The sequence below is a fragment of the Lycium barbarum genome, chromosome 8 (genome assembly GCF_019175385.1).
Source record: "Lycium barbarum isolate Lr01 chromosome 8, ASM1917538v2, whole genome shotgun sequence".
NCBI classification, from domain to species: domain Eukaryota; kingdom Viridiplantae; phylum Streptophyta; class Magnoliopsida; order Solanales; family Solanaceae; genus Lycium; species Lycium barbarum.
Window position 1 is genome coordinate 121967447 of NC_083344.1, and position 67681 is coordinate 122035127.

Consider the following 67681-nt stretch of genomic DNA (forward strand, 5'->3'; position numbering starts at 1 on the left):
GACATATTATACGGTCTATATAAAGTTATACGGTCCGTATAATATGACCATATTTTATCATGACACAAAATAGAACGTCGGGTTGAGGTTTCGTGAAGTACGGACGACTTATACGGTCCGTATAAAATTATATGGGCCATATAAGTAGTTCGTATAACATGACCAGTGAACGGACTGCTCTGTACTCCTTCAGTAAAATGGCCATAACTTTTGTACAGATGTCCCTTTGACCCCCATAATATACAGTTGGAAAGGTATTTCAAAGGGTTACAACTTTCATTCAAGAAGTTTTCCCAAATTCCTAATTAATAAAGGGTTATGGTCGTTCGAAATAAGACCTTCTACAAACTCACTTGCAAACATGCCCCGTAGAGTGACTTCCAACTTTGCTTTGCCCAAAGACATTTCTTATAACTTGATTAGTTTTCAAAACACTTCCTATAACCCTCATATTAGTTCCATTATATTATCATCTTATGTCAAATCTTCGCCCGAAGCTACGAGGTGTTACACCACCCACCCCTGCCCCACCCCCAACCCCCTCCCAAAAAAAAATTTTGTTTTGACAAAAAGGTTTTGAATTTTTTTTTTGTTTTTGTTTTTTGCACCACCCCACCCCACTCCTGCCCACCCCCACTCCACCCACCCCTACCCCCACCCCACCCCACCCAACCTGCCCCTACCCCACCCTCCTCCTAAAAAAAATTAATTTTGTTTTGAAAAAAAAGTTTTGAATTTTTATTTTTTTTATTTTTTGCACCACCCCACCCCACCCCCACACCCCCTCACCCCAAATTTTGTTTTGAGAAAAAAGTTTTGAATTTTTTTTTTTTTTGTTTTTTGCACCACCCAACCCCCACCCCACGCACCCTACTCCATCCCCCTCCCAAAAAAAATTAATTTTGTTTGGAAAAAGAAGTTTTGAATTTATTTATTTTTTTGTTTTTAGCCCCACCCTACCCCACCCACCCCTGCCTCACCCCCACCCCCACCCCACCTTTCCCGACACCCCACCACCCCCTCCAAAAAACTTCATGAAGCTGAAGTTGAAGTTGAAGTGGAGAAAGAACAACAGCTCCTTCTAAACAGTGTCATGTGGAATGAAGGTCTGCTTTTCTCTAAATAAGTATATCATAATTGACTCGGTCCAACTGATTTGTCGGTGACAGAGGTTTGATGCAAATGTATGCTCATCATATTGGTATCATTTTTCATGTAATAATTTTTTGAACTTTATTTTAGTTGGCGCTACTCTTCACATTGGTAGTTATAGATATGTATCAGGTCTTCTCGATTTTAACATGATATGCCTATGTTGTTTTTGATACTCTGCCTCAGTACACATACACATATGTGCGGGGTTATTGGTGAACTATTACGTTTAATGTGCGGTTAGCTGTCATTATAACTCTTATGTTTCCGTTACTCTTTCGTTTAAGGTTGCACCATCAATTTTTTGCAAATAGAAGTCTGAATGGGACAATTTTTCTCCTCTTTTTTTTTTTTATGGATTGCCATAGAAGAGTGGTCTACGGTCGAATCCTATAGAGAATTAGGACTAAATAAAGAACTGTGGCCGCGTACTTCTGATAAATTACTCTCTTCAATATATGGTGTTACTCTCTATTGTGTGTTCATGTTCCTTATTGATTTTTTGAGGAAATAATCTTAAATCCCAACTTTATAACACGTAAACAGAGAAAGGGAGTCTTTGATTTAATAGACCAAATTAAAGTTTACCTATATCTTATGTGATATGGATGGTAAGAACAAAGGTATGATGTTATATCTTTTGGTGTCGCTGCTTTGTTAGTGTTAGTATATGTGTCATGTGTGTATGCACGTTCGAATGTTCTGAGTATAAAGTGCAGCATGATGATTCGCTCGAGAAGTTGCAAGTTTTCTTTTTCTTCTTTTCACATCAGCATTCTAACAGGCTATTTACTCTTTTACCCATAAATCGGATATCCAAACTTTACTATCATTCTATTATAACTGAAAATCATACGGCAATAATTATGTGTGTTTTGTGTGTGCGTCTAATCAAGTTTATCACACCGTTTCTATCTTTATCGAGATGTGCAAAGAATGCGCTAAAGATATATGAGCAAAACTAGCGCAAGTTTGCCATGGCATATGTGGCTTGAAGTTGATGGGAACACATAGAAATATCAAACATATAAACATTGTGAAAAAAAAAAAAAAAAAAAGGGGGGGGGGGGGGGGGGGGGGCGCTGTTTATTGCATTTTTTTTTAAATTTCCTAAGCAATTTTAATTTATTTATAATTGATTAGGATACCAAGGGCTTGATGTGCTAAATATTGGATCCTAAAATTAGAAAGCCAGCTATTATCAAACATTGCTGCTATACATAAACTAATGCATCCATGTGAGAACTATTATGCTTTAAATAAAGTTCTTCGATCACAATTATGTTAAGCTAATTATGTTGTACCTAACTATTATTTAAGAATAGTGCATTAGGTTCTTTACCGTGATGAACGCATAAATTATATTGTGAAATAGCTTCAACTTTCAATATTTGTTTTCTTTAGTTCAACATCTGCACACGGGGTGCCTCAAAGATATTGAGATGCAAAGTTATTTAATTTTCTTATAATCCATTTTATGCCAATAAACTTGAATTTTTTTTCTTCAAAATTTCTAATAGAAATGAAAAACTAACAAAAATATACTAATAGTAAAAATGGGGCTCTATAAGTCAATAGCAATCAACTTACGGTAAAAAAGAAAAGTTGCCATTCCCTTTTTTTTTTAGCAACAATTTGAATCTTTTCAAGCTAACACATAATATATTACTGTAAGTAAAAGTGGGACTCTCATAATTATGAGTCCTAAGGTATATGCCTTAGTGGCCTTAGGGTAGAGGCGTCCTGTCCGCGCAGTATGAGGATGCTTATAGTATATATAAAAGCATGAACTTTAGCTTCATTCTTGCGCCAAATATCTCTATAAAAATATGTCATTTGTCAATTTATGAAAATTTCTAGACAACTCTGTTAATGAAAGACTCCTATTTTTTCTTAATATAAATTAGATTTGCAAAAACTCCTGCAGAGAATGTGAAAGAACATAATTTTCACATTTAGCTTAAAATAAGATAATAATTTTTTTTTGTAACACCTTCCGCGCATCGCGCGGATACTATACTAATATAAATAAAAGAGAGACATTGGCCCCGTGATGTGGCGCTCTTCCAAGGCAGAATACTTATTTATCTTTATTCTCCTGTTTTTGGCTTTTTTCCTCCTTTTGTACAAATTTATGCTACATTATATGTTAAAAAATCCAAAAAGTCACCTCATTTAAGAAAGGGTGTAACTTTCCGTTTTTATCATGTCAAGGTTACCTACCCAACAATTGTAACGTTTGTAACTACGGGTCTCTTCTAGCAGGCCCTTTTAATGTTCTTGTGTCCTGTCTCTGCTTTTTCCCGTGTTTTGCTCCAAGCATGTCTTTTCCATGGAAGAGTGAAGAAGACAATTGTATCTCAATTCGTGAAAGGATATCATATTCGTTCTCAAAGCAGTGGTGGATTTCCTCTTATGGTGAAGACTGGTTCCCCAGTTCCCTTGTGGGGTCTCCTCTTTGCAGCAAAATTGACAAAGATTTTTTCCTTCTAAAATTGACAAAGATCATTTTCAAAGGACACAGGCTTTGCAGCATCTCTTCATCCTTGGAATGCTTAGCGACTTGCAAATTAAAGCCCTCATGATTCAGGCAGTCAGGCTTCAATGAGAATCTCCGTGGCGCCGAAAATTAATAGGTACCATGAAACCCAACAGACTTTTGGAGGTGTTCGAGATGCGATGAAGTTAAAAAGAAAATAGATCTTTTACATTATCAGTACTATAATTATATCTTATGTTATTTGTTACAATAATTTCTTAAGTTTCAATAAAATGCGATAACTGGATACTCGATATCTATAAATTGTGCTAACGTTATGCTCAATAAAGAACAACCGATTCTTTTGGATCATCTACATAAAAGTCATATTCTAATCATCCTTCCAAAATTATCATTCTTTCGGAAAAGTCGAGTCTATGTTTCACGTTGAATGTTAAATTAGCAAGTTGTTTTCTCTATTGTGTTTTGATTCATAGTTGTTTCTTAATTTATAGGCTTTTGAACGGTCTCCTACATGTTACAGGTCTGGTATACGTTAGTGCTGAGACAATATTTAATTTGAAGGCTCCATTTAGAAATAAAGAGAAAGAAACAGCATGCACATGGCTTCATCTCCCCGAAGCATTTCGTCGATAACTACAAGTTCAAGTCATCACATAACAATCCTTTTATGTTTCCAGTTTTCACTTGCCACAGTTAAAGAAGAGCTTTAACATATGTTTGAAATATATGTATTCTGTTGGGAATGGACAATGGTTCTCGAAAATTTCATATTTCTATCAGAAGATAGAGTAGAATTCTAATGTCGTCCAGTGCTTGACACAATGTTTGCAGTACAATCTCTGCCTAACCGCCCACCAGCGAAGGTAGCTTAAACGAAAAAAAAATGCTTGCAATAGGAATCTCAATTTTGTGGCCATAGAGGAGTTGATCGCGTTTTTCCAGCACTTACTTTCAACAAGTGCAGACATGATAAATAATTATTGCATATCATGTCATTTGTGAATTTTTGTTATGTTTATTTAGTGTTGTATTTACATTAATAGCTTTTTATAGAACTGCTTATTCTAATTTAATACATGTAAGGTGTGGTGAATCCTTTTTTAAATAAAAAAGACAGAAGGATACGAGAAAAAATATGAAACACAAAATGTTCTACTTGTCATAACAAAGATTAAAAAAAGGAACACCTGCAAAGTAACAATTCGTGATTTCAGCCATACCTAATATCGAGATCGAGAGAGAGAGAGAATTCAATGAGACCAAGGGTGTGTTCGGTATGGAGGAAAACGTTTTTCGAAAAATGTTTTTCAATTTTTTCATGTTCGTTTGGTCAAAAATTTTGAAAAACATTTTCTTTAAGAAAACAAGTTCCTCAAAAATGGGGAAAATGACTTCCCTAATAAAAGTAGGGAAAACAAATCTATAAGTACATTCCACCAACCACCCAGCCCACCCCCAACTACCCCCACCCCCACCCCCACCCCATCCTTACGCCACCCATCCCTGCCCCACCCCCAACCCCCTCCCAAAAAAAAAAATTGTTTTGACAAAAAGGTTTTGATTTTTTTTTTTGCACCACCCCACCCCACCCCCCTCCCAAAAAAAAATTTGTTTTGAAAAAAAAGTTTTAAATTTTTATTTTTTATTTTTTGCACTACCCCACCCCACCCCTGCCCCACCCCCACAACCCTCCCCCCAAATTTTGTTTTGAGAAAAAAGTTTTGATTTTTTTTTTGTTTTTTGCACCACCCCACCCCCTCCCAAAAAAAATAATTTTGTTTGGAAAAAAAAGTTTTGAATTTTTTTTTTTTGATTTTTTGCCCCACCCCCACCCCACCACTCCCTCCAAAAAAAATTAATGGTGGGGGGGTGGGTGGTTGTGGGGGTTGGTGTGGTATGGGTTCATACCGGAGGAGGGCGGGGAAGGGAATGTGGTGGTTTAGAAAATCCAGAAAAAAATTAAATACTTCGAAAAAAAATATAAGGGGTGGGGGGTGGGCGTGGGGATGGGGTTTGGGTGGAGTTATAACTCGTAAGGAGTCTCCTCTAACAAACTCGGCTAAACGTATGTATAGTACAATCCCCGTAGAAGATGAACTATTTTCTATCTTAATTAAATATTTTTTTGAAGAAAAAGAATCTATACGCCTAACTCTACTTTTAGTAGCTATTAAAAAATGGGCCTCCAAAATTTAGAGGCCTAAATTACTTGCCTTAGTGGGGCAATTCACGGGAATGCCCTTATTTTGGGTTGGTCTTTAATTTTTGTCCCTTAAATTGGTAGTCTTTAATATTTGCACTTAGCCTAATACCATGAGGTTTGGGGTTTGAACCCCAGGTCAGTCAAAAAAAAAATCGCAAGGCAGAGTTTATAGCAAGTTACGCCTATTCGGGTCAAAGTTAGATCTCATGCAAAGTTTCAAACTCTACCTGCAGGTAAAGTATGCATTCAAAATTTTGCCTGAGGCATGCAAAATTCTGCCTTGTGAATGTCAACTTGTGCCTTGCGAATTTTTATTTTTTTTAATTTTTGACTAAGCAAGGGTTCAAACCCGGAATCAAGAGGCTTCTAGCGAAGGGCAAAACTTAAAGACCACCGATTTAAGGGGCAAAACTTAAAGACTAGTGCTTTTGAAGGGCAATCCCCATAAAAAAAATGGCCTTAGTGTCCTGTGTACTGAGCCAGCCCGGGTTTGAACCCATTCACTCAAACTTTGGTGGGTAGAATAACATTTAACAACTTTACGTGAAGATTTACACATTCTTAAAATCCACAAGTTGTTACTCTTGTACCTCAATCTCGCATTGCAATAGTCTCATGTGCTGACTTCCTAATAGATGATTCATGAATTCAACAAGCTAAATATTCTTAAAATATGTTTACGGGAACGCTTCATGCCTTCAGGCTTCAAGCATGCTGATCGCTTTAAAAAAAGAAAGTTCTTGTCTCATCATTGGCTTAAAGAGGAATAGGATCAACAAAAATGAACTCAGCCTGCCAGGTGGCAGCACCTTATCTTAGCTTTATAATATAACTTGCACTAGGAATTTTGAATTTTGAAGCACTATATACATATCCCGCTTCACATGCATTTCTTCATCAATGCTTCTTGCAAGAAACTAGTCCTTTGCTCCTGGTTCCTCCTTTTTCATCTTAAATATAACTGATTGGAGGATATATAACTACTATTGGGTTAGGGTCAGGTAATCTGCATCCTGAGGTTTAGATCAGTTCAATTTTTAATTGCAATTCTAGTCCTTGGGATGTAGATTACCTATTCCTTACTGCCAATATATACAATACTTTTCCGCAAGAGTGGCTCAGTTGATTGAGCATGGGCTTTCATAATGGAGGTCTCAGGTTCGGAACCCCTTGCCTACATCAGCAGAGGATTTTGCCTTCTGGGTCGAACTCGTCGCACGGGGCTTGCCTAGTGCGGGTTATCTCCTATGTGATTTGCGAGCTATTGTACAGGAGTTGAGTTTACCTGTGCGCACCCGAAGGGTAGAAGGATAGCGGCTGCGAGTTCCCATGTCATCAAAACAGAAAAAGTTACGTAATGACTACAAGGTAAACACCGGCATTCATTGAAGCACTATTAGCGTTTTCCTTTTTCCAATAAAACCTATTGGTTTTGAGTTGTGTATAGAATAGGATGCCATATCACAGTTCCAAGAAATTCAAAATCTAGAATGAGATGGTCATAATCATCGAGCAAAGCAATATACTGTATTCTGTATATACTGGTCCAAGGAATTCAAATTCTTGAAAATTTTGAAGAAAAAGGAATTTTAATTACAGTAATATATAGCTTTCAAACCATATAAAAGAACTTTTCACTTTCTATAAATTAGTGAAAAGAATAACTGTACAGATAAAGAACTTTACAGAATAAGTTGTGATATGTAGTCAATCGTCATTATATATTAACAGCTTTCTCTCACTCGGTCTATCGCCTTCACGAGGAGCAGTGTTGATCGTCACACTTGAGCAGAGTCATGATCCTCAACCTTGAAACACTTCGCCTGTTATTGAGAACATCAATGTAACTTCCAAGCCGACAACGATCGGAGTTTGTCAGTGAGAATGGGGGGTTTAGAATGAGTGATGGTGCTTCCACTTGAAGGAACTTTAACAAGCACACTGCTTTTGAATAGAACACCACTGCATTTTCAGTCCGGCTCATGTACTCGTCAACCTACCACATAATTCAATATCTAATAAATCCTTTAGATTGAATCTTAAGAGTCTAAAGATTTTTTATTTTTTTTTAAATCTTAAGAGTCTAAAAGTTTTTTTTTTTCACCCTAATGTTACATGGCGACAATTGTATATTGTAGCTAGTGGAAATTAGTTCCACCAGCGACTAGCAAGAGTAATATAAATACTTACTGCCCCCTTTCTGCCGAGATCAAGAGCAGATTGAAATATTATCTCCATTGCATCTGGCACCTCTGTATTTCCTAGAAACAAGTAACAAACAGACCTAAACGTCTCATCTTATTTGCTACGACCATAAAAAGTAGGTCTATGAATCAATTTCAAGCAAAAAACTTAAAACATTACCAAAACGAGGAACGCCTGATGTAAAACATTTGATGCACGTACACATAATACAAGCAATAGCTACACAAGAGTTGGTAATTCTATATCTCCAGATCCTTCTCAGAAACCATCCAGATCGCTAGCATATTTTTTTAATTAACAATGGGATTAAAGCTAAGCTAGGCATATAAGAGAGAGGGAGGAAATAGAAACAAAGGACAAACCAAAAGCACACTAACCTGGAATAGTGTCACAAATAAAGCACAAAGAGGTCAAATAAAACAGGGTGGCAAGCAGCACAAGTTTCAATACTTTTGTTGACATGGACACAAGTTTCAGTACTTATTCATACCAGGCACCTTTTTCTTTCAATAAGTCCAAATACTTACCTGGCTCTATATGTTTGGCGAGTTCCTCTGCCTTCCCGACTTCATTCAGAAATGCTCTTTGAATATGAGTTAACACATTCTCTAGCCGCAAAATGCTACAAGTGTCCTCTTTAATGTTGAGACTTACTCGACTGTCCCTTAAAATCTCCCTCAATTTGGTAGTTTTTTGGTTTGGACTTCCTTGAATTGCGGATGCCGCTTGCGTATTACAAATATGCAAGGCTTGTTTCCATATTGCAAGCATGACAAGCTCAATTGAAAATGCTTCCAGATGCCTACCTGCGGCAATCTATAGACAGAGCAGAGAAGTATTAGTGAGCAAACATCAGTAATGATCCAATATTAGCTTAGAAGCAGAATTGTCTGCCAAGCCAAAAAGAATCATGCGGTGGCAGTACTTCCAGAACATAGTAGCTAGAGAACACTGAAAAGTTAAATGCGTCTATTAACGCAAAAATAATTTCTAAAGAGTAGGCAGATACAAATGCAAAGATATCACCAGCATTCAAACATTTAGCACCACCTGATATTAACAAAGTTTGCGCATATTCAAGAGAAATCAACCTGATTGCTATAGTTGTAAACAAACAAGGAGTTTCGACTCAGCTAAAGTTTTCACCAGAAGACTTGATTTATTGATTGAATCCAATCAGAAATCACAGCTCTTTATTTTTATTTTCTTCTTTTTTCTCTATAAGGCAAGTTTGTTAGAATTGGCTGGCTAATATGGAGCAGCCCTATGGGAGTGCTACACAATACGAAGATAACCTATAAAGTGAAAAACATGTTTCATAGAACATTTATGGACACAGTCATGTTATGTGCGGGTAAAGGCTGTGCCTTTAATGCCCTTCCAACAAGAAAAGGTATAAATATGGGAACTTCTCTGCCATTTGGAGAAGAAGGTCGTCTCAGAAAACCTATAATCTCTCGAATGATTTAAAGAACAAAACACAATTCCAGACACCAACTAGATGTGATTCGGCTTATATCTTATCATTACACTTACACCAAGTCCGGTGTCATCAAAACTTGTATATCTTGGGATAAGTGCAAGATATAGAGAACATCTAGTTTTGGACAAACCCTACTTTAAAAGATGAATTATATAGTGTTAGAATATAATAGGAAAGAATAGAGTAGAACGGATACTACAGATTCATTAGCCGACCCAATTAGTTTGGGATTGAGGGCAGTTGGTTGATGATCTCATGTATCATGTATGTGATGTTTGGTTTACTTTACCCAGAAAGATAAATAAATGAAGCTTAGATCATAAATTACAAATCACAATAGAACGTGATACCATGTGAATGACCAGGTCCACCAGGAAAAAAGCTTCGTTTTGCTTATCCAATTCTTTTAAAGGTTTTCAGGAATTAAAAAGTTGACTGTATGTAAAGATGCAACATAGTTCAGAAACAACTCAAGTTTGTACCTATGCACCTTCTACTCACATTTGTCACAACAGAGATTTTTTCAACTGACACACAAAAAATGATTTCAAACTTAAGATACTGAACACAATGCACAGCTACAAATATGTTTAGCCCAATTTCTCGGAATAAACAGCAAGAAAAGTGAAACGAAGGTCTGTCTTCACCTAGATGAAGATGTTCATACTTCTACCTTTATCATTGATAAACGACTAGGACAATTACATCTTCACCATGCCTAGGTAACTTCGAAATATACTTTTGAAGTACACAGATGAAAAAGTTGATAAACTTGGATGATTCCAGCTTGAGCAAAGATGTTAGACTCCAACCTTGGATGCACTAAATCAATGCTAAACAAGAGTGGCAAGGCTGCCAGAGAACTGTATTGTTCTCAAAGTGAAGCGTATGAGGAAAAAAAGATGACTAAACTGTTCTCCCTCCACCTCTGCATGCTAAGAACCACCTAACATATTCAGATATAGCACTTCCAATATTTTTATAGGGGAAATGTCTTCAATGTGAGTTACCTTCTCATTTACCAACTCTGTGATAGCAGAAGCAGAATGTTGCAGAGACTCAACTCTGGCTATGCCATCAGTTGGATGCTCCAGAGGGTCTACAATATCAGTGGATCCTTGTGAAGCTCCTGGAGCAGAAGAGGGACTTTCCAACCTTAGTAGAGGACCTATGCTATTAGTTACAGGACCAACAATAATTACCAGCTCACCTAATGTGGAGTCTATGTCCCGAGAGGCTTGCAGGGAACAACTTGATCTAAATGGTGCATTGCTAAGCCTAGAAGCACCTGCTGAAGAAGATGAGTCCATGAGAGACCAAGATACAAGGACGTATTCCTGCTCAATCAACTCGAATGAATCCGCCACTGTTGAATCAGTCAATCAGGTGAATACCACATCAGCATATTTGTATCTGACCAAACTAATTATAGGATAAGCAAAAGGAATTAAAAGAAAATTGGGAACATTATTGCAAAGAGCGCCTCCTGGACATAGTCTATGGTCCATCAAACTAGATTCCTTCAGCTTGCCTTCAGAATGTCGGGGCTGGCCAGGACTAGAACCAATAATACCTGATTTCTGTATGATGTTGCTGCAATTCAAAGGAGGACCGATTTTGTTTGGAGCACTGGAAACTTCTTTCCTGTCATCTTTTGCATCATGAGAAAATCCACTGGAAGATCTCTGTGATATCCCAGCAAAAGGAGGACCACCATCAGGACTGCTGGAATCATTATCTGGACTAAATGGTAAACCATCTTCCTGAAAAGTTTCCTCAGTGCTCCTTAGAGGATTGGGTTCTGTCAGAGAAAACCCATCTATTACCCTTTGCGGTCTCTGATTCCTGTGTACCATGTCCAACACGTAAAGACCGTGCCTTGAAATGCGTATGTCATACCAAGTATTTAATTCATCAACTAGCTTACCAAGACAACTCATCAGGCTGCTTCTGTGCAAGAAATGGGTGGTCAAAGAACTGTTCAAATGTCAACCGCTCCACTGTGTGTTCAGATACGCAGAAACAGAAAATTTCGAACTTTTCATTAGAAAATGCCATGTAATGTTTACTCTGACTTAAATCTTATGGCCTTCTCAACGGCCAAAGCATGTAGAAAACTATGACCTAAGTACAGAAGTCTAAGTGTATGATGGATTTTAAACTGCTGAAGTCCTGACAACACAAAAATGAAGTATTTAAACTGTTGAAACCCGGACAACATAACTGAAGTACCTGGATTATGGCGCAATAATTTCCGACACAGATCTATGCAATGAGAACTTAAATTCTTGGCATCCAGAGGAAACTGCAATTTAGTGGACTTCACTATGTTTTGTAGCAACTACAGGAAAAATGGAGGGAAATTTTAGAAAAGGGCTGCAAGGCAGTTGAATCTAACGGGTCAATCTGAAACTGAAAGAACCAATAAGGTAAGTTACTACGCATAGCTGAAAAAGGTATTACACCTGTATTTGATTGTTTCCAGTAAATGGGGTTTTGCCAGTAACAAGCTGAAAGAGAATGGCACCAACACTCCAGAGATCTGCCTGCATTTGGAGCCAAAAGTTAATCGGTTTCCAAAAGAGAATAGCCTATGGTTGGTGTTCGTTCAAAGAGAATACCACCTTCGCATCATACTTTTGAAGTAGCATTATTTCAGGAGCCATGTACAACGGCGACCCACATAGAGTTTCTGCAAGCAACCAAGGCTGCAAAGATCTGACGAGAGAGAATAGTACTTTGAGTCATTGACGAAATAATATCTAGTAAATACGTTTTCTGAAAAGAGGTGAAACGTTAAATGAAAGACCTCTAGGAAGGGGAGCTTTAGGAGAACAGACGTTTCCAACAATTACCACAGATTTACCTTGCAAACCCAAAATCAGCAATCTTCAAGGTGGAGTTGTCATCAGTTGCAGACAATAGAAGATTCTGTTGGATCAAGGCAAAGGACACAAGTCAATGAGTTGACAGTTCCAACAAAATACCACTCAAATTCTCAAAAAGTTTCCGGAATAGTTCTTATTTCCCAAAGAAAGAATTACTACCAACGACATTATTCACTCGTAGAAAAACACATATTCAGCTTCCTTCCCTCAACTAAGGTGTACCAAATAGAAGATAAAAATACTAACATATGCGTTTACAGACAGTTATCTCCTTGAATGCCTTCCTTGTCCTTTGTTATTTAGTTTGAGTAACGAGTTAATTATAAGAAACCTATATTAGAGAAATGTGATTTGCTATTCAGGAATAAAGCAACTGCATGCCTCGATCACCTTTATCTGTATGTCATGCCAAGTATTTCCTACAGTTCAGTCATTATATATTTTTTTTCAAATCCTTAGCTACTATGAGCTGGTTATGCATAGAGAAAAGCTCCAATGATAGATATATGCTCATGACTTCAAAAAGGAAACTTCTGGAAAAGAACATGGATCTCAGCACCTAAATGCTCCTGCTTAGGCAAAAAACAACTAAATTCATATGTTCAACTTTGTAAATTGGCTTAACTACTGAAGTAAATTAAATTTGGAGCGTAGCACTGGAAGGAAATCAAACCTGAGGTTTTAGGTCCCTATGGATTAGATTGTTTTCGCGAAGGATTTTTAGACCTGATGCTGTGGCACATATATGAATATGAATATTACCATGCGGAATTCATCTAGAAAAGAATATTCAGTCTAAAAGTGAAAAGAGGAAAATAGGAAAAAGAAAAATAGAAGCTTTAAACGAACCTAGCTGCTGCATGAAATGTTTTGCAGTTGCTTCTGGGATTCTCCATTGGCGTCGTTGTATGTACATTGAAAGATCACCTCCTTTGCAGTACTCCAAAACAATATATATCTTTCCCGGCTCCTACAACTCATGCACATGATGGTTCTTTTAGAGCAAAATCAAAAGAACAGATATGAAGGTCAAGGTCCAAATAAATATTCTGTTTCTCTTTTAAGCGATTATCAAATCAGTCAGACAATGCAACTCCAAATTGCAGATATACAGTGCCAAATTTACACTAAAATGTAGAAACACTGTACCATCCATACATAGCTAGGGATAACCGCTGAATTTTACCATTATCTAGAGTTTAAAAAGAAAAAGAGCACAGCAGTTCAAGTTTCCATTGAACTTCAAGAAGGCAAAGCTGCTCTTTACACTAGAGTTAAATCTCCCTATAATCAATCCTCATAATTACATATTACTAATAGCCTCTTTGGCCAAGCTTCTAGGACACCAAAAGTGCTTTTGAGTAGTAGCAGAAGAAACTGTTGCTACAAAAGTATTTTTTTTCCCCCAAAAGTACCTTTCTAACCTCGGCAAACACAAATTGTTGTTCTAATATTGGCAAACGTGATTTTTCAAATTAATTAGCCAAATACAAAAAAACACTTTTCAAAATAAATAGATTTTGAAGGTTTGACCAGATAGGCTATACATTAGTACTACTCCCTCCGCTTAAATTTGTTTGTCTTATTTTCCTTTTTCGTCCGTTCAAAAACAATAATACCTCTTTCCCTTTTTTACAACTCTTTAATTTCAACTTTTCACATAACATATTTAAGACCACAAAATTAAAGTGTATTTTGGTACATTCTGCATATCAAACAACAACAACATACCCAGTATATTCCCACATGGTGGAGTCCGGGGAGGGTAGAGTGTACGCTGACCTTACCCCTACCTACCTCAGGAGGTAGGAAGGCTGCCTCCGCTAGACCCTCGGCTCAAGAAAAGGTGACAAGACAATAATAATAATAGGCAGTAATAGCAACAAAGATAAATGACGTTAAAGAAAGAAAGAAACATACAGGCAACCTATATGAGAGATTTAAAAAAAAAAGGGGGGATGGGGGGGGGGGGGGGGGGGGAGTGAACAAAACATTCTGCATATCATTAATTTAAAAATGTTTTTTTTTTTACTTTCTTAAACTCCGTGTCAAATCAAAACAAAATAAGGAAGTATTTGTTTACAATTTCGGCAGCCACTATAGTTTGCAACAGCAAAATGCGAATTTGTACAAAAGTATGGAATATTAATTATTCTAAGATTTATTCAACCATACATATAGTTCACACATTGAAATTGAATTTAAGTTGAGTAGTGGAACCTCACCTCAATCATATCATGCAAGCGAATAATATTAGGATGACTAATCCTCTGTAAAATAACAATTTCAGATTTAAGACTCTCCTTAAGTTTACTATTAAGCCGATCAGTAACAATCTCCTTGATCGCCACTTGTGTACCATCGACCACGTGGCACGCTTTCCACACCGTTGAAAAAGAACCCGAGCCGATTTGCTTCTCAATCAAATAATTACCAACCACAAATTTAGCCATCCTAGCAAAAAATTCCAAACCTTAACAATTTTAAGTAGTCAAGATTGTGCTAATTGCAGAATTAAGGAAATTCAGGTTGTTTTTTTTTTTTTCTTTGTTGAATTTTGGTACGGTGGTGTACGGATATGGATTATGGAGATGATAATTTAGATTGTTAGTGAGGAAAGTATGGTGATGGGGACTGAATCTTAAAGATAATATAGAGATTGGAGAGAGATATCAAATGTACTTCATCTTATTTTATGATTCAGTTTCTGTGTTGGATTTTGGAAGTTTGATGTTCCACTTTTTTGGATGGTTGTTAGGCCCCGTTTGGACTTGGTTTCATATTTGAACATGTAATTTAAATATTTTAAGTTGTATTGTCTCTGATAGATATAAAAATCTCAAAAATTGTGAAAATTATTAAAACATTCTCAATTCTTATACAATCTTACCAAATGAGCAAGTCATAGTTCATAACAAAATTAATACGCTACTAGAAGATCTTTCTAAAAAATACAACATCAATTAATCAAACTTTAGTTCAATAAAAACGAAAATTTAACATGAATAATAATGTAACTGCTCTTTAATATAATTCTCCCACATAAATTAAAAGTTGGTAGACATAAATAAAGATTGGTGGAAGTTAATGAGATTGATAAATATTGATGGGGTAATCGTTAAAAATATCTACCAATTTATGGGTCTTTTTTACAAAATATAAACTTATGGGTTAAATTTTATATTTAAAAAAATTGAAACCATGAGTAAAAAAGCATGTCCAAACGCTGGTTTGGGGCCATGGTTAGAAAACGCATGACCAAACGCCTACTTAGTAGGCGTTTGGCCATCAATTTTCAAACCATGGCGTTTGGTCATCAATTTTCAGTCATGGTTTGAAACCATGGTTTGAACCCAAATCATCCAAAAAGCGTGGTTTGGGGTTTGAAACTATGTAAATACAAAATTTAACCCATAAGTTAATATTTTGTAAAAAAAAAAGACCCATAAGTTGGTAAATATTTTTAACAATTACCCCATCAATCATTTACCAATCTCATTAACTTCCACCAATCTTTATTTATGTTTACCAACCTTTAATTTATGTGGGAAGATTATATTAAATAGTAGTTACATTACTATTCATGTTAAATTTTCGATTTTATTGAAGTAAAGTTGGATTAATTGATGTTGTATTTTTTAGAAAAGTCTTCTAGTAGTGTACTAATTTTGTTATAAACTATGATTTGCTCATTTTGTAAGATTGTATAAGAATTGAGAATGTTTTGCTAGTTTTCACAATTTATGGGGTTTTTATATCTATAAAAGAAAATACAACTTAAAATATTCAAATTGTTTGTCCAAACATGATTTGAAATCATGGTTTGAAATCAGGTTTCAAACCATGATTTCAAACCATGTCCAAACGTGGCCTTAGTATTGTTTCATAATGTATTGCACTGTATTGTTTTGCTGAATATACAGTTTGGATAAACTTTTTCGGTACTCGTCGTTACATAATTGCTAGACAGTAATAATTTGAAGGATAAAACTACAAGAAAAGTAGGGTACAATATAGAGCCATCAAAGGTATAATAAGAGATAAAATATGATTATTGTTATAAACCATTTGTCAAGTTATATTTTGGATGTATTATTAATGATCATACAACTAGAAATGTATATTGTACCACTTGACTTAAAATGATAAATACAACTTGCACTTGCAAGTTGTATCTTAGTTGTAACAAGTTGTGTCCAAGTTGTAGAGCAACTTGTACAAGTTGTATATGATGTAGGTTTAGAGGAAAAACTCTTCTATAAATAGAGAGTTTTGTCTTTTCATTTGTAACACCAAGAAAAGTGATAATACAATTTCTCCCTTCTCTCTACAAAATTATTGCTTTGCTTCTTTTATTTATTTACAATTATAAAACTTTATAACACATTATCAGCACGAGACTCTGTCATCTCGAGTAAATACTTTGAAAGCCTCGAAGGTGCACTTCGTGAAGTTACACGAGTGCAAGGGTCATAAAGAAATTAAGTTGATGCTATGTTTGTCATGGGCGGAGATCTGTCATATTAGCATGTTATTCTAGAGAGGGAAACGTACGATTCCAAGGGTAAGTTTTTAAGTTGTCTACCCTTCATGAGGTATGTATCTTAAGTAAATTTTATTATACAGTGGCTAGAAGGAGTTCTATTCCTTTCTAGCATACTGTTTCCTTTCCATGTTAACAAAGTTACATGATCCCATTATTGGATGAAATTAAGCAAAGGATTCAAGGATCCTAACGTTTTTTCAACACTAATTATTTGGTAGAAATTTGAGTGGCAAAGCACTGCTTGCATGTATTTAATGATCGAAGGTAAGTGTCCTATTTGGCTACACTACCTACTAATGTTGTTTACAATGGCGGGATCCATCACATTGGTGGGATCCATCAATATGTGGCATACGGTCATTTCAGGGATATTTTGGATATCTCATGGTGTTCATGTTGGCTCCTAAAGTAGCAATTGCCTTGAAGCTAGGTATACTCTCAAAGATATGTTAGAGAAAAAATTTATATATTATATGTCTTGATTTGCTTCTGAAGTAGCAATATCATTAAAGAGGTTCGGAGCTATCACGATTTCATATGCTTAAGGCACGTTCAGATAATTATGTTTAATTACTGAAGAATGAAAACTTTTGATAAATGTTGTAACTATAGATTCATTCCCTGAAGTTAATATGATAGTATGTAGTAACGCCAATAAATATGAACGTGTATTTGTTTGTGAAAATATCACGACTTATCTCCAAAATAGTTAGAACAATTAAGGAGTAATATTCTGAATATTCTATGTGCTTTACTCCGGAAGTAATAAACTCAGAAATCTGCTCTCGAAGTAACAAACTCAGAAATTTGTTTCCGAAGTAATAGAACTTTGAACTCTACTCCTGCAGTAGTAGAACTCTGAAATCTACTCCCGAATTAGTAGAACTCTGAAATTTACTCTTGAAATAGTAAATATTTGAAATCTACTCCTGAAGTAGTAAGACTTTGAAATTTACTCTCGAAGTAGTAAACATTTAAACTTTACTCCAGAAGTGGTAAAACTTTAAACTTTACTCCTGAAGCAGAAAGAATTGATAAAAAATTTGAGAAATATTCTGAAGCAATATCTTCTTGTGCTTGAGGAAAATAACGAGTTATTGATGAACGTAGTACGTATAGCAAGCACATTTGAATAATCAGGATTCATTCCCCGAAGTGAATGAAGAAATACCACAACCTATCTCCGGGAGAGATAAAATACAAGGAATATACATTTTATTTGTGTGGTATGAAATTAAGATGTTGCAGCATGTACTTGTCGTACATAGAAACATCTTAATTAGTTTTATCCAAGTATCATTCTAAGGCAAAAGGGAACAGAGTAGAATGCTTTCTGCTATAACCACATTGATGCATTATTGTTAGTTGTTATTGATTTCCTTGAAGGAGATAAACATTAATGTATCTCTTCCTAAAGGATGTGGTTACTATGTGGTTGCGCTTTGATACAAAATAGTCAGATGTTAATGGCTAATGTCCTTGAAGGAGATATTCCATATACTAAAGTTTAGAGCTAAACGTTTACTTTTTGTAATTTATAGTTTAATTTTTTTAAAAAATTTCCATTTGATTATTGTTTTCTTTCATGACACCAGTAGTGTCTAACCAAATTTTCTTTCGTGATACCAGAAGTATCTAAAAAATATTTGGTACTAGAAACTAATGATCAAGGGCTCCAGAGGAGCTAATTGTTTATCTATAAGTATCATGACACCAGCAGCGTCCAAATAATATCTGATTATGATAAATAAATTAAAGTCTCTCGAAGAGGTTATATATGATAGCACCATTTATCTTAGATCGTAATTGTTACGATGGAAAATAAATTGTAGTAAACCTGAAGTTCACTAGCCAAAAAAAAATGTTTATCATATTGAGATTACAAGTGATTTGAAGATTGAATATCCCCAAGTTACGGGGTAAGAAATACGTATGTGATACGTTACCCCCAGCATGATAAGATCACATACTGCAATAAACCAAAAGTTTATTAATATAAAAGCTCATGGAATAGTAAATCAGAAGTTTACTAAAATAAATAGCAGTCGTCATGGTAAACTTGAAGTTTGCTGGTACGTATAATTTTTTAGTTGACCTAACCATTTTTGGTCGTCTCGATTTAAATCTGATGTGCTAATTGAGTATTCGAAATATATTGAAGAACTAGAAGATTCTTCACGAATTTGTTTGTGTTGCTTGTTCTCATGATAAGTTGATTACACCAGCTAATGTTGGGACTAAATCCCCGAAATCCTGAAAAATATAAAATGTGAATGTGGGCCCCTTCACCTGCAATATGATGTCTTAAATAGATGTATCTATTGGATGGTCATATGTAAGTTTATTGTCAATTGACAGTTTGATATTTACGAAGTTTCTTGCTCAAAATAATTGAGTTGGAAGCCCAATTTTCAGAATATATAATCAAGACAATTCATCTTGACAATGCTGGTTTATATCTAAGCTGGTTTGGCATTGGATGCCTCCATAATATAGCTAAACCATTGCTTATGAGAACAGAGCTCCAGATGTTGGTATGAGATATGATATATTGCATACAACGACACTTGTATGCTTCAGACCAATAATTTATGATAAATTCTCCCCTCATAATTGGTTCAGGGTCATGAATTAGATATTTACATCTTATAGCTTTTGATGTGTGTATATGATTAATGGATATACCATGATGCACACAGATGGATTTCCCAAAGAAAATGGGGATATATTTTTCTAACATTAGAGGGAGAGAAAATACAGATGAGAAATATGTTGTGAATTATCATCAGTATGATCCTCAGATAATTCAAGTCAAATGTTGGAAGCATTTCCTAACCTAACTATTTCATATTTCATCTACAAAATGCTCTCAATGTCCCTGAAGGACAAAGTCTACAACATGCATGGAGCATGGTAGACCAATCGGTTCCAAATATAATAATCCTTGAAAAAAAAAGGAGCAAATGATAAAAATGATAATAATAATAAGGAGGCAATGTGCTCTTGAAGAGCCTACTACATAGCACTTCATGAAACCTTATGGGAGGTTCAGATACTTGAAAATAATGAAGTGATGAGATCTCAGTAAGTTATGTCGAATTGGGAACCGATAAAATGATATCTCGTTGACGATATCTTTGATACAATATGGCACGCAATACTGTATAAGATTGTGAGGATCTGAGTTCTACGTCTCTTAAAGCATGCGGACGTAGAAATAATTACCAAGTGATATGATACATCTTGATAAGCGTAAACTTTATTGGACCTGCAGTCCAGACATTACAAGTTCTTAGGAAACTTGTCCATAATCCTTATATGGATTAAATCAGGTAAGGTGAATGTGATTTAATCACCTTAGTGAATATTTATTGACGAAGGGAACAAAGATGAACCTGTTTACCCTTGTCTCTTTATGATAATTAGAACCTTTCATATTATTGTGCAAGTTGTTTACCTGAATATTTCTAGAGCTCTTGAAGAGTTAATATTTCTAGAGCTCTTGAAGAGTTTCCGAAAGCAGTAGATTGTCTGCTAAAAGATGTTGAAATGAGAAAATTAGATTGGTCCTGAAGTATCATATATTTGTGTAATTGATGCATTTATTTGTCTTGCTATATGTAACTATGAGCATGATATAATCTCTCTCCTACATAGAGATATTGAAATAAGATCAATTGCATATTGCAAATGAAAGTCCCGACATGAATATGTTTATCCTAACAAATATTGTCAAGTGTTTTGGATATACAGGGCATTCATATGATTGACATAAGAGTTCGATCTAGATATGTTATCTATTTTCATGAAGGATTACTGTCATACCATGTTATTTTATTGATAGTCAAGTCATAGAAAGAGAACAACACTTTAAAAAGCAAGTCAAGAGTGTACTTGGCGTGACTGCAACAATACTATATGACGATGATACAACTCTATCTAAAGAATGAAGATGCAGATGATCAACCCGTTCGTCAAATGATCATTTGACAGATCTGATAAAAAAGGCTCTGCCAACCTCAAGATATGATAAGTTGGTATACAAGATCGGAGTACATCATCTTCAAGAATTATGTGATACTTTAATCATGGGGAGTTAAATACGCATTGTACTTTTTTTCCCTTAACCAAAGTTTTATCCCATTTGGGTTTTTCCTGGTAAGGTTTTTAATGAGGTAGCTCTCAAAGCGTATTACTAGATATGTGTGCTCTTTCTCCTTCACTGGGACTTTTTTCCCATAGGGTGTTTCCTAATAAGGTTTTAACGAGGCACATCATCTATCAATGGACATCCAAGGGGGAGTGTTGTAAATATTATTAATGGATATCCATTTAATAATATTTAACCAAGGTTTTGTCCCATTTGATTTTTCTAGTAAGGTTTTAACGAGGCGCATTATCTATTAATAAACATCCAAGGGGGAGTGTTATAAACCATTTGTCAAGTTGTATTTTGGATGTATTATTAATTATCATACAACTAGAAGTGTATATTGTACCACTTGACTTAAAGTGACAAATACAACTTGCACTTGCAAGTTGTATCTTAGTTGTACCAAGTTGTAGAGCAACTTGTACAAGTTGTATATGTTGTAGGTTTCGAGGCAAAACTCTTCTATAAATAGGGAGTTTTGTCTTCTCATTTGTAACACCAAGAAAAGTGATAATACAATCTCTCCCTCCTCTCTATAAAGTTATTGGTTTGCTTCTTTTATTTATTTACAATTATAAAGTTTTATAACAATTATTAGATAATAAGTAAAGACAAAATGAGAAAAAATTATTAAGGTAACAACGTAATAAAACCAAATCGGTTTTTACATAAACTGATACTTTTCATCGTTACGTAACTGTGAATTTAACGATATGATATAATAAAATTAAAATAACAATCAAAATTAACGATATCATATAATAAAATTAAAATAACAATCAAAATAAATATTGTATTTACACTATCTTCACAATACAAACGGTAACAACCATCGAAACAAGCTTTTAGTGTAGCGTGTCAGGGTGCGAGGTAAACATACTTGCTTGATTTTAACTTTTTAGATTCTTTATTGACGTAATTTTCTAGAACTAATTAACTCATAAAATAGGAGTAATATTTTCTTTGCCCCAATTATAAATATTTTTATGATTATAAATTATCTAAAGAATGAAATGAAAAATTCATAACTAAGTTATTTTTAAATAAAAATATAAACACTTTCCAAAACAAACTACCATAAGAACATATGTTGTGGTAGAATGAGTAGAGAATTTGAAAGTGAAAGAAGAGAGTTTTTGGTGAAGTTGAATTTACATGCTTAAATAATCTAATACATAATTTTACAACAATTAAATTGTTGTAGAAATTTTGAATTATGTTTCCTTCAACGGGATACATAACAAATTAATTAACGTTTATAACAAAATAGACTGAAAATTAAATTAGTATACACGTTTGACAAGTTCCCCGTCCCCACAATTTGAATTAGCTCATATCAAATAGTCGATTGAGCACTATTATCATGTCAATCATAGTTTAAAATTTCTATAATATAAAATTGCCCTGCATTCACGATGATAATGAAGAGTGTAGGGGTTGTTTGGTTAGAAGAGTTAGAATAGATAATTGAAGTATAAACTTGTGTATAAAATAATACATTGTTCGATATCAAGTATCTAGGGTTTGTAATATAGGGGGACGGGGAGATTGACGGTGATGTCACACATCGCATTGGAGCGGAGTGGGTGAAATGGAGGCTTGTCTCTGGGGTTTTGTGCGCTAAGAAGGTGTCGCCAAGGCTTAAAGGAAAGTTTTATAGAGCGGTTGTTAGACCAGCATTGTTGTATGGGGCAGTGTACTGGCCAGTCAAGAATGCCCACATCCAGAAGATGAAGGTAGCTGAGATGAGGATGCTCAGATGGATGTGTGGGCATACCTGGAGAGATTTGATTAGAAATGAAGTTATACGGAACAAAGTGGGAGTGGCATCAGTGGCAGACAAGATGAGGGAAGCGAGGCTGAAGTGGTTCGGGCATGTGAAAAGGAGGTGCGAGGATGCACCAGTAAGGAAGTGCGAGAGGTTGGAGGTAGGGATGGGCATGGTATTGTATTTGAAACTTCGGTTCGATAATTTCGATTTTCAGTATTTAAAAATACTATACCATTACCATACCAAATTACATCGGTATGGTTCGGTATTTTTAAGTTCGGTTTCGATATTTTGCGGTACGGTAATTTGTTAGCCATAGTTTGTTCGACAACGACTTACATATATACATATAATAAAATAAAGAATTAAGACTTCGGCTATTCAAGAAACGTCTTAATCATATTATACTTGTCACACCCCATTTTTACCCGCGGAGGTTAAAATTAGAAGTACGACATATTGGTGATTCCTGTTTTTTTTTTTTGTGTATGTTAAGGAGTCGCCACCTAATTATTTACGGTGAATTAGGACACCTAAAGTTTATTAAAGTTATTTTCTAAGTTAACTGTGTTTAAGGTCTGCGAAACTTAAGATTCTAGATAAGAGTTCAATTAGTCTAAAGGGAAGGTATTAGGCACCCTTTAAGACCCATTAACAATGGTTAACCGACCGGACTAAAATTTAATTGGCTAAGAGAAAATATAGTATCGTAAGAAAAGAAAATGTAGCTTTATAAATGTAGCTAAAATTATAGATAGACATGCAAGAATGCTATTTAAAATAGAACTCATGGAAAATAATAATTTGTATAAAAGAGTACTTTGAAATACAACTCATAAATGTTGTTAAAGTTTTAAATGAAAGTGTAATAGTGTTGTTTGAAATAATACTTGTAGAAAACACAATAATTTGCGTAAAAAAGAGTTTAGTTAAAATAAACTAAAACAAACAGAATATGTGATGTTCATATGTATTTGGAGAAAAGTGAGCTATGCTGACTCACAAATTAAAAAAAAAAAAAGTTTTTGTAAGATTAATGTTGAATAAATTTTGAAGGCTTCATATAAAGACTAGTAGTTTAATGGATATATTGTGCTAAGTTTGTTTCAAACAATTATGTATTTCAAGTGTTGGAAAGGAATTAAAGTGAAAACACTATCCGTTAAAACTAATTGCCTTTTATTTCTTAGACTAAGTTAACGTTAGTGTAAGATTTGTTACGCTTTAAACTGCTAAGATAGTAAGAGTGGATCCTGATTCTTTTAGCTTGAAAATATGTAGGCATACCATTTTGGAAAAAAAAAAATGGATTACTCCAAGTAAATATTATAGATACTATAAATAATTTAGAAAATAGAGGTGAATATAATTTGTGAAATTAACTACCCATTACTGAACTAAAAACCCTTAATCCCATTAAGGTTTATCTAAATTGACAAAACAAAAGAAAATGTTAGTCATACCACACACATTAAATGCACAAAAAATAAAAATACAAGAATAGGTATATGTAAATGGGCTCAACCCATTAAAGAATGCTGATGTCTACTATTGTTGGGCTTCGGCCCAGCAGATTTTATTCATATGTTGATGTGGGATGTCTCTATCTGTTGGGCTTTGGCCCAGATATTTTTTTTTCTTGATTGGCTGCGGATTGGGATGATAGGGAGAGAATTTCATGTTGGGCTTTTAGCCCGAAGCCGAATGCGGGAGATGACGAGTCGTTTGGACTCGTATGCGAGATATCATGCAAAAAAAAATGAAAGGAAAAGGATTAGTATCTACTCAACGGATAAGATTAAACATGAAAAATATAAATCAAAAAAAAAAAACAAATCAGTGGATTATGTATATAATATGTCTATTCAAAGTGTATCTCATGTATACATATCTATGAAGATGTATAGGCTAAAGTATACCTGTCATGTACACACATATATAATCGATACAAGTATACTTAGCATATAAAGATGAATAGATGCAGATATATAATATGCTCAACAAAGCACAATATGAGTTGCATGAGAGTGTAGAATGTGAAAACAGATGGTGCCGATAAAGAGAAAAACAATTTTGTTCCAGTTTGGTGAAAATTCATGATCCCAGAATGTCAATGAGAATCGCATTGTGTACAGAAAGAGAAGACGTTAATATGCGTTCAAATTATATGGGGGCAGCAACATATACCAAACAGGATGGCTATTTTAAACATAGGTATAGCAGGGATTATGTTCAAGACATGTTTATTTTCACATAAACATGTTAATCAGACTAAAAATGGAACTAGGCCTGATACATGGTTGCTAATAGGATTGTTCGTAGAACAGAAACCATAGACTAAATCAAATCAGTAAACAATACCGACACATCATACAACCGTTTCATCGTATCTAAACCAAGCGGATTATATTTATACCCTGGCATATTATTTGAACAAATAGAGTAAAAGAGAGACAATACCGATCTGTCTTAACCTTATACACGATATACCTAAGATATACACACCAAGGTGTGTATATAAGAGGTATATCGCATGTATACCCACGGTATATCCTATGTATATTCGACTCTAAATAGGTTTTAAATCCTGAAACTCAGTCTAAACATCCAAGCTACAGTATATGTCTTTCAAATTCGTCTATTAGCAATTGTTATTCTATCCTAACAGCTCCCAAACGTCAAACAAACAATGTGACGACAAAGAAACTACATAACTAGCAAAATAGCAGAATCAACTAAAATTTAACTCAAGCAGGAACCAAAGGCTAGAAGCGATAAATGTATCGAGGTTTACCTTTTGTGTGTGCAGTGAACTGAGCGTCGAAGCCTCGAATCTACCCTCTCGTATGGACAGATTCAAAGCTCGAATCGAAAGTTAAAATGTCTTTGTTGTAATTAAAGTTCTTTTGCCGAGCAGCGACGAAAGTTAATTGAATTGTGAAAACTTAATTTTTTGTCACAAATCTTATGTTTTCAACAAAAGGTGTTTTTTTTTTCTTCTGATTTTAAACAAAATCAGGACCAGGATAAAAGAAACTTTAGGCTCGGTGACAAAATACTCCGTATACAATAATCTCCCCAATCAGTGTTCAATCCCTCCTTTCGGTTGAATTTCAAGAAATGTTTCCCCAAAAAAATAATAATAATGAAGGCTGTTCTTTTTCTGGGGAAATTGAAGGCGATTAAAACCTGTGTTTGTAGGGGGATTTTTGGGAATTTCAGATCGTGTTCAATCTGTTTTGAGGGGGATTTTTCGGTCTGTTTTTTCTCTTTTCTTTCGCCACTGCCCGATCTTGTTTTGTTAGGTTTTTTTTTTTTGCTCATCCAAATCCCTCCCCCAAAGAAGGTAGAAACGTCCTCTTTTTATGGGGAAATTTGAGGAGAGAGAGGAGCGGGTGAGGAGCAGAAAGAGAGACGTTGGGGAGGCAAACGGTAGTGGTGGTCATGATGAAAAGGAAAAAGAGAAAGAGAGGTAGGGTAGAGGAGCATGAGTGGAATGCATAAAAATAAAAAGAAGAAGCGTGCATTAAAAAAAAAAGAAGCGTGCGCAGTAAAAAAAAAAGGGAAGAATGGAATTCAGACGAATATGCAAATGCAAAGTTTTTTTTTTTTTCTTCTTTCTTTCTTTTGGGGTAGATAGCTATTATCAAGAATTTACCCCTTGTAAAATAATATTTTGATGAAATAAAAATTATAATACGTTGTTTTAAAATACGAGCGTCAAAATGAGTCCAACATTGATATACTTCCGAGCAATTGCTTATGAGGTGAAAATTGTTGATTCTTCCACCTCTATTTAATTATTCTTGGATTTCTAATTTAATAACTAGTACAATATATACTATGTGAAGATGATTAATAATTAATATGCAGAAAAATAAAGATTTCACAAAGTGGTGTCTTGTAATTAATTTAACGATTCCAAACCCGAAAATGAAACGATGACAAACATTTAAAATTTGTGATAAAGTAATGCTCATAATGTTGAAAATAAAAGTAGTGATATTAATAGTAGTGGCAATAAAATATTGTGAAAAATAAAGTGTTTAGCTCGTCATAAAATTTAGAAGCCCGAGTAAATTAAATAAAGGAGGGACAAAATTGGGTGTCAACAGATGCCCCTCTTCGACCGGAGGTGATGTAAGAATCTTCGGGCGAAGAAGTTGACGTAATAGCCAATTTTGTTTGGACCGACGAATATGAGTTTGTAAGAAAGTACGGTGTAGGAAAATTGATGGAAAATATTATGGGGACCGAAGGAATTATGGAAAATTATGGCCGAATCTCAGTTTCGAGTTGCCTACATATCTCGGGCTGCACGAGAATCAGGCCATGTGTAGTTCGAAAGTTTTTGAGGGTTCGTAATCTTGTGGAGATTGTAGACAGGTGACGCGAACGTTCAAGAATGTAACATATGCTTGTAGCCTCCTAATTATAAATGTGGCGGGCAATACACCCTTGAGTAGGACTCTACTAAGCACGATGCGTATTCTTCAAAGATGCCCCAGTGTTGAGTTATGGAGACACTGGGGTGTAGAAAGGAATATGAGATTGTAGAAAGAGTTGATTGAAATACAGTTTTGGTGGGGAATATGAAAGAGAAATTGACTTATGTATCACGTGTTTGTGGACATAGGCGGAATTGAGTTCGAGAGTAGATTCGTGACCTTTGCTTGTGAGTTTGGTAATCCTCTTTAGCAAATTTGCCCCAGTTCACTGCGTAAGATAAAGTTCCACGTTGTGTTGCACCCCTGCAGGTTGTGTTTTCTGCCAAAACTGAAATTCATGTCAAAATTAGTAATAGAGTTGAAAGTGTAAAATTGTAAAGAGTGTAAAATGATAGTAAATATGAGTGTGGGAATGAAAGTGAAGTCGTGCGGCTAATGTTGTCTCTGATTGTCTTCAGGGACTTGAATGAATGCGTGATGCGTATGCTGGGGATGTGATAATATTTCCAATTGCATTTGGAGATGATAGTGATAAGGTCTCCGGCTGTCTTCCGGGACTCGATGATAAATGATATCTGCGAATTTTAAGGTAAATTCATTAAAGTGGTAAGGTAGATGGTGAAATAAAGGAATGAAGTAAGGAGTAAAATAAGTGTGTAGCCGTTTGGCTTATGCAGGTGAGGCCGTGTAGCCGGGTGATGTCTCCGATGGTTGTCGGGACTCAATGATATGCTGATGAGGCTGTATAGCCAAACGATGTCTCCGGTTGTCTTCGGAGGCTCAATGATAATTTCTGTAAAGTTCAGGGTAAAATTGTTAAAGTTGGTAAAGTAAATGATAAAGTAGAGAGTAAAGTCAAAGTGTAGCCGTCTGGCTTATGCGTATGAGGCCGTGTGGCCATGCGATGTCTCTGGTTGTCTTCAGAGATTTGATGATGATTCCCGTAAAGTCCAGGATAAAGTTGTAAAATGGATGATGTCTCCGGTTGTCTTCGGAGGCTCCAATGATAATTCCTGTAAAGTTCAAGGTAAAGTTGTTAAAGTTGGTAAAGTAAATGATAAAGTAGAGAGTAAAGTCGTAGTGTAGCCGTCTGGCTTATGCATATGAGGCTGTATAGCCGAATGATGCCCCCGGTTGTCTTCGGGGACTTGATGTTGTGTCTCCGGTTGTCTTCGGGGACTCAATGATAATTCCTGTAAAGTTCAGGGTAAAGTTGTTAAAAAATAGAGGGTAAAGTCATAGTGTAGCCGTCCGGCTTGTGCGTATGAGGCCGTATAGCCATGTGACGTCTCCGGTTGTCTTCGGAGATTTGATGATAAATCCCTCCGGTTGTCTTCGGAGACTTAATGTTGATTCTTGTAAAGTTCAGGCAAAATGGTTAAAACAGATAAAGAAGGTAATAAAGTATGTAGTAAAGTGATAGCATAGCCGTTTGGCTGATGAAGTCGACGCTATCGCAACAGGCTGAATTAATGACGCGTAATCCTGATTTGATTCGTCTTTAACCTACAAAACAGGTATATTCGTTAATGAAGTCATAAAGTTGTTCTGATAAAACAGAATTAAAGATAGAGTTTAGAAATAAAGCCGTTTGGCTTTTGAGGCGAGGCCATATTGAGCCAGATGATGCTTTTCGGTCGTGATAGACTTGACTGTTGATCTCGCGGTCTTTTAATTCCTGCACTCAAAGAAAAATTCTTAGTTTGGGAGGGGGAAGTTGATTCGTGTTGGCTCGAAGCTTGACGTTGTTGGCGTTCCATTCGTCTTGTTTGTTTGATCTTGTGATCTCCGTTCAAGCCTCGGTAGGTGAACAGTAGTGAAACAATTGCGAGAAAGTATTTGATTTGAAAGGTAGATATGTAGGTATATGTATAAGGAAATGTGACTATATGTATATATAGGTTGTGAAATATGTATATGTGAATGTATGTATGTAAGGAAAGATATATATGTAAACGTATACATATGTAAGTTGTAAAATATTCTGCCAACTTTAGATTGTGACGCTTCTAAAGTAATTGGTCTATAATACTTCCTGTCTGATAGCCTTAATCTTGTCGATGTCCAACCGTTCTTTCGTCTATATCCTTTCCAAAATATGCCCCAGTTTTGGGTTCAGAAGGGTGTGCTAAATTTATGTTGTGGTGTGACCGAACCTTATATAGGTTGCCTACGTATCCGCCAAGGAATCAGGTCAGAACGTAGTTCGTAAGATACATAAAGTGGTCTGAGTTTTCTAATAAAGGGACCGAACCCGATATGGATTGCCTACGTATCCCTCCAAGGGAATCAGGTCGGCGTAGTTCTGTTATATAAGTGGTAAAAGGTTTGTTGGATTTTTATCTAGGTGTGACGGATCTGTATGTTGATGGTCTACGAATCCCACCGAGGGAATTAAGCCATGTGTTGTTCTCTTTGTGTAAGGACTTTGGATTTTCTGTTATAGCGCAACCGAACCCTATGTGGGTTGCCTACGTATCGCCCAAGGGAATCAGGTCAGCGTAGTTCGTACGCAAATGGGAAAAAATTCTAACCTAGTATGACCGAGTCCCTATGTGGGCTGCCTACGTATCCGCCGAGGAATCAGGTCAAGCGTAGTTCGCAACTAAAGGAAAGGGTGCGAACTAGGTTGTCTAACCTAATGTCGTACTTTGATTTCTTCTTGAATTGCTAGCTTTTAGGCTTATGTTATCACCTATCGGCTATTTCAATTCTTGTGAGTGGAATCTTGTCTTGTCCCCTAGTTTCTTTGTTACTCTCTCGGGATGTATGTTGTCTATTCGTTCATTTCATGTCACAATCGTAGAGTTGACAGTTTTGATAAATAAAGTAGGAAATAGACGATTAAGGAAAATCAGAAATGCATTCATAGTTTTTGCAATTCAAGCTTCCATAAGGTGAAGCAAAACAAACAAAATTTTGGGTACGGTTCAAGCATCAATAAAAGAAAACAAGTTCACTACATGTTCATGCTACCAAGGCTCCCGACAGATCGAGGACGGAGTACAAGTCCAATTCTTCAGAGTCTTTCCTGGTTCGGCGCCCCATATTGTCAGTGCCTTGGTGTTGCGAGTAGTTGTATTGGATTGTTCCCACGGGAGCGACAAAGTTGATGATCTGACCCTTTCCACACTGGACTCCTTCAAATCTTGGCATCTCCGTGAGCAGGCAAAGGATTGTTGACCACATTGGGCTTAGCTTCAGCGAGCTGAATTACTCCTTCCTTAATCAGGGCTTCGATTTTGTTTTTAAGCCCATAGCAATCTTCAGTGGCGTGCCCAACAACTCCAGAGTGGTATGCACAGTGTTTGGAACCATTAAACCATTTGGGATAGGCTCAGGAATTTTTCCTTCAATCGGTTGTATTATGCCGGCTGCTTTCATTCTTTCGAACAATTGAGCCAAGGGTTCAGCGATCTGAGTGTAATTACGGGTGTTTTTGGTGTCAGGGTTTGGACGGGCTCTAGGTATAGTATGTGGTCGATTTTGGTAAGTTGGAGCTTGGTTGGGTTGATACGGGCGTGGGTTTTGATGTGGAGGTGCTCGGGGTTGGTAGTAGTTAGCTTAGGCGTTGTAGACAGGGTAAGGAGATAGTGGAGCTTGGTAGGGTTCAGGGTAGTGGTAAGGGTAGAAAGGTTGTTGTGGGTGGTTAAAGTATGGAATGGCTTGGCTCGGCTCATGCCCTCAGACGTTCATGACTGCAGCGACATCCTCCTTCTTCTTTTTAACCACGTTGATAGAACCAGATTGAATAGCTTTGTTTATCGCTTGTAAAGCAATAAGATCCTGAATTTTCCCTGATTTGATTCCTTCTTCTAAGGCTTCTCCCATTCGAACAACTTCTGTGAATTTTTGTCCCATCATACCTATCATTTTCTCGTAAAATATGCCAGTCTGGCATTCAATGAAGGTAGCGGTCATTTCTCTATCATTCATTGGAGGTTGAACCCTAGCCGTTTCTGACCTCCAACGTAACGCATACTCGCGGAATGTCTCAGCTGATTTCTTGGTTAACTTAGTCATGTAGACTCTATCTGGCGTGATATCGGTGTTAAAACTGAATCTGTCCATAAAGTCTTGGGCCATGTCACTCCAACCACGCCATTTACGGACGTCCTGTTGTGTATACCAAGTAAGTGTTTCGCCAGATAAGCTTCTTATGAAGAGCTTCATCCTTATGTTCTGGTCCCTGCCCACTCCAACTAGTTTGTCGCAATAAGCCCTTAAGTGTGTATGAGGGTCGCCTGCTCCATTGAATGTATCAAATTTCGGTGGTTTGTAGCCTACGGGTAAATCGACATCAGGTTGAACACAGAGATCTTCGTATTCTACACTCTTAGTTCCCCTAGCCACTTGAAGGTTTCTCATTGCTTCTTTGAGACTGTGGATCTCTTTTAGCAATATGTTATCTGCCCCTGCCTTTGCATCCTTTTCCATTTCTTCGTATTGATCTACCTCGGGTTGGAACCTGACCGTCACTGGGTTGGTAAAGGCTTGTGTTTCTGTGGCATATACCGGAGGAACATATTGTGCATTTGGGGTGACAAAATGTGCCCCGTGCATATGCTGGGTTGGATAAGTTTGGACGATAGGGGTGTTTTGGACAAGAGGTGGTGTGTTATAATTGGTGTTTATAGGTGGTTGATTTGGTGGGTTTAGAGGAGTGGTCGTGGGTAGTGGATTAGTGTTGGCGGGTAAAGGAATGTAAGGTGTATGACCTAGTGATTGATTTGGTGGGTTGATAGGTGGTGGATTAGGAGTAGCATAAGTAGTGTAGGTGGGTGGTTGACTTTGTGGAGGAGTATAGTTAGTGTAGGTGGGTGGTTGACTTTGTGGAGGAGTATAGTTAGTGTAGGTGGTTGGTTGACTTTGTGGGGGAGTATAGATGGATGTTGGATTTGGTGGATTTGCGGGGGTGATCGGAGGCAAGTTGTTGTTGGTAGGTGCATTATTTTGGGGAGGGAAATGCTCAGGAACTGGGGATTCGAGTGATGGGAAACGAGGTGGTTCTGGTGCAGTATTGCTAGGTTCAGAAGGTGAATTTTGGAGTGTGATGGATAAATTGGTCAAGTCCCTAATCCGGTTTAGTTCTCCACGTAGATTCTCAATTTCTTGAGTCAGGCGGGTGATATGTTCATCCCGTTGAATAGCAGTTCCGTGTTCGGAAGTCTCGGGCGGATCGCTAGAGATCACGATGTTTTCTACACCAGTCGGAATAGATGCGGCCGGATCAGACATAGTAATTTCGTTTCCTTGGACAACCCAACTACGTTCAGGTAACGATGACGTCTTTGACCTTGTGATGTAAGGATGGTCGGCCATTGAGTGTCAACACGAATCAACTCTCTGTTTGGGAATAAGATAATATAGACATACAGTATAAACGATGTTAATCTCATGAACATATCTAGGTAAAGTCATGGTCACGTAAAGTCGAGTAAGGCATGTAGCAAATAATTCATCAAATAGAGTCAAACAAATTGTCAAACAGATGTAAACGATGATATTAAAAAAAAAATAACGCGTCCTAATATGCATTTAACCTCTTTGTGCCAGAGGTGGGCCTAACGTTGTTTGAAGGGTAAAGTGTGCCATAATATGTCATCCTGTTGCTTTGATTAATTAAACAGATTCTATTTCCCCAAAATAAAGTACAAAATTGTGCAACCTTCATTACATATCAAATGAATACAACATGAAGTGTTTCCTAATCTAAGTAAAGTAAATACAATTTCCTATGTCTAACTTCTAGCTCCGTTTTTGATGTCCTTGATCTTCGTCATTTGTTGTACTCCAATGCAAATCCATACCTGTCATAGAAACGTTAGTCATCCCCTCCCTCCTAAAGTTTAATTAATTAGAGCAAATAGTCAATATTTAGGCACAGTTATCCTTCAAATATGCACATAAGTATGATTGGTGTCACTCGGGGTCGTGAACCCGCTTGAACATTTGGGTAAAGTCATCTAATGGGCTTAATACACCAAGGGTATTAAACCTCTTAGGATATGAAATGTATGCTCTTATAAAGTGTGTTGGTTTAGCTCTATCTTAGGTTGACTAGGAGTGGGTTCACTAGACGCAAGGTTCCCGAGCGGACAACTCGAGTGAGAAGGCTACGCGGTCCCCGTTACTCGGGCACCCCGCGCATACGCCAACTCTCCTAAAATTTGAATTCTACGAAAGAAATTTGCGGGTGCGCAAAACACACCTCGCGTGTACGTGTGATAGTGTGAGTTTCCAGAAGTGGAAGAAATATGAACGGAATGACAATTTATCAAAGCAGTAACACATAAACGGTTTATATCAAAACAAACAGCATATATCAAACAAACAATTAATAGCATGTAAAAAATAGTTAACAAGTAAATAAAGTGCTTTCAAATAAGCACACAAAGCCTATTTAAACTAAGTCCGTTATGGTTAGAACCTAAGTGAGTCCCCAGCGGAGTCGCCAAGCTGTCACACCCCATTTTTACCCGCGGAGGTTAAAATTAGAAGTACGACATATTGGTGATTCCTGTTTTTTTTTTGTGTATGTTAAGGAGTCGCCACCTAATTATTTACGGTGAATTAGGACACCTAAAGTTTATTAAAGTTATTTTCTAAGTTAACTGTGTTTAAGGTCTGCGAAACTTAAGATTCTAGATAAGAGTTCAATTAGTCTAAAGGGAAGGTATTAGGCACCCTTTAAGACCCATTAACAATGGTTAACCGACCGGACTAAAATTTAATTGGCTTAGAGAAAATATAGTATCGTAAGAAAAGAAAATGTAGCTTTATAAATGTAGCTAAAATTATAGATAGACATGCAAGAATGCTATTTAAAATAGAACTCATGGAAAATAATAATTTGTATAAAAGAGTACTTTGAAATACAACTCATAAATGTTGTTAAAGTTTTAAATGAAAGTGTAATAGTGTTGTTTGAAATAATACTTGTAGAAAAAACACAATAATTTGCGTAAAAAAGAGTTTAGTTAAAATAAACTAAAACAAACAGAATATGTGATGTTCATATGTATTTGGAGAAAAGTGAGCTATGCTGACTCACAAATTAAAAAAAAAAAAAGTTTTTGTAAGATTAATGTTGAATAAATTTTGAAGGCTTCATATAAAGACTAGTAGTTTAATGGATATATTGTGCTAAGTTTGTTTCAAACAATTATGTATTTCAAGTGTTGGAAAGGAATTAAAGTGAAAACACTATCCGTTAAAACTAATTGGCCTTTTATTTCTTAGACTAAGTTAACGTTAGTGTAAGATTTGTTACGCTTTAAACTTCTAAGATAGTAAGAGTGGATCCTGATTCTTTTAGCTTGAAAATATGTAGGCATACCATTTTGAAAAAAAAAAATGGATTACTCCAAGTAAATATTATAGATACTATAAATAATTTAGAAAATAGAGGTGAATGTAATTTGTGAAATTAACTACCCATTACTGAACTAAAAACCCTTAATCCCATTAAGGTTTATCTAAATTGACAAAACAAAAGAAAATGTTAGTCATACCACACACATTAAATGCACAAAAAATAAAAATACAAGAATAGGTATATGTAAATGGGCTCAACCCATTAAAGAATGCTGATGTCTACTATTGTTGGGCTTCGGCCCAGCAGATTTTATTCATATGTTGATGTGGGATGTCTCTATCTGTTGGGCTTTGGCCCAGATATTTTTTTTTCTTGATTGGCTGCGGATTGGGATGATAGGGAGAGAATTTCATGTTGGGCTTTTAGCCCGAAGCCGAATGCGGGAGATGACGAGTCGTTTGGACTCGTATGCGAGATATCATGCAAAAAAAAATGAAAGGAAAAGGATTAGTATCTACTCAACGGATAAGATTAAACATGAAAAATATAAATAAATAAAAAAAAACAAATCAGTGGATTATGTATATAATATGTCTATTCAAAGTGTATCTCATGTATACATATCTATGAAGATGTATAGGCTAAAGTATACCTGTCATGTACACACATATATAATCGATACAAGTATACTTAGCATATAAAGATGAATAGATGCAGATATATAATATGCTCAACAAAGCACAATATGAGTTGCATGAGAGTGTAGAATGTGAAAACAGATGGTGCCGATAAAGAGAAAAACAATTTTGTTCCAGTTTGGTGAAAATTCATGATCCCAGAATGTCAATGAGAATCGCATTGTGTACAGAAAGAGAAGACGTTAATATGCGTTCAAATTATATGGGGGCAGCAACATATACCAAACAGGATGGCTATTTTAAACATAGGTATAGCAGGGATTATGTTCAAGACATGTTTATTTTCACATAAACATGTTAATCAGACTAAAAATGGAACTAGGCCTGATACATGGTTGCTAATAGGATTGTTCGTAGAACAGAAACCATAGACTAAATCAAATCAGTAAACAATACCGACACATCATACAACCGTTTCATCGTATCTAAACCAAGCGGATTATATTTATACCCGGGCATATTATTTGAACAAATAGAGTAAAAGAGAGACAATACCGATCTGTCTTAACCTTATACACGATATACCTAAGATATACACACCAAGGTGTGTATATAAGAGGTATATCGCATGTATACCCACGGTATATCCTATGTATATTCGACTCTAAATAGGTTTTAAATCCTGAAACTCAGTCTAAACATCCAAGCTACAGTATATGTCTTTCAAATTCGTCTATTAGCAATTGTTATTCTATCCTAACAGCTCCCAAACGTCAAACAAACAATGTGACGACAAAGAAACTACATAACTAGCAAAATAGCAGAATCAACTAAAATTTAACTCAAGCAGGAACCAAAGGCTAGAAGCGATAAATGTATCGAGGTTTACCTTTTGTGTGTGCAGTGAACTGAGCGTCGAAGCCTCGAATCTACCCTCTCGTATGGACAGATTCAAAGCTCGAATCGAAAGTTAAAATGTCTTTGTTGTAATTAAAGTTCTTTTGCCGAGCAGCGACAAAAGTTAATTGAATTGTGAAAACTTAATTTTTTGTCACAAATCTTATGTTTTCAACAAAAGGTGTTTTTTTTTTCTTCTGATTTTAAAAAAAATCAGGACCAGGATAAAAGAAACTTGAGGCTCGGTGACAAAATACTCTGTATACAATAATCTCCCCAATCAGTGTTCAATCCCTCCTTTCGGTTGAATTTCAAGAAATGTTTCCCCAAAAAAATAATAATAATGAAGGCTGTTCTTTTTCTGGGGAAATTGAAGGCGATTAAAACCTGTGTTTGTAGGGGGATTTTTGGGAATTTCAGATCGTGTTCAATCTGTTTTGAGGGGGATTTTTCGGTCTGTTTTTTCTCTTTTCTTTCGCCACTGCCCGATCTTGTTTTGTTAGGTTTTTTTTTTTGCTCATCCAAATCCCTCCCCCAAAGAAGGTAGAAACGTCCTCTTTTTATGGGGAAATTTGAGGAGAGAGAGGAGCGGGTGAGGAGCAGAAAGAGAGACGTTAGGGAGGCAAACGGTAGTGGTGGTCATGATGAAAAGGAAAAAGAGAAAGAGAGGTAGGGTAGAGGAGCATGAGTGGAATGCATAAAAATAAAAAGAAGAAGCGTGCATTAAAAAAAAAGGAAGCGTGCGCAGTAAAAAAAAAAGGGAAGAATGGAATTCAGACGAATATGCAAATGCAAAGTTTTTTTTTTTTTTCTTCTTTCTTTCTTTTGGGGTAGATAGCTATTATCAAGAATTTACCTCTTGTAAAATAATATTTTGATGAAATAAAAATTATAATACGTTGTTTTAAAATACGAACTTCAAAATGAGTCCAACATTGATATACTTCCGAGCAATTGCTTATGAGGTGAAAATTGTTGATTCTTCCACCTCTATTTAATTATTCTTGGATTTCTAATTTAATAACTAGTACAATATATACTATGTGAAGATGATTAATAATTAATATGCAGAAAAATAAAGATTTCACAAAGTGGTGTCTTGTAATTTATTTAACGATTCCAAACCCGAAAATGAAACGATGACGAACATTTAAAATTTGTGATAAAGTAATGCTCATAATGTTGAAAATAAAAGTAGTGATATTAATAGTAGTGGCAATAAAATATTGTGAAAAATAAAGTGTTTAGCTCGTCATAAAATTTAGAAGCCCGAGTAAATTAAATAAAGGAGGGACAAAATTGGGTGTCAACAATACTAACACCTTACACATGAAAAAATATTCAAAAGAAGGTACAAGCAATGCACTTCGTTAATCAATTACACAAAAAGAGCATTTCAACCAAGATATATATACTTCGGTACACAAAAAGGGCATTTCAGTCAATTATATCATACAAACATCTTACACATATGCAAATATTTAAAAGAAACTACAAGCAATTTCAACGTCTAAACAATTAGTTTGTACTAATACTAATTATATATTTGTTAATACTAATACTAATTATATATATATATATATATATATATATATATATATATATATATATATATAATTGTATATTTATATGGAATACTTCGGTATGGCATTCGGTATTTTGGTATTTTCTTTATCAATATCGAATACCGTACCAAATACCAAACGTTTCAAAAATATATACCAAATACCATACCACATACGGTAATACCGAAACCGCGGTATCACAAATTTCGGTTTCGGTATGGTAATCGGTATATACCGTACCATGCCCACCCCTAGTTGGAGGTAGCAGGAGTTAGGAGAGGTAGAGGTAGGCCGAAGAAGAACTGGGGGGAGGTGATTAGACAGGATATGACACAACTTCAGTTGACTGAGGACATGACCCAAGATAAGAAGGTATGAAGGTCGAAGATTAGGAGTAGAAGGTTAGAAGGCAGCTAAGTTTTGTTGACTTCTGTGTGTGGGGAGAGGGGGCGGGTCTCCTCCTCTTCTCTTTTCCTTTTAGTAGTAATATATCAGTATCCCGCAATCTCTTATTCTTGGATGTGCATTACTAGCTGGTGCCATATTTTTTTTTTCTGTAGCTTGTTATTTTGCTGTCTCTTTCTGATATTATTGTGTCGGGTACTTTTTCTGAGTTGAGGGTCTACCGGAAACAACCTCTCTATCTCACAAAGGTAGAGGTAAGGTCTGCGTACATGCTACCTTCCCTAGAGCCCACTTGTGAGATCATACTGGTTTGTTGTTGTTGCTGCTTGTAATACATTGTTCGGGAATAAGAAAATATAATCATTTAAGTAATCAGATACAGCATGAGCGTCTGGGTGGTGTAGTCGGTTATCACGCTAGTCTCACACACTAGAGGTCCCCGGTTCGAACCCGGGCTCAGACATTTTTTTTTTATTTCCTTCGCTCCACTTCCTTGTTACCCAAAATCACACCATACACCTTTTACTTTCCTCTCAATCATTCCACTTGACGTACACCCTCTTTGTCACCGCCCTCAAAAAGATTCGAACCACTGGAATTTCCAGAAGCTTCCAAACTTCAATTCTAGGGTCTGGCCTAATATGGATTGGGGAAATGTGAGTACAGAGGATCTAATTGAGGCTCTACGAGAAGTAGAATGGTCATCTCCACCACGTCCACTTTCTGAGTTTTTCTCTAGGTTTACTTTCCCAAGATCTTATTCCAAATGGAACAGTCGCCTCAAGTGTAATCTCTACTAGTACGTTTTTCTTAATTTCACTCTCCAATTTACCTTTTAAACCAGCTTGCAATAATTTACAAAGAATTTTTCCAGGCTGGTGGAATTTCTTTCTATAGCAATTAATTTTGGGGAAATTTTTCAAAAATATACAGTTTTTGAAAATTATTACGCAACATAGCCCGATATAGTCCATTTAGATTTCCACTTTTTACTTGTCTAGGAAAGCATTTATCAGTTCATACCTATTTTACCCTTATTATTAGTTATTGAGTTGAAAACTTGAAGAATCGCTAGTGGCTGCACAACTTTTAAAGTATATTGATTGATTTTAACCATTAGATAATAAATAGGGATGATATAGTAAAATTGTCATTCTATTAGATGAACTAGTAATAATTAGGTGTGTCAAGTCAATACATGACAACTAAAAATGGACGGAGAGAGTACAGCATTATACCTGGGGGAAAGCATTATACATAATGTATTAACCTTGTATAATAGTGTATAAGAGTTGTTTATACACAAATATGAGCTGAATTGGGTAACAAACTCAAAGTATGGGCTACGTAGTGTAAATATTTTCAAAAATAGACATAGAGTGTGATTTTCCCTTAAATTTTGAATGCGCGAAATAGAAGTAACAGGTTTTCGCATGCTTGTTGAAAAAACTGCAAATTTAATGGATGAAAGTCTTTATCTTTTTTGATAAGAAGCTTTAGGGAGTCAAGTTTTTCTGAATTGCTTTTCAAAATGTTTTTATTCTTTTTGCAGTTACAGGACGAATTACTTTATTATGATTGTGGCTATTCTTGGTAAGGAAAATTTATTGAGTTATATATATGATTTTCTAGCAATACAGTGTTTATTTGGAACTCACAAGTACATTTATGTGCATTTTGTATTGCAGCATTGGGGTTGCTAAGGAGGCCACTTGCAATTGTTGCTGCGCTTTTGACAGCGCTTAATATTGCTTTTCTAAATGACAGGTATTCTATTTATTGCTGTTTTATCCGTGGTGAGGTTTTTCTGTGCCATCAGAGTTTTAGTTTACGTAGCATTTGCCTACATTTTGCATTCTTGCCTTTCGATTTTCTGACAGGTTGAAGATGAGGAAGAGGGGGTAAATGGGTAGAATAAACAAAGTGAAGGAGGGGGCATGGTTAAATGGGTAAAGGGGGTAGTTTTTTCCATGGGTCTGCAAACATGGCAACTTTAAAGAGAGCCAGCATGGACTAAATGGTCGATTAAGAGCTTAGTTAGCAAACAAAGGCAAATATGATAAATATAGGGTAACAACGAGGGTATTTCAGTGACCAACTTCTATCGGTGGGCAAAGTTAAGGAAAGCCAATAGGTGAGGGGCAAATTTGGACCTTTTCCCAATAAAGGAATACCTTGGTTTTGTCGTGCAAAAAAATGAAATGATTTCTAAACTTTTGTTAACACATGGGACCTGGATCATCTTGACTGTGAGGAAAAACCTTTGACAGCTCTCTCCTTCTTGGTCATCTCTTCTTTGTTATGCTTTTGTGCAGGTTATATTTTTTTTATTTGAACTAAACCTATGCATTTATGTACTTATAAGTTCTGTTCTTTGGACACAATTTCCAAATTCTCCTATTTATCAAAGGGTTAAATATTAGTTTTCCTTCTGTGAGTTATTTCTTGGAGACTTATTTGGCTTTAAAATTGCAGTATGTTGAACAGGATGTCTCTTGGTTATGATTACGAGAAAATAAATCCTGCTGTTGCAGGGATGCAATAGTGAACTAAATGCAATTTTTCATTTGTTACCCGTTAGCGTACCCTGCCCTCTGTATGGAGAGAAAATGACGCAAGTCACTTGGATTCCTTGAAAGTTTTTTCATGTTCAATAATTTTTTTTTTGCTCTTCATATTAGGCTGGACAAGAAGGAAAAGTGTGTGTTAGCTTGACGTTTCAGTTTTTCTGGTGATGCATGAATAGTTAGAAGAATAACTCTCAACTGTCTGTTTTACTCTCTGTTGGTTAAGTATCTGTTTGTTCAGCTATGCATGTGAAACAATTTTTTCCACCTAACATTCAGCTTGTTTGGATGGTTGTTACCTGTTGTATTGTATTGTATTGTATTGTATTGTATTGTATTGTATTGTATTGTGTTGTGTTGTGTTGTTAGTTTAAATACAATGTTTGTTTTAATTGTTACTTTAATTTTATTGTATCGTATCGTTAAACCCATCGTTACATAATGACGAAAAGTCCCAATTCTAGTAACGACCGATTTGGTGTTATCGCATCGTTACCTTATTTATTTTTCTCATTTTGTCTTTTCTTATTGTCTAATAATCATTTTTTATCCTTTATCCTACCTTTTTATGATAGTTCTACACCATACCCTACTTTTCTTGTAAAATTTATCCTTCAACTTGTTGATGTCTAACATTATGTAATGACGGGAAGCGATACAATCTATCCAAACGTTGTATTCATCAAAACAATACAGTACTATATAGTACAACAGAATACGATATAATACAATACATTATGAACAATATGTAACAACCATCCAAACAAAGTGTAAGTACAGATGTATCTCTGAACTGTTTTCGTGGTATAACATGGCTATTACATATGACACATAGGCCATGATAGACTTTTTGAGTTCATTACATAATGCGTATGACATTTTTCCTGTAAATACTTCATAGCACATTCTTGATATACTTGAATAAATTATCTTTAATAAGTAAAAACAAATTTTTCCATTAAAGAATCAAATTTTGATAATGGCTTTCATACTTTATTCCTTTTATGCTAAGGGTTGTTCCCGCAGTTTTGCAGGTACCTTCAGTGAAAAGGTGACAAGAACTGTCAGACAGTTTTCACCTCATTTAGCTGCAAAAATGAGGCCTGCACTCACGTGAGTACGCATGTACATTTGAATTCTTAAAGCACGCTGAGGCTGTATCGCTGCTGACATATATTTGATAATGTTCAGGCCGGTTATTCGAGGGCGTCCATCCACTAAAAGAGCAATATTCATTTGTGGAAGGCCTCGTTGGATTTTTGTCTTTGTATTTTCTATAGGTACTGGAAGCGTTTATTCTCTTTTTACGCTTTCTATCTTCCTTTCTCTTCTTTTTCTTTCCTGTTGAATTTTGGGAGTTGTAATTATGAAATTCTGTTTGTTCATTGTTGATAAATTATGCAGTGAGTTTCTTCCTCTGGTTTGTTTCCTGTGGCCTCTTAACCGTCTTTTGGGCTTTTGGTATAGGCCTTCTAGGTGAGTTCTCTCTTTCTAATTGTAAATTCTGTTCAAATTCTATGCTATGATTGAATAAAACTCTCTCTCTCTCTCTTCAGCCACGCTTGCTCATGCAAGCTTCAGGAGTCCTAATCTGAAGGCTCGCCTCAATACATTCCGTGAAGAATTCCGAGCTGTCTGGCGCAACTATAGTGAGCTGTAGCTTCAGTGAAGTTCCAGTTTCTCTACCATGATCTGCCATTAGATGTGCTGATTCGTTCATTATATTTTTCTTTGGCTTATCTGTAAATTAACATGGTCTAATCAGTCTTGAAATAGTGACAAATATGTGTGTTCGGCATTTTACATGCTTGCTAGATTAAGTCTCTTTACCTTTCTCCAAAGAAATGGAAAATAGTGTTCGATCCTGTATTTTCGAGATATCTCATCTCTCTCCAGTTTGGTATGGAAATACTGAAATGCTTACCAACTTGATTAAATTAACCTGATAGCCAAACGGATTGATCTATGTAGTGTAAGTTCAGAATTAAGCTGCTAAGATCATATGAACTACAAGGCATTGGTTTTGCCTGTTCTAGTGAAGCTTCAAGTAGCTGGTACTGTTGTACCTTTTTTTTTAGTTCTAATTAGCTGGTGCATATTCTATAGCAGAGGCAGTATCCCTCTGTATTCACTGATGCAATTTCTTATACTTGTTAGAAAAATTATTGAAGAAGAGATGGTCTGCCTGTTTCTCGGCTTATGAAACCTCGAGGTTGGGATTGACTCAACTTGAGCATTATAAAACACTTACGTTATATAAAAGCTAAGAGAAGACTTGGATCTAGGGTCAGTAGGAACTTTATTTAAGGAATGTTTTCAGTTGTACTATATTAAACCTTTTGGGGCTTTAGGAACTATATGGTGAAAAAACTAATCATTAAGCTTGTGACTAGCATAAAAGGAAACCCATCTGTAATGTTTGATGAAAAGATAGAAGGACCAAAAGGAAGGATGCTCAATAGTCGTACTTAATTATCTGAACATAGGAACAGAATATAGAATTCTCATATCTTGAGTGTGGAGACTGATATCTCAGTTGTATGCTGATGGCATCTTATCACCTATTTACGAATATAAATCTGATTTGGCTTCCTATGGATTTTATGCTTGCACTATGCCTTGTTACTTCGAGTGTCATATAGCTCTTTTACCTGGTGTACCACTTTTGTTGTAGAAATGCAACTAATTTGTTTAGCATTGCAGTGTATTAGTTTCCTTTGTTAGGTTCTTACCTCTGGTGTACTGATTTCTGCAATTTATATACATATCAGAGGCTTTTGGATTTGTATATGCATATGCATAGATTCTGTCTTTTGTACAGTAGCTTTCTCAGGTTGCTTTGTGAATTATGGGGGCTTCTTCAGTGTATATCACTTGCAAACTTGTTATGAAGAGCTGCCTTTCCAGATTCAAGTTGAAAACACTACAGATCTTGAAAGAGATTCTTAGTTTCTTTTTGGGTTGTGGGGGTGGGGGGCACTCTTCTTGGTTTCATTCCATTGGCTGATGCAAGAATTTACATGTACTTGCTTAGGAAAATCGGAAAACATTTTGGTGTCATGAAAGTTATATATGGTAGATTATGCTTAGCGAGGGTTACATTTTGATGAATCATAGTACATATGAGACATTTCTAGTGAAATTCCGCACTTTAAACTTCGAAATATAATGAAATAAAAACTTAATCATGTCCATTCACAGCATTAGCAAGGATAATCTGAATGAAATTCAACAAATTATTATTGTCATCTGCAAGAGGGGATGTCAATTTCTTGTCATCAAAGTCATGGTTGCACTTTAAAACTGCTACTCTAGCATCTGCTCCTTGTTTATCTATATTTCCTCCAGATTGAACAGCTTCTCTTATGCTATCAAAATCCAAATTTAGCAAACCATATGCTCCAGTACAAGAGCCTAAAGCAGCTTTAATATTTGGATCTTTTTCACTTCGCAACAGTGCTGAACACTTATTAGTTACTGTTTTGGCCATATTTGATCCCAAATCAATTGTTAATCCTTCAAGATCATGAGCATTTTTTGCTGCTTTAGAACGAGGATCTGATCCAAGAACCTTTAAGCAAAAGTTTGGGTCTTTGACTCCATTGTTACAAAAGTTTGACACTAAGGGAGATTGGCTTGTGGCTAGGTTTGTAACACAAGAAAATGAGAAAAATGAACAATGGTTTGGCCATTTTCTTTTGATGTGAAAGTGATATAAAATAAGCCTTTGACCATGTCTTTTTATAGTGAATTCTGTTACCTTGATTGGGATGCATTTATAGCAAGGTGATCCAATACAAATGAAGTAATTACTTGATTATGTATTGCTAAAATCCGCCCTAGATTTCTCATTATCTTCGGCCAAGATGATCAAGATCAGTAAAGTATTGTGATCATATTGCAAAATCTACATATATGACATTGCAGTTTTTGACAGTAAATTATCAAACTAATAGCTCCAAATTACAGATATTTTCAAAAAAATTGCTTATTTTCTTGAAAAAGTGGATGCTTATAGACTTGTGTTAAGGGGTGGCAAAATCAACACAAACCCACTCAATCCGTCCGATGTTTTTACGGGTTGGGTCATGACCCATTTGTTGAGTTGACCCAACAGGTTGAACACAAAACAACCCATCTTTTGGGCGGGTCAGTTTGGGCTGCTCAACGGATTAGTTATCAACCCGTCAAGCCTAAATATTTTAGCTTCAATCTGGAATTATACGTGTTTCCTTTGCTTATTGTTCCTATATGAGAAAGCAATATCCATTTGAACAACAACTTCCTTAAATATCTTGATAAATTAATATTTTCTTATACTACAAAATATGTCATTATAACTCGAAAACGAATTGTTCTGTAATTGTTTCTTTATTCTTTGTCAGTACATTGTACTTTTTAAGCTCTTCGCAAGTGAGTCCCTTCATTTTTATAATAACAATTTTACAAAGGCCCTTTACACGTTACTCTTTTTTTAAAAATTCTAACATTTTATTGTTGTTAAGTCTCAGTTTCTAAATGTGCTCCAACACAGTTTTTTGTAAATTAGTTAGTTATAAAATACTTATCCAATTATTATACGTTCAAATAACCAGAAATCAATTTATGATGTAATATTCAATTTCGGCATCAATTAATGGTGCTTTTTGAGTTGAAGATGGAGCTTTCATACTTGAATTTGTTTTTTCATAAATTTGGGATTTAACTTACAAGACCTTCACCGTATCACATCAGTGCTCAGTAGTCAGTACTATACAAATTATAATTTGGTCAGTTTGGGTTATATTGGGCGGGTTGAGTTTTGACATGTTATTTTACACATATTGACCCAACCCGTATTGACCCAAGTAAATTTTGTACTGGTTGGATTATGACCTGTTCATTTACTTAATCCATTTTGACCCGCTCAAATTTAACCCTACCGCTCATTTGCCACCTCTAGTTGTGTATTGGTCTCTGGCTATTTGTCATGTGATGACTTTTGACGTGGTGTTAGAGTGCAATGTATTGTTTATTTTCATCCTGCTTTGACTTCACTTCTTTTGAGCCGAGGATCTATCAGAAACATCTTTACCTCGCAAAGGTAGAAATAAGATCTGAGTATATCTAACCCTCTCAAGACCCCACTTGTAGGATTACATAGAATATGTTGTTTAATCACTGACGCACTTGAAAGAGATTCTTTCTTCTTGGTATGCACTTGCTTACAAAAATCAGAGAACAATTTAGTGTAATGAAAGTTATGTGGATGGCCATTTTTACTCACTAATTTTCTTTCATAGTAATCATGAGTTCATGACTTCCATTACTCCACTACCAAGGATTATGTTGGGATAGATAGGATTTCTTCACCCTTAACCAGAGATCCCTGACTTGAGCCCTCGTGAAGGAAAACATTAGAGAGCGCTTCCCTCGGCCCTGTTATTAAACTCTGTGTAGAAACTTCAAAAAAACAGAAACAGAAAAGCAAAAACTGAAACAGAAAAAAACAGAAATTGTGTAAACTGGAAAATACGCAGAAACAAAAAAAAATATCGGAGACCACAGAATTCACTGTGTGTCCTTAAGGAATTTAATCCCCTCACTGTACCCGAGGTTATGGATTACTTCCTCCCAGGATAAAACGGATATACCTGTCATAGGAGTAGCGGTACCTCAAACGCCAACGACTTTGTCGAACTCAAGAACGGTAACAAATCACACACTGACTCAGTTTTGATTTTGGAGAAATATGCAGAATGCAAGAATACAAAAGATTTTGAAATTTTCAGTACTGGAAAAATGAGGCAATTTCAGTTTATATAGCCGCGAATATACCTGTTCAGAACAGGTTGGTGTCGTCCGGAAAGGCCTTGCCTTTTTCGAAAAAATAAGAACATTGGAGTTTTTATTTTTATTCTGCGAAATTTAATTAATATCTTCGGCGGGAATAAAAAAAATAATATCAGAAAATGAAAATTGAATTTAAATAAATTTGGTCTAAAAAAATTATCAATCAATCCAATTTCAGTTTATATAGCCGCGAATGTACCTGTTCAGAACAGGTTGGTGACTGTTTGGAAAGGCCTTGCCTTTTCCGAAAAAATAAGAATGTTGGAGCTTTTATTTTTATTCCGCGAAATTTAATTAATATTTTCGGAATCCAAAGCCGAGCAACGATGGCGCAAGGAGAATCCCTCTTCTCAACCCTTTAAGAATTAGAATAAGTGCTTTCTAATATAAGCACATAACTTTCTCTTTCTACCACCAATGTGGTACAAAACTCCTTTTCAAAGGAATTTTGCTTTAAACCTCATTTTCCTTCCATTCTCTTTTTCCCTCCATTTCTTATTCACACCAACTTAGCTTGCTTCAATCATTAACTAGCTTTAACAGGGCCTTATATGGGTTTGAACATAAATTAGTTGAAACTCCAAAGTGGATACTGAAGATGGGGAAATAAATGAAAAGAACTCTCATTACTATTTCCATTATGCTTGTAACCCTCGGTACTCTTTTCTATATTGTGCTGGTTTAATAGCTTGAATGGATAATTTTTTTCCTTTAAATACCATCATAAATATTATTTATGAATCATTTGACATATGGGACATTTCTAGTGAAATTCCCCGCTTTAAACTCCGAAATATATAAAAGCAAAAACTTCTCAATCATAATATCATATTCATGTAGTAAAAAAGGTTACATAGAAATAGCATTAGTAAGGATATCTGAATGAAATTAAACAAATTATTATTTTCAACTGCAAGAGGACTTGTCTATTTCTTCTCATTAAAGGCTATCTGGCTATGTTACACTTTGAAACAGCAAGCCTAGCATCTGCTCCTTGTTGACCTATATATCTTCCAGATTGAAAAGCTACTCTAATGCTACAAAAATCCAAATTTAGTAAATTATATGCTGAAGCACAAGAGCCCAAAGGAGCTTTAATATTTGGATCTTTTTCACTTAGCAAGAGTGGGCATAATTTGATCCCAAATCAATTATTGATCCTTCAAGATCATGAGCATGAGCATTTTTTGCTGTCTTAGAATGAGGATCTGATTCAAGAACCCTTATGCAAAACTTTGGGTCTTTGATTGGTCTATTATAACAAAAGTTTGACACTAAAGGGGATTGGCTTGTGGCTAGCTTTGTAACACATAATGAGAAAAATCAGAGATGATGAAGGGAACAATAGTTTGGCCATTTTATTTTGATGTGAAAGTTAAAAAGGAAGTGGAGGTATGTTTTTTTTTTTTTAGTGGAGCTATGTAAAATAAACCTTTGGGCATGCCTTTTTATAGTGAAATTCTGAACATTGATTGGGATGTGCATTTTTGGCGAGGTGATCTGATATCAGGGGTATTTCCTGATAGAGAGAGGCAAAAATGGAAAATTAATTTTCGTTTGCAGAAACTTGTAGTCACTCAACTGAAAAAGGCCACGAAAGTTAACATTTTCCAGTTATTATGGTCATTTGGTTACCAAGGTTGTAGTGTTGCAACTCTTAAGGGACAAAACAAAATTGTATAACTTTAGTGCAAACATAGTTATATTACCATTTATGAAATTTACCCCAGTTTCACCATAGCCTGGGAAGACCATGACTTGCCTATTTACTTGTAATGCACAAAAACTAATTTCTTCCACAGAAATAAAAGTAGTGATACAACAATAGGATATTTTCATTTTGCTACTCAAAGTGCAAACATGGTATGTTACTACAATATAAAGTTGAAATTGGTCCCTAAATATGATCACAGAACATATCGGATGAATTTTTTTTTTTTTTTTTTTATCGGATGTCCTCGAAGGGACATGAAAAATATAATCAACTATAGATTCCCCAACGTAAAATGAACCAACAGTAGTGTACACGAGACCTGCATCTAAGAGATGAAATGGATTCACATTGGCCATTCTCCTAAATTTTATCTGTAACTCTAAAACTCACCATCCAATATCTCTGCAAGAGTTTTCGCAAATGGAGTGACTCTAAACAGGCTAGCCTGCACAATGCAAAATAACAACGAGAACTGGATAAAATATACCCAGCAAAGTTCTTGATGAAGAACGTACCTGTTAAATTCACTTACAAAGAAAAAACTCCAACCATCAAAGTCTAATTCAATGTGTTAGCAAAGATATTATAAAGGAGTTAGGGGCAATGATGAGGCAATTTCTTTTTGGTCTGGGGAGTGGAAAGGTTGTGTACTAGAAGGGGCGGAGCTACAGCTCTGCTTACGGATTCGGCAGATGTCAGTAGCTTTGGCCAAACTATGTATTTGTTTTTTTTTTTAATTTAAATCTACATGATATTCAGAATTCAGTAAGCTGACTTTTCTAAAATCTAGAACCCATAAACTCAAAATCCTAGCTTTTACCGGCTAATCGAATTATCTAGTTCACACATATAGGCATGCATTCATAGTTTGTCTATCGCTAGCTGAACCACAAATAAGACACTCTTCTAACAAATGCAAGAATGTAGTTTTTGTTTCTTTTTCTTTCTTTCTTTCTTTCCTTCCTTTTCTCCCCCGGAACAAGGAATGCTATCGCCTGAGATGGTATATAGCCAACTTTTTTGTTCCATGTGAATTTTCATGCCGGAATATGATAAAAAGGTAAGGGATTGCTTTAAAATTTCAATCTTCGTCATATCAAAAGAACCGGCAGTCCAACAGGTATTGAATAAGAAGGAAAGCATAAACAACTTGCCTGCTGAATTTCAGAGAACTCGGTGAACAAGTCATCAGGTATGGACCAGTCAAAAATATCAAAATTCTCTTTGATCCTTGATTCATGTGTGCTTTTAGGAAGTACACTATGACCCATCTGCACACCCCAACGAAGACAAACCTGAGCCGGAGTCTTTCCCAATTTCTCAGCAACTGAGACAACAACAGGCTGCTTCAGAACCTCATCACCCTTAAGGAATACTAAACCAGGAGAACCGAGCGGTGAATAGCCCTGAAAGAAATAAAAATAAACATATTAAAAGACCAAAATAAAAGAAAGCGATCGACAGTCTATTCATGAAACTGATTAATAGTAATAAATCAACCAATTCCGAGTAGAAATAGACTAAAATATATGCAAATGTGAAAACTGCTTTTGGTTAGTGAGCTTACAGAGAGGTGCACTCCCCTGGATTGGCATAATTCCTTTAATTTTGTCCGCTGACATGTAGGATGACACTCCACTTGGTTAACAGCGGGAGGAATACGAGCTGTTTCGAGAAGATATCCGAGTTTTTTAGTAGAGAAATTGCTAACCCCAATAGCTCTAGCCTTCCTCGAATCATAAAGTTTCTCCATTGCTTGCCATGTGCTTGGTATATCTGCTGGAAATAGATTTGCAGGTTTAAAGTGATCGGCAGCATTCTTCATCCGGATAGGCCAGTGAATCTTCAAAAAAAGATAAAACCAAATAGGAAAATGAAAATGCAAGCCACTCAGAAGTTTAACAACTCATTTGATCCCCTTTTTAAGAGAATTCTTTTATAAGACACAGGCATAGCAGCAGATGCTTCTAAAAGATAGTTAACCGAAAGGGAAACATCTAGTCAGCATCACTTATGAAAAGCTTCTGTTAAGCAGTACTCACGAGGTACAAATCAAGGTAGTCGAGTTGCAGATCATCTAGAGTTTTGGTAAATGCCACCGGTACATCTTCAGGTGCATGATCAGTGCACCTACACAAGTTCATATATTACAATCTATGAATATCTTTAAACCCAAAGGACAGAAGTTAATGGAAAAGAACCAGTGAACAACAATGCAATTGCTCGAATGCATGTCATCTGAATCAACTATGACACGCGTTTGACATAAAACTAAAAAAGGACACTTGATGCATATAAAAGGAAGGAATTAAAAGATCCTATTACTAAAGGCAGCTTAGAGTAATTGTTTCATTGTCTAATATTAGGAAGCTAAAGCATACATCAAAAGCACCATTACATCCCACAACTCAAAAGAGATAGAGAGACAAAGAGAGAGAACTCAACAACGCTAAATCAAAAAAGGATGGTTGATAACTGATGAGACCACAAACATTGAATAAGTTGACTTCCAAAAGGACAGAAATGTGTTCTGTTATATTTAGGGTGAGAAATGAAGAAAAATATGTTTTTTATTAATTTGTTCGACTCTTGATTACCAGAGCTTGGATGTAATAAAGAGATCTTCCCTCTTGACAACACCATCATTGAAAAGCCTCTTCAGAACTTCACCAATCTAATTAAATGGAAAAAAAAAGTCAGTAGAGGTAAGACTTCTGGTTACAGATTAATGCAGAAAAGAGGAACACAAACATTGATCATGTTATACACTCTATAGAAATAAATCATAGTTTTAAGCAAACAACAATAAATTATTAGTCCAGCACATGTTTTGAAAAATAAATCTCCAGCTAAAACAATAGACATGGCATAAAGAGGAGTTCAAAGCTTGTAAGGTTAAGATGTTAATCCACTTTTGACAGGAATAACCAAATGCCAGAGAAATTTGCAAAAAAGTGGCATGTCTATTAGTAACGAAGCCAACAGGACAATTAAAATGCCATCTTTCTCCAAGCTCATTATGGCTTTTCAGATTATTTTGTGTGCTCATAGCTGAGATCCAAGATAAAACCCAAATATGTTTTCACCCTGCACTACAGCACCAGCATTTGAGGAACACGTGAAAAGATATGTGAAGCGTTAGTGACAACTTAAAAATGTCTTTGGAAAAAAACAGAAATCTCAATAAAGCACTTTATATTGTGTCCATTTGTGATAACATGTGTAATGCAAGAGACATTCATCTATGAAAAGCCTATATTTGCTTAATCATTAACTTAAATTACCTCCTTTTCATTGCCATAAACTTGAGCACAATCAATATGACGGTATCCAACCTGTAGTATAAATGAGAAGTGAATAACTAACTCCGAAAAATTGCGCGAAATACCAAATATGACACTGCTCTAATTTTCTTGCACTAGACAATCATCCCTTGCTAACCACAATGCTGTCAATGTAGTAATTGCAAGTGACACTTCAAAAGCGGGCGACTTTCTAAATTGATCCGTTACAAGTATGTTAGCACCAAATGTGGGACACATTTCTTCACTTTTTTCCACATTGCGGACGTTATACCAGAGTCTAATCATATAATTATGTGACAAAGATAATTTTTACAGTTGAATCTGTGATCCCAAATACATCTGCCCAAAATGAATCCTGCATTTTAATGTGGTAACATTGACATTGGCAGCTAGTCGCCGCAGAAAAATATTTACTCACACAAGAGGCATATCCAAGATTTTAAATTTATGGGCTCTGAACCAAAACTCTATTTGCTTAATGGGTTCAGGATACTTTATTTATATGTATTAACTGAATTTCTTTATACAAATACATAGTCTGAGCTAAAATTGCTAGGTTCTGCCAAACCCGTAACTCAGGGGCGTATAAATTTTGAACCCAGTAAATTTGATGGAGGTGGTAGAATTGCGAATATGAACCAATAACATTTAAATCCTAGATAAGCCTCTGGCGTAACTTCTATTGTAGCTCAGGGGAAAGGTGCATTGACATGTGTGTTTTACATAAACTTTAATTAATATGTATTCACAAGAATTTAGTAAATTAAAGTTGGCTTCAAGGCTAAAAACTTATCCGCACCCCATATTTCAATCGAATAAATACATGGCAATTATCTTCACGTTCACTCATGTCACAAATCATAGTCAATGAGTGCACTTTCTCACAGTAATTACTGGTTTAATAAAGGTAAATTACTCCCTCCGTCCAAATTTTAACTATGGCTTTAGCTCAAAAAAATTGTTCCAAAATAATTATCTATAACATTAAATAAGTACTCCCTCCGTCTCAATTTATCCGAGGGTATTTGACTGGGCACGAAGTTTAAGAAAGAAAGACTTTTGAATCTTGTGGTTTGAAACAAGTCAAAGAAATTTTTGTGGACAAAAATCATTTTATTAAGGGCAAAACAGAAATTTTAGAGTTAAATTATTACTAAATATATAAATATATCATTCTTTTTGGAACTGATTTAAACGATAAAAGTGTTGTATAAATTGGGACGAGGAGTAGTTATTTTGAATATTGTTCAATTCTGAAAAAACATAACGCGGTTAACTACGTCAAAATATACATGTATTTATTGTTTTCCCGGACGTAAAAAGAGCTAAAGCAACCGTTAAGGAGTATTAAAAAAACTGAAACAAACTAATCAACTGAACCTTGATGGCAGTCTCAACAGCTTGGCCAACGAGACCAGGATCAGACGCCCCCGTACCTAAACCCACTGACGGAATCTTGGCTCCAGTATTCAATTCAAAGTATTGTATACTTTCAGCCATTTGGCACACTCTTCAAAACAAATTAAGCTTACGACTAATTTGGAGTCAACGAGAAGGAGACAATTCCAAAAAAGAACTAAAGAAGAAAGAGAGTGGAAAGTGAAATGTGAATTATTAGCAAACACGTGCTGTCAACTGAGTGACAGTAAGCCACGATAGTTTTTAAAAATTTGGATGTGAGAGAATCGTGTCAGGTTATAAGAATTTTGCTCAATTAGAAGTATTTTATTTACAGAAATCTTTTTCATTGTTTGGTTGTGTTAATTTCCCATCCGGTATTTGGTATCCGCATTGAAATCCGATTATATTCATTCGGATTTGCGACGGTTAGAACCCATTCTTTGGAGGAAACGCTCCCTACCACGGATATTTTCATATCCACGGCTCGAACCTAAGACTTCTAGTTAAGGGAAGAGCACCACATTTTTTGGTGGTGTTACGGTCCGATTTTACACTCGTGCATAAAAGCTTCCCATAACTTTGACTCTTTGCCGTGAACAAACAGTGATAGTAAGCCACGATAATTTTTAAATTTTTTGGATGAGGGAGAATCGTGTCAGGTTATAAGAATTTTGCTCAATTAGAAGTATTTTATTTACAGAAATCTTTTTCATTGTTTGGTTGCGTTAGTTTTCCATCCGGTGTTTGGTATCTGTATTAAAGTCCGACTATATTCGGATTTGCGTCGGGTAGAACTCATTTCTGGGAGGAAACGCTCCCTACCACGAATTTTTCCATATTCACGGCTCGAATCCGAAACCTCTAGTTAAGGGAGAAGCACCACATTTTTTTGTAGTGTTACGGTTCAATTTTCTCATAACTTTGGCTCTTTATCGTGAACAAACAGATTCGCCTCCTAATTCATTGTATGGAAATTAGGAAACCAAGTTTAAAGGTATTTTTTAAAAACCTTTTTTAGTACAAGAGAAAAGGGTAAAGGTTCAGGTGATTTCCTGAGGAAGGTGTTAGACACCCCGATATTAAGAATTCGCACAATGCGGTTGACCTACGAATTTAATATTTTATGGCTAAAATTGTATTCTTGTTTTGTAAAATGTGTTGAAGTGATAAATGATGTAAATAGGTAGTCATAGAATATTTTGTAAATCTTCTAATTTAGGTTAGTATATTTTGTATCCTAATAGGACATTGTAACTATGGTATATTTACCAATTCCATCAATGAGAATAATCACGGAATTAATCTCTTTCATGGTATCAGAGCCAGGTTCCATCTCACCCGATGTTAGGCCCCCAAATTAAATTGCCCACGCTCCAGATGTCCAGCCCTGGGCGTGAGGTGGGGTGTTGAGTCCCTCATCGGTGGTTAATGAGATGGGTGGTCTCCTTATATTGACTTGGGCAATCCTCCCCTCGTAAGCTAGCTTTTGAGGTTGAGTTAGGCCCATGATCAATTTCTTTACATGGTACCAGATACTAGGGTTTTCTTTCCTCCTCTTCCGTATTCTCTCGACCGGAAAAGAGAAAGCTCCTTCCACCAACGAAGAAAAGGAGTTGTGGTCCACCTTGGATGCCATGGTACTTCAATGGGTGTATGCAACCATCTCCACGGACTTATTGCATACGATCATCGAAGAAGATCTATCGACGAAGGAGGCTTGGGATCGCCTCCGTAATCTTTTTCAAGACAACAAAAACTCCCGTGCCGTTGCATTGGAACATGATTTCTCTCATGTCAAGTTGCGGGATTTTCCAAACGCTTCGGCGTATTGTCAACGACTCAAGACCTTGGCCGATCAACTCAAGAGCGTGGGGGCTTCGGTGACCGACAACCGCCTCGTTCTTCAAATGGTGGCTGGCCTCACCGAAGAGTACAAGAATGTGGGAACCTACATCCGGCAAAGTAAGCCTCTTCCATCATTCTCCGAAGCTCGGTCAAGTCTGTGCCTTGAGGAAAAGGCGTTGGCTGAAATGCATGATGACTCGCCCTCGGCTATGGTGGCTAATTCCCAACGTGAGTTTGATGACTCCACTCCTATGGAAAATTCTGGTCGTGCTCACCATCATAGGGGCAAAAATAACCACAAAAATCGGGGCTCTAGCGGCGGGAAAAATAACGGCGGTGGCCGTGGTTCTGGCGGCGGCAGTGCACACCGTCGCCATGGTGGTCGTAACCGGCAGCAGGCCCCCATGCAGCAGCAGTGGCAGCAGTCCTCTTCACCACTACAGCAGTGGCAGCAGTCCCCTTCACCGTGGCCATGGGGGTGGATGCCGCAATGGGCTCCCCCTTGCCCGTATCCCACCCAGCAGTGGGCTCGGCCACAGCAGCAGTGGCAGCTGCAGCCACCTTCTTCTGGTGGCAGGTCGATGGCCCAACCTGGAATATTGGGCTCGCGACCACAACAGCAGGCGTATGCAGCAGCAGGCCCAACAACGCCGTGGACTCCGACTGATATTGAATCGGTCATGCACACGATGACGTTGAGCCAACCCGCTCCAAATTGGTATATGGATACCGGCGCCACATCCCATATGACATCCACAAAAGGTACTCTCTCGTCTTATTTTAATTTGAGCGATCATAATACTGGCATTGTTGTTGGTGATGGTAAGTCAATTCCAATTCGAGGTTGTGGTCGTGCTAAATTGCCTCCCCCGAACCCTCCATTGTTATTAAATAATGTCCTTCTTGCTCCAAAACTCATAAAGAATTTAATATCGGTTCGTAAATTTACTACTGATAACTCTGTGAGTGTTGAATTTGATTCTTATGGGTTTTCTGTAAAGGATTTCCGGACGGGGATGGCCATCATGAGATGTAATAGTAGGGGTGCTCTTTATCCATTGTCCACCCTCAAACACCACTTCCATTCACCATCAACTTTTGCTGCCTTGTCTTCTACGTGTTGGCATGATCGTTTGGGCCACCCGGGAGCTTCTATTTTGAATTTTCTTAGGCGCAATAAGAGCATTGAATGTAATAGTTCTAGTTCATCTAGTATTTGTCATTCTTGCGTTCTTGGTAAACATGTTAAGTTTCCTTTTGCTAGTTCTATTTTCGAAACTTTATTTCCATTTGACATTATTCATAGTGATTTGTGGACGTCTCCTATTTTGAGCTCTATGGGGCATCGTTATTATGTTTTATTCTTGGATGATTTTACTAATTTTTTGTGGACTTTCCCTTTGGCTAGAAAATCTGAGGTTTACTCAAAATTCATAGAGTTTAAGTCCCATATCCTTACTCAATTTGAACGTCCTATCAAAAATGTCCAATGCGATAATGGGAAAGAATATGATAATGGTCAATTCGAAAAATTTTGTGCGTCCAATGGGATGTCTTTCCGTCTTTCATGTCCTCATACATCCTCTCAAAATGGGAAAGCCGAAAGAAAAATTCGTTCCATCAATAATGTCATCCGCACTCTTCTTGCTCATGCCTCCATTCCTCCATCGTTTTGGCATCATGCATTACAAATGACAACTTATCTCCTTAATATTCTACCAAGCAAGTTGTTGGGTTACAAATCCCCTTTAGAGGTCCTTTATCAACGGAAACCATCTTATTCTCATCCCCGAGTCTTTGGGTGTTTATGTTATCCCCTCTTTCCGTCTACTAATATTCACAAGTTGCAACCTCGGTCAACTCCATGTGTCTTTTTGGGATATCCACCAAGCCATCGTGGCTACAAATGCTTTGATTTATCCTCAAATAAAATCATTATTTGTCGTCACGTGTTGTTTGATGAGACTCAATTTCCGTTCTCTAAAATCCACACTTCCACTCCCACCTCGTATAACTTCCTTGCTGATGGTTTTTCACCTTACGTGATCCGTCATCTCGCCACTAACCCCTCTTCATCGCAGCCGTATCCCCCTCCCCCGCTACCCAGTGGTTTTCCGCCTGCTCTAGGCCAGCTGCCCACGCCACCTTCGGCTGGGCAGCAGCGTCTCCCGTCCTCCACGCTAGACCAGCCCGCACATATGCCCAGCCAGCTTGCCAACAGCCCACCAAACTCCACCACTACTCCTCCTATCCAGCAGCCCCCTACCCAAACACGCATGGTCACTCGTAGTCAGCGCGGGATCTTTAAGCCCAAGCACCCATTTAATCTACATACGGCAGTTACCAGGTCCCCCATACCTCGTAATCCGTTGGATGCACTACGTGACCCGAATTGGAAATTGGTCATGAATGATGAATATGATGCTTTTATTAAAAATAAGACGTGGGAGTTGGTACCCCGTCCACCTAATGTGAATGTTATTCGGTCTATGTGGATTTTTACTCATAAAGAAAAGTCTAATGGTGATTTTGAGAGGCATAAAACCCGTCTTGTAGGTGATGGCAAAACACAGCAGGTTGGCATTGATTGTGGTGAGACTTTCAGTCCGGTCGTAAAGCCAGCTACGATTCGCACTGTTTTAAGTCTAGCTCTCTCTAAGCATTGACCCATTCATCAGTTGGATGTCAAAAATGCATTTCTTCATGGCGAGCTCAAGGAGACAGTATATATGCATCAGCCAATGGGTTTTCGAGACCCCTCTCATCCCGATTATGTGTGCTTGTTGCGCAAGTCCTTATACGGGCTTAAACAAGCACCGAGAGCTTGGTATAAAAGATTTGCTGACTTTGTTTATTCCATTGGTTTTGTTAATAGCAGGTCCGACAACTCATTGTTCATCTACAGCAAAGGTCCCGACTTGGCTTACCTTTTACTATATGTGGATGATATTACTCTTACTGCTTCTTCAGATACTCTCCGCTGTTCGATTATGGACCTTCTTGGCTCAGAATTTGCAATGAAGGACCTAGGTCCTTTGAATTATTTTCTTGGCATTGCGGTGACCCGTCACAAGGGTGGTATGTTTCTTTCACAACGAAATTATGCTACGGAGATTATTGAGCGTGCAGGCATGTCCTCGTGTAAGCCTTCTTCCACTCCGGACTAAATTGAAGGTCAGTGCCGCTTCTGGCGATCTTTGTGCAGATCCCATTCATTTCCGGAGTCTTGCAGGTGCTCTTCAGTATCTTACCTTCACCAGACCAGATATTTCTTATGCCGTGCAACAGATTTGTCTTCATATGCATGCTCCACGAGATACGCATATGCTTGCTCTTAAACGGATTATTCGGTATATTCAGGGTACTCTTGATCATGGTTTGCATCTCTATCCATCTTCGGTTACTGATTTGGTTTCGTATACTGATGCTGACTCGGGGGATGTCCCGACACACGACGTTCAACGTCAGGTTATTGCGTGTTTTTGGGAGACAATTTGATATCTTGGTCATCCAAACGCCAACCTACTCTTTCCCGCTCCAGTGCGGAAGCAAAATATAGGGGGGTTGCTAATGTTGTCTCTGAATCATGCTGGCTACGTAACCTACTCTTGGAGCTACATTGTCCGATCCCTAAGGCTACTTTGGTGTATTGCGATAATGTCAGTGCTATTTACTTGTCAGGGAATCCAGTCCAGCATCAGCGCACCAAGCACATTGAGATGGATATCCATTTTGTTCGTGAGAAGGTGGCGCGCGGCCAAGTACGTGTCCTTCATGTTCCGTCCCGATATCAGCTCGCCGATATTTTCACTAAAGAACTGCCACAGGTCTTATTTGAGGATTTTCGGGACAGTCTCAGCGTTCGTCAACCTCCCGTTTCGACTGCGGGGGTATGATAAATGATGTAAATATGTAGTCATAGAATATTTTGTAAATCTTCTAATTTAGGTTAGTATATTTTGTATCCTAATAGAACATTGTAACTATGATATATTTACCAATTCCTTCAATGAGAATAATCACGGTATTAATCTCTTTCATGAAGGATTTACAGGTATAAAGGTAGAAAGAAGCTTATTTATGGCCAATTAATTAAAAGAGGAAGTATCTTTTCTTTGGAAAATGAGCTTTAGAAGGGTGTTTACTTTTGAAAATCATTTTTAGCATTTCAATTATATCTTTAATTCAATTAATGAATTAATTTTATAATTAGACTAATTATGAAGGAATGAATCTCTTCGAAATGTGTACGATTTATTAAGACTTTGAATTATAATTATAACCTAACTTTTTAATCCGCTAATGAACTCATTTATTTTTAACTCAAAAGAATATAACGATCTTTTAAGTTATTAAAAATAAGTGTTTTGACCCTTGGCCCTTTATGTTGTAAACTTATGCTAAAAAAAGTATTTGGATCCTTAACTCTCTTTTTTTTACTTTTTTAATATCTGCTTTAAAAATGAGAGTCATATAAATTGGGACGGAGGAATAGTTATTTTCAATATTTTCGATATTGATCAATTCTGAGAAAACATCTACCGTAATAAATGTAGGTAACAAAGTAAATTATAAATGTATTTATTGGTTCACCTAATGGACGTAAAAAGAGCTAAAACAACGGTTACAATCGGACGGAGCGAGTATCAAAAACTGAAACAAACTAATGAACTGAATAGCAGAGAGAAAGAACCTTGATAGCAGTCTCAACAGCTTGGCCAACAACACCAGGATCAGATTGCCACGTACCTAAACCCAGTGATGGAATCTTACCACCAGTATTCAATTCAAAGTATTGTATACTTTCCGCCATTGACACACTCTTCAAAGAAAATTAAGCTTACGACTTAGGAGTCAACGAGAAGGAGACAATTCCAAAAAAGGAAAAAAAAAACTAGAGAAGAAAGAGAGTGGAAGTGAAATGTGAAGTAATAGCAAACACATGCTGTCAACCGAGTGACAGTAAGCCACGATAACTTAAAAATTTTGGATGAGGGAGAATCGTGTCAGGTTTCCAAGAAAAATACCTTTAATAGAAAGTATTTTATTTAAAGAAATCTGTTTCATTGTTTGGTTGTGTTTATATATATAGTTTTTTTGGTTTCTTACCCGGAAACGCCGTATGGCCCATTTTTTGAGGAAACGCCCTCTACCGAGGGTCATTTCATTTCTGGATATATTTTTTTTTTTATCTGGTGTCTGGTACCTCTGCATTGAAGCCCAATTATATTCGGATTCGTGCTGGGTATGACCCATTTTTGGAGGAAACATTCCCTACCAAGGGTATTTCCATACCTAGGGTTCGAACTCAAGACCTCTGATTAAGGGAGGAACAGTCATATTCGTTGCACCACATCGCTTTGGTGGTATGGATATAGTTGATTATATGGAAAAGGGCTAAATATACCTCTGTACTATCATAAATAGTTTAAATATACCCTCGTTTGAGTTTCAATCCAAATATACCCCTCCTGTTATACTTTCGGTCCATATATACTCCTTCCATTATACTTTGGCACAAATTTGCCCTTAATTTTGACGGAAAGACATGTGGCAAACTTAGAATTAAATGATCTACCACAATTTTAAATACACAATTTCTTTAGAAATCCACCCGTTTAACTCGTCCCCACCCATTCCCTCCGCTTTCAGTTTTTTTTCTTTTTCTTTTCATCTTAGCTTCTTCTCTTTTCATTTCAATTATCCACTGGCGCGATGTTAATTACATCTACTTTTGTGATCAAGCGCTATTGGAATTTTGAGGAAAATGAATATTAGAAAACTTGAACTTGGAGATTACCTTGGTACTTTGAGCTGTTCCCCATAATTCCCATTAAATTTGTGTTAAAATATAATGGGAGATGGATATTTGAACCGAAAGTATAACTGTGGAGAGGTATATTTGGACCGAAACTAAAATAAGGGTTTAAACTATTTTTAATAGTACAGTGGAATATTTGACCCTTTTCCGTTGATTATATGGGCTAGATCCAATCTCATATATGATAATTTAACCATATTTTATTATATTATAAATAGTATTCGATAATAAATGACATTTAAATTTTTTATAGCCTAACTTTCTCTTAGTGGCATTGTTTGACAATTTAAATTAAAATTTGGTAAACTATATCCAGCTGCACAAATTCAAGCTTCTTCATCGGCAATTCCAGATTCGCTATTCCTTGGTCTTTGGTAGTTTAGTTAATAGCTCAAACTTTCAACCAAACCTGCTAATCAACTTCATATTTAAGTTTCCAATCGAAGATCTTGATCCAACAACCTCACTAGAACAATGTAGGAATTTTCTTTTCACACAAACTTGCAATCCAATGAAAAAATTGCAATGAAGAAGAATATATGTAGGAAGAAAAACTTGAAGAAGGACATGAAAACACCGTTAAAGATCATTATGAAACTTGATTCAGATTTTTTGATCTGCGTATTTTTGATTTGCTTCGATTAAGTATTATGAGGTTTTTGTTGAAAACATCTTAAGGAGCTTAAGTATCAATATTGGAGGTGTTTGGTGACAATATCAGGTAGATTTAAGATGAATTTTAGATTTGAAAACTCAAGGCTATGCGTTTCCCCCAGTATATCTGCGTATATCCTTATGAATATCAATGCATATCACACTGTATAACCGTTGATCTCATGTATATCCATAAAAAATTGTGTCTAATATACAATGATATACGTGATATAGAATGTGATATATACATGTCACATTGATGTTTCCTATGTCTGAGTTTTGATTTCAAACAAGTCGAAATCACCTCTAATATTCTTTATAATGTGTATATAACCTCGTTCAAGTATTTTCAACCAATTCCAACTACACCCACTCAAAAATATTTAAAAAGTATTTTAAATGTAGAATGAATCTTGGTCCTTGGGTAGCAAAATAAAGGAGAGGCGACGTGTGTTTTTTAGTTTTGGGTTCTGGAAGAGTTGGCTAACGAATGCTAATTTTTGTGGACTATTGTTGCCATGCCTAATCCTTGCTTAAATTTGATGCCAACAACTACGTACTATGACTTGTATATATGTGTCAATTTCCAAGGTCATATGTGTTCAATTGAATAGCACTTGGACTACAATTGGATTAAAGCAATAAATCGGGACCAAAACCGTTACTTTTTCTTGAAGAATAACATTGTCAACTAGATATATACAGACACAAATACATAAAAACAAAAAAGAAATCTTTTAATTATAAGTTGCTCGAATAAATTCTTACAACTAGCTCTTAGATAGTTACGTTAGATATAGAATCCCAAATAGACGTAAGCTACATGAGGTCATATGGAACACTTGTAGCACAAGTATCCGACAACTTTAGCTTCATACGGCAGATCAAATTAATTAATCCCAGTATGAAATAAACCTCTGTTTTGGCTTCCAAGTGTGTTCTTAATTATGTTTAGGTCTAACAATATTCTATCAGTAATAATACAATATCTCATACTTTCCAACATATAAAAATATGGTGACGAAACGATATTAATCGTCCCTTTTAACTTGGAGCTGTCTCCAAATTTAATTTCTGATTTCTGTAGCTGGCCGCTTGCATAAGCAGAAAAAAGCGTGCCTTTCGTTACTTTTGGTACGTAATTGGTGTTACTATAAAGTCGGTATAAATTAACGTTGATACTAAACATGGTTGCACTAGAGTCACAATCTATATATAATAGGAGAGACAAAACAATGAGAGATGATAAGTGTTATCACCACAAAATTTCTATTTTAAAATACAAAAAATTAAAGACAAAATTTACATAACAAAAATTAAATTTAAATTTGATCAACTTAAAGATAACCACGACATGTGCCTCCAACTGCGTGGTAGTTTAATTCATCCCACTTGGTTATGATGAATTTGAATTTCAAAATAAATCTATTCGACTTGAGATAACAAAAATTAAATTCAAATTTGTTCAACTTAAAAAGAATAGTCTACCAATTGACTCCAACTTTTAATCATGGTCATGGGCAGTTTAATTCTGCTACAAACTACTCCACGGAATTTTTTAAAAAATCCTCTTTAATCTCACAAACCAATTTTCCCACTCAGGTCATGCAAAGTGGGGCAAAGAATTAGGATAGGGCGGTGCAAAAAATGACATGGTAAGGTGTTCTGTGACAACATTCAGGAGATAGCAGGCTTGCGAGAAGAGACGAAGTGAAGAATGAACAACATTAAGGGTCTAATTTACGAAGAGATCAGAGAAGTACAAGAGCTTCACGGAGAATGTGATTCCTGATGTTGTGACTTACATAGAGCGTGCTAGGAAAAGACTATTAATGCTATTGATTTTATTAACATAGCAATTTTTTGTGTTTTGCTTTGGAATAAACAGGTAACACAGTGTTTGGTATATCATACTGCTGGAAAAATATCAAGGTAAGTCAAATTTTATTAAACTTATTAATTCAATTTATTTACTTAAGTGTTCCTACATAGGTCATATATGCTAGTGAAGAACTCAATATAGGTCACATATGTGTTACAATTGTTGGAGTATTCGAATGAATTAAAAAAATTTAGGAAAAAAAAAGGATATAACATGGTTTAATTTGAAATGATCCTAATTCACATATTAAATTTAAACTTTACGTACACCTAAGATTGTGATTAAAGGTAATTGACTGCCCATCATTTGAAGATAATGAAGAAAAAGGGAAAAAATTAGTGAAAAATATAATCTTATATGGCTTTATTTTTTAATTTAATTTGGTCCAGATCCTCATCCTAAGGCACTGAAGGGTTTGGATCGCTTTATACAAAAGCAAAAGAAAGGGAAAATGTATTGCTTATTGCACTTAAACCTAAAACAAAAATAATCAAATATCGGTAGATCTTATGATAAAATTAAAAAACAAAACTTCTCTGTTTATACTTTGGACGAATTCAAATCACAATCTAGAATACAATATAGTATTATTTTTATTTTTATTATAGTTAAAACGCTAAATTAGTAAGTTAGTTAAATCACAGAGAAATTACAATATAACAAGAAGGATAAAAATAGTGTGCGTGAGTATTAGACTTTTATACTTTAGTCAAGTGGTAAGCTAATAAAAAGTCACGTGATAATATAATTATATTATGTAAGAGATAGGTCAATAACGATAACAAGGAACAAGGAACAAGAATAGAGAGAAAGTAAAATTTCCACTACAAAATTTTACATGGATTTTTTTTTCATAAGGACAAGCGTGGTTGACTTTTAAATTAACTGTGATGTTCTTTGAATCTAAATAAAAAGATAAAAGTTTTTAGGTTGCATATGATTAGTTTTTGAACATGAATTGAAAGATAATTGTTTTGAATTTTAATTGAAACATAACAAGTTTTAAAACATAAAAATTACATCACTAATTTTACATCATGATCACTTATATTAACTAATCAACAGTATTTCTAATATTTCACACCTTTATTATTTTTATAATCTTATAATATGTCAATTGGGTATTAATTTAAATTTCTGTATAAGATTACATATTAAATTTTATGTTTTTCATATTTCATAAATTTATTATTTTAAGTATTGTTATGTCAAACAGATGCAACAAAAATTATTACTAGAATAAATTAAGATATTAAGATAATTAATTTTCCTTATTGTTAACGGCTCATCGCGTGAGTTCTAATACTATTAATAATAATTTGAGTAACAATGAAAAATAGAAGAGTCAAAAAACACTATAAAATTACAATTTAAAAATATAAAACAAAAAAAAAAATTAAAAACTGCAAACTCAGGAAAAAATTAACTGCTTCGTGCAGTTATGGGGGAGAGAATATAGTCCTTTACTGTTTTTCACAAACAGTTTCTTTTATTTCTTTCCCTACAAGTTTGCCTTTTCTTCTTATCCATCTACCGCGAAGCTACATGTTTGAAACATGCAAGGAATTTTTTCTCTCCAACTTTTTGTGTATTATTTCTGGTCACTGGAGTACATCTTTTTGCTTTTTGAAGATAGTCCTTTTCCTGGTTCTCAAGCTCTGGTATCTTAGCCTTATAAGTTACTGTTTTGGTTTATATATTGAAATATACAAGTTTGTTGTCTTGCACTATATAAAGTTTCTTAATTTATTCACATGCTTCACTTTATAAGATTAACATTTGAGTTTTCTTTATAATTCTTTTATGTTTTGTACTGGCAGAATCAAGACTTAAAATGCAACATAATGCAATTAAAATCAACAAGAGCGGTACTACCAAAGGAAGAAGGAGACAGAGAATTTTTATTCTTGACATGGAGTTGTCAGTTTACTGTGTTGCCTATACTTTCAGGATAATTTCATTCTTATATGAGAAATACTGAGAATGAGTTAATGTGTTTATCTATTGATTTTGATACCTATGGTCTAACCTTAACATCAATTTATTTTTTTAAGAAGCTAAGATGGTTTTTTTGAAAAGGGAAGCTAAGATATTTTTCGCAGTCATTTTTTATGGGTAAGTTGGTTTGGTAAATCATTATGACATAAAGAGTTCAATTTGACAATATCTTCATTTTTCGTTGCCTAGCTCTTTGGTGACCAATATGTTTTACTTTATATTTTACCTATTTGTTGTTTAATAGATTAATGGAAACATGTGGATTCTTAGTTTCTCTTTATACATGTCAGATTTCTATATTAATGAAATAATAAAGCAGTCCATTGAGATGCAAAATGATTTGTGTGAAAAAAATACATGTCGAATGCAATCATGCATGCTGAGACGAAAATGGATATATATTCTGAAGGTGAACCTGATAATTGTATTTGTTCTATTACCAAATGACCCTCTCCTTTAAATAATATCTACAACCTTAACATCATATCTAACAAAAATCTTTTGCTTACATCAGGATTAGCTAAGTTTCGCAACAAATTGGACAAACTTAAGTGCGACAACTAAACTTGGTGTTATTCCCGGTGGTCATTTGAAACAAGGGGAGATCACTTATGGCATGGCGGGGTGAGGCTGATGGAGATAGTAGTCTATATTCTGTAGAATTTGACTTATATGCTCAACCACTCTCTTTTTAATAGTCACATTTGTTTTTACATATTACAGCTTAGTCTCTTTTGTCTTTTGACAAAGCTGCGATTATACTTTACAAGATTCAACTTGTGTTCTACTTAATTCAAATGGATGAGAGTTTGTCAAAAGATTAGGTAATGACAAAATTTTAATTCAAAGCATATAGATACACTTCTTTGAAGAATAGATAATAAGAATAAAGCACCATACCAAACTGCAGAAGGATATTGCAGTGTTAAGATTTCGTTGAATGAATATTCAAGGATAATATTTGAATTTTTTCTATATTAAAATTAACCAACATGTTAGGTTAAGAAATTCAAGATAAGTCCTCCTTTGTATATGAGATTTACGTATAAAGTATAATTTTTTTTTATCTCATCACAGTTGAGTGTAGCTGTTAAGATAGTCTTTCATGATAATATTTATTCATATTTAATGTTTACACTAAATCATACTAATTTATTAATTAATTTTCTCTTATATTAATCGCGCATCGCGTGAGTACCAATACTAATACTAGTAGAAGAGAAATGGCTGGCAGATCTCCGAAAGCCTTGGTAGCCGGCTCTGGCTGCACTTACCACATTCATCACTTCTAGATATAGAAAACTTTTTTCATTGAAGAAGCCATATTTTATATACTAACTAACCGTTTTAAAATGTGACCCTTCATCTTAATATATGATTTGAAGGTTCACTAACATTAATAATCATTTTTTTTTTAAAATTTCCAGGGTGAGTCCTGGTATAGTTGTATATTATTATTTGGAAACGATAACTGGGGGGGGGGGGGGGGGGGGGACTAGACCTTACCCCTAATATACAACAGCTGATTGCAGCCAATCAACACAAAAAAAGGGAATGGAGAATCGAAATCTTATGCATTCCCTGTGATCAGATTGATCTATATAAGGCTAGCTAATGAAAAAATTGGCTTTGTCATATCTTAATCTCACACTGGGCAGTTGTCTTTTGTCCAAAATGAACATCCCAATAGCTCCTTTAGGCAGTTGATTTTCATCTTGAATAGTAAGAGGCTCAACCAAAGTAGTAGCAAGCTTTGCAAAATAGTCCGCCACTCTATTAGCTTCTCTATAACAGTGGTTGATGCTCACTTCCTTGCCTTCAATCAGTGTCAAAGTATCCTCAATAATAGGCTTCAGCTTGAAGTTGCTGGCATTGTTTTTCCGCAGCAGATTTGTTACGAGCATTGAGTCTAGTTCTAGGATGCATTTGTTGATATTTCTTTCTTTTATCCACTGTCCAGCGTACTTTGCAGCCATGGCCTCAGCCACGTTATGGCTACTGCATTGTATTTGGACAGCGAATGCAAAAAGAAGCTCACCATTTTGATCCCGAGCCACACCTCCAATCCCCGCTTTTCCAGACTGCTCCATGTAACTTCCATCCGTATTAATTTTGATCCATCCTTCATATGGCAAGGTCCACTTCACTATTTTGCAGATGGTTCTTGGTCTTAGTTGCTCAATCTCTGTACATATAAAAGGCCATTGCAAGTCCATCTTGTAGCTCGGGAATGCTTTGTCCATAGCAGCTTTCATATTCCAAAGTACGTTTTGCTCAATTCTTCTAGTGTAGATATTAGTATGATTACCATATCTGCATTTGCACCTTGCCTTCCACATTTCCCAGCAAACAAATATTGGAATCACTTGGATAATCATCTTGTGAATTGCATTTTTGGTCTCGGTTTCCCACCATTCTTGTAGAAATTTTTTTCCTAGCTTTCTTCGGTACCGAATACCCAAAGGATGTCCAAAGAAGGTCCACAGC

At 35.9% G+C, this 67681-nt stretch overlaps 4 protein-coding genes and 1 non-coding gene across 7 annotated transcripts; 2 read left to right on the forward strand and 3 right to left on the reverse strand.

Moving 5' to 3' along the window:
• Nucleotides 1–7366: 7366 nt before the first annotated feature.
• Nucleotides 7367–15176, reverse strand: LOC132607030 (serine/threonine-protein kinase ATG1c-like). 2 transcript variants are annotated; one of them, XM_060320816.1, is made up of 14 exons: nucleotides 14660–15176; nucleotides 13284–13404; nucleotides 13108–13166; nucleotides 12413–12477; nucleotides 12171–12264; nucleotides 12012–12092; nucleotides 11779–11887; nucleotides 11474–11546; nucleotides 11120–11391; nucleotides 10757–10912; nucleotides 10557–10675; nucleotides 8591–8879; nucleotides 8049–8119; nucleotides 7367–7854 (listed from the first exon to the last, which is right to left on the reverse strand). In XM_060320816.1, the coding sequence occupies exons 1-14, from the start codon at nucleotides 14885–14887 to the stop codon at nucleotides 7615–7617; spliced, it is 1977 nt and encodes a 658-aa protein (XP_060176799.1). In that variant the 5' UTR covers nucleotides 14888–15176; the 3' UTR covers nucleotides 7367–7614. The 2 variants fall into 2 exon arrangements, with proteins under 2 accessions (XP_060176799.1, XP_060176800.1); XM_060320817.1 differs by lacking the exon at nucleotides 14660–15176 and adding an exon at nucleotides 14166–14346.
• A 23388-nt stretch (nucleotides 15177–38564) lies between these two features.
• On the forward strand, nucleotides 38565–38638 carry TRNAV-CAC (transfer RNA valine (anticodon CAC)). The gene has a single exon. It is a non-coding gene; the product is annotated as a tRNA-Val (tRNA).
• Nucleotides 38639–38670: 32 nt separating this feature from the next.
• LOC132607031 (PRA1 family protein A1-like) lies at nucleotides 38671–42679 on the forward strand. Its single transcript, XM_060320818.1, has 7 exons — nucleotides 38671–38974; nucleotides 39728–39768; nucleotides 39864–39942; nucleotides 41769–41855; nucleotides 41934–42022; nucleotides 42147–42218; nucleotides 42299–42679. The coding sequence occupies exons 1-7, from the start codon at nucleotides 38817–38819 to the stop codon at nucleotides 42400–42402; spliced, it is 630 nt and encodes a 209-aa protein (XP_060176801.1). The 5' UTR covers nucleotides 38671–38816; the 3' UTR covers nucleotides 42403–42679.
• A 1244-nt stretch (nucleotides 42680–43923) lies between these two features.
• On the reverse strand, nucleotides 43924–44518 carry LOC132608262 (putative invertase inhibitor). Its single transcript, XM_060322314.1, has 2 exons — nucleotides 44503–44518; nucleotides 43924–44384 (listed from the first exon to the last, which is right to left on the reverse strand). The coding sequence occupies exons 1-2, from the start codon at nucleotides 44516–44518 to the stop codon at nucleotides 43924–43926; spliced, it is 477 nt and encodes a 158-aa protein (XP_060178297.1).
• A 3821-nt stretch (nucleotides 44519–48339) lies between these two features.
• Nucleotides 48340–59866, reverse strand: LOC132607032 (NADPH-dependent aldo-keto reductase, chloroplastic-like). Of its 2 annotated transcripts, none has more exons than XM_060320819.1 (7): nucleotides 59533–59866; nucleotides 51573–51623; nucleotides 50886–50962; nucleotides 50331–50418; nucleotides 49856–50131; nucleotides 49443–49694; nucleotides 48340–48733 (listed from the first exon to the last, which is right to left on the reverse strand). In XM_060320819.1, exons 1-7 carry the CDS (start codon nucleotides 59650–59652, stop codon nucleotides 48668–48670), a joined length of 930 nt encoding a protein of 309 aa, XP_060176802.1. In that variant the 5' UTR covers nucleotides 59653–59866; the 3' UTR covers nucleotides 48340–48667. The 2 variants fall into 2 exon arrangements, with proteins under 2 accessions (XP_060176802.1, XP_060176803.1); XM_060320820.1 differs by lacking the exon at nucleotides 59533–59866 and adding an exon at nucleotides 52974–53194.
• Between the last annotated feature and the right edge of the window lie 7815 nt (nucleotides 59867–67681).

Bases quoted from the DNA above. Each gene is read 5' to 3' on its own strand.
- LOC132607030 (XM_060320816.1), bottom strand. From the start codon at position 14,887: ATGGCTAAATTTGTGGTTGGTAATTATTTGATTGAGAAGCAAATCGGC. The intron at 12,478-13,107 runs GTTTGATTTCCT...TTGATCCAACAG, and splicing joins ATAGGGACCTAAAACCTCAG to AATCTTCTATTGTCTGCAAC. The intron at 12,265-12,412 runs GTAAATCTGTGG...CTCTCTCGTCAG, and splicing joins GCTGATTTTGGGTTTGCAAG to ATCTTTGCAGCCTTGGTTGC.
- LOC132607031 (XM_060320818.1), top strand. From the start codon at position 38,817: ATGGATTGGGGAAATGTGAGTACAGAGGATCTAATTGAGGCTCTACGA. The intron at 39,769-39,863 runs GTAAGGAAAATT...TTTGTATTGCAG, and splicing joins TATGATTGTGGCTATTCTTG to CATTGGGGTTGCTAAGGAGG. The intron at 42,023-42,146 runs GTACTGGAAGCG...TAAATTATGCAG, and splicing joins TGTCTTTGTATTTTCTATAG to TGAGTTTCTTCCTCTGGTTT.
- LOC132607032 (XM_060320819.1), bottom strand. From the start codon at position 59,652: ATGGCGGAAAGTATACAATACTTTGAATTGAATACTGGTGGTAAGATT. The intron at 50,963-51,572 runs GTAATTTAAGTT...CCATTTAATTAG, and splicing joins TTTATGGCAATGAAAAGGAG to ATTGGTGAAGTTCTGAAGAG. The intron at 48,734-49,442 runs GCAAGTTGTTTA...TGCATTGTGCAG, and splicing joins AGTTCTCTGAAATTCAGCAG to GCTAGCCTGTTTAGAGTCAC.